The sequence below is a fragment of the Echinops telfairi genome, unplaced genomic scaffold (assembly GCF_000313985.2).
Source record: "Echinops telfairi isolate 266 unplaced genomic scaffold, ASM31398v2 ScPeMD7_31;HRSCAF=116, whole genome shotgun sequence".
Taxonomy (NCBI): domain Eukaryota; kingdom Metazoa; phylum Chordata; class Mammalia; order Afrosoricida; family Tenrecidae; genus Echinops; species Echinops telfairi.
This window is the reverse complement of record NW_022103928.1, coordinates 59,718,517-59,790,314: the sequence shown is the minus strand read 5'-3', so window position 1 is coordinate 59,790,314 and position 71,798 is coordinate 59,718,517. Positions and strand designations below refer to the sequence as shown.

Below are 71,798 nucleotides of genomic sequence, written 5' to 3'. Positions count from 1 at the left end.
TTGTTGTCATCATAAATATATTTATCACACCGCTTTTACCAACTCAACTGTTTACAGGTGTCCAACTTATTGACAGCCATTACAATGTTAGACTGTGCAAACCTATCCTTAATCCATGCAATTTTACCATCACCATAAACCGAAGCTCAGGCATCCATAAATAATAACTTCCTCTTTCCCATCCAGGATAGCCATGTGTAAACATTGGTTTTTGTATTTCTGTCTTTTTACGTAAGTGAGGTCATGCAATATTTCAGTCTTTTTGTGGGTGACTTATTTTACTCAGCATCCTGTCTGCTAGCTCCATCCATTCTTTTTTTTTTAGCTCCATCCATTCTATAAACATCTATCCAGACTTCATTTCTCCGACGGGCAGAAGCTCTCCATTGTATTACGTAGCACATTTTGTTTACCCACTTATCGGGTGATGGACATTTACGTGGTTTCCACTCTTTGGCCATCGTGAATAGTGCTGGGATGGGCAGTGGTGTAGGCGTATAAACATCCGTGGGCACGACAGGTCATTGGGGGATTCTGCTGAAGGCAGATTCTTGTCCCACAATTCTAGAGCAGGGTCAGACAGTCTGCCTTGCTGATGAGCTCTGAGGGGATGCTGAGGCTGGTAGCTGGGGCATGGACATCGCCTGGTAGGACCTCATGGCATTTCCCCTGTGTGTACTGTGTTACAACCCTACGGACGTGTGTGTTTTAGTGGGAAGTTAAAATGCCTTTACTCACAAAACCTTGACTCTTTGTTCGAGTACCTCTCACCTATTTGAAACTAAGCTTATCAACTCCTTCTGGGCCTCTTGGTTTTCAAATGGATGTATCTCTGCTTCAAAAGATAAGACTGTGGCTCAGAATGCAATGACCAACTGTGCCCTACACATTCATGACTGTGGCAGCTGTCCACTTAGTGACCGATGGCTCACACAGCACAGGGAAGGTCCATGGCTGTCCAGGCTTCTGACCGATGGCCATAGCATGATGTCAGCCAGGAGTGGGTGACCCCATTCATGGGCTGCGTGTAATCACTAGCGTGTCCCATTAGCTAATGTCTCTAAAGCTTTGAATCACCGGGTCTTGATGGTTCAGAGTCCATCCAAGTCCACCCAGTTTTCTCCAGGTGCTTTGGTGTCTGGCCTCCGTCTGGTAATGCCCTTGACCCTTGTGCCAGCAGTAGCAGCCTGTCCTTTTGCTACTGGTTCCAGGCAAGCTGTTTGGTGAGTCTGGGGCATTGGACCTTCCTTCGTCTCTCCTGCTTTGTTTTTCTTTCCTCCCCTGTGTCCAGCTCTAGAATCGACATGCTCTCACTGTGACTAGAGGAGGTCACTGGCCCTAAAATGAGGCCTCAATGATGGGGTCCTTGGAAGGAAGGGGCTGAGAAAGTAGCTTTGGTTAGAATGATGCTCATGCCCCAAGTGCCTCTTTGGAAAGCTGCTATCCACCAGGCCTATGCTGGCCATGTCTCCTCACGCTTCCCTTCCCAGGTCCCCCAGCACCCCTGAGAGAAAGGTGTCTGTTACACAGGCAGCAGTAGCCAAGGGAAGGGAGAAGCTTTCTCAGGGTCCTGCAACTGGCAGGTGCCAGAGCCAAGACTGCAGGACAATGGGGGCAGTCCACTCTGCATGGCAGCCTGTGGCAGTTACGTCATCTCCTGTCAACTTAAGCAAAGGGGTGGAATCTAGCCTGTCAATCAGGTCATAGCCAATGAGGCCTCTGTGTGTGGGATTCTGGGAACACCTGTCTTCCTCCCTGGAGGTAGGACACACACTCTTCCTGTGAGACATTCCTGTTGACAAGCCACATGGAGCTACACTGATGGAGCCTGAGCCCTGGAGATGGAGGAGCCACGTGGAGACCCATGCCAGCGCTGAGATGCTCCCATCACCACTGGATCCACCAGACTTTCTACCCACTGACCCATGATCTTCCTGCAGTCAGCATCATTGCATGTGTTGTGTGAGTCTGAAGAGGAATTTATAGACTGGTATCAGATATATGGGCCAATATCGGACTTATGGACTTGATCTGGGCTGGGATGTTTCTCAATATACAGTTGCTCTTTTATATAAAGCTCTTTCTTAGACACCTATGAGCATCTATGAATTTGTTTCTCTAGTCTACCCAGACTAACACACAGCCCAAAGCTGTGGCCCCTGCTTTATGGCAGGTGTGATCGCAGATGAATCAGAATTCTGCTCATCAGAATTCAGAGGAGAGGCAGAGAGAAAGGCCAGCCATGCTGGGGAAGGAGCCTCCTTTTAGCAGAGGCCCAAGATGCAGACAGCATGGTCATGGGAGTGGTTCTCCCTCCAGACCAATGCTATGGGCATCAGTCTCTTGGAACACGCCAGACTCAGGATAAGGTTTCTGGAGTTCCTGCTGTGACCAGCCTTACTGGGCTTCTCCCATATTCTGATGCCCCCAGGACTCTCTCTTCTAATCTTTCCCCACTGGTTCACAGTTAGTGTCCCCAAAGGTCCCCTAAAGAGTTCCTTTTTGAAAGGCAAGTCTGTCCTGAAGGTCCTACTCACTCACCTCGCACACAGGCACTATAGTTGTGGCATTTCCATATGGACAAGCTGCTGAGACAGTTTCTGTGACAGGAGGCCTTGGCCACTGGGAATATCAAGAGGCGGAGAAGTGGAGAGGCTTGGAGTTGTCTGTGGCCTGCAGCTGTGAGGCAGGGTGGGGAGGGCAAGGATGTTCGGAGAAAGAGCTAATGGTCGGAAGCTTTCTGGGCACAAACCCGCGACTCAAACTAAAGGAGGAAGCACGCTGACGAGCACTTGCCGAGTCCCTGCCATGTGCCTGACACCGTGCTGAGTCCTTGGAGTGGGCCACCTTCTCTATGCTTCATGATCATGGCGCACAGAGCGCCACAGAGGCTGGAGCCTTTGTCCCAGAGCTACGAAATGCCAATGCGGTGACTCCACTTGCTTGGGGCCCCACTGCCTCCCTGTACAGAGAGGGGACCGTGGTGAGATGAGGGTTTGCAGGGGCCAGTTCCTGAGCTTGGACACAGATCAGGACCTCCATGACTGTGTGACCCCTGGGCTTCACAAAAAGGAAGGTAGACATATGTGTTTATTCATTCACTCCTTTATTGATTCAACTGCCACAAGCCTACATGCTTACCAGTACAGGCAATGCAGGACTGCTTAAAGCAGAAAGGTGTGATCCCTCCACCCAATGTCAGCCAGTCCTCAGAGGTAACCTCTGTGAACAACTGGACTCCACATGTCCTTCTTCCACGGGCTCCCCACCTCCTTAAAAAAATCATCCTTTAAATTATGAAATGAATGAAGGTTTACAGAGCAGATCAGTTTTCCGTCCAACAATTCATACATATTTGCTTCCTTCCCATTCACCGCAATCCCAACAATGTAACACTTCCTTCCGGTGTCCCCTCTTTCCACTCCTTCTTCCTTTCTAGCCCCTTTGAACTTTGTCCTTGGGCACAGGCAGCCCTTTTAATCTCAGATGGCTGATTATTGTGAGAAGTGCTTGCCTCCCTACTGTTATTGTCCCCCGATATACCTCTGTTTCTGGCTGAAATTGGAGCAATGGAGCACATGCGTTTTTTCCTTATTGTTGAGCGCGGACAGTTTTCTGAGTCAGCCACACAGATTCCTAAGGGGTAGGCTCTTAAAGGAATGAGCAGAGCGGATTGGTTTCAGGGTCCTGGGAAAGATGTAGGGGAAGTGCTGAGGAAGCAAGGTGAGGTACCAGGGTGAGTTTCTGTCCCCCTGACGTAGTGCCAGGCCATCTCGGCCTCTACAGTCCTCACTGAGGAAGGAGTATAGCATCGGTGGAGGGCTGGCCTGCATGCGGTCTCAGCACAGTCCTCTTCTTTGTGGCTGCACCTAGCTCCTTTCTTCCCAGAAGCCAGCGTAGCCAGAAGTGCCTCTCAAGGTGAGCCATTGAGCTAGATAACAGGCACTTTGAGAGATGGTAGAGTGGAGGGAAGCGTTGCTTAGCAACGGCATGAGCAGAGACTCTCAGGGTTCCAGTAGATGCTAACAAGAAGAGTACATTTCTGTTGCAGTCATTCATGGGAGTATGAAGTTTAGAAAGGAGAGGCTATCTCACTGGCCTGTGACTTTGGGGGTGGGTAATGATGCCCTAGAGAGTGACCTGATAAAAGAAAGGCCTACAAATTCCGACACCAGGGTGTTATTATCATGGATTGAATTGTGTCCTCTCACATTTCATGCCAAATTGGCTGCCCCATGATTCTCAGTGGCTCGGCAGTTATATAACAATCTCCCAAGATGTGATCTGATGTGATAAGTCAATGCTCTATAAAGGGATTAAGGATTAGATGCAACTTCCTTAATACTCGCACAGCCCTGGTGCAATGTAAAGGGAGTTAGTTTCCCAGGAGTGTGGGCTGAAAATCTGTCTTTCATGAGATAAAGGAAGAGCAAAGTGAACAGAGAGGGAGGGCTGCGCTACCAACCAGCAAGAAGAGGCAGGAGCAGAGGGCATCCTGTAGACCCAGGTCCCGATATTGGGAAGCTCCTAGGTCCAGGGGAAGATTGATACCCCCAGACAAGGAGGTGCCAAAGGACACTGTGTGCACAGATGTTGAAAGGAGATAAGGACCCTCCTCTAGAATCAACACAGCGAGAATGCCTTCCCAGAGGGTTGGCAGCCTGAATTTAGACTCCAGTCTTCTGATGCCACCACTTGTCTGTCAGCTTGTCATGCGTGGTGGATTGTGTGTTGCTGTGATGTTGGAAGCTACGCCCCAGGTATTTCCAACAGCAGCAGGGTCACGCAAAGTGAACAGGTTTCAGCGCAGCCCCCAGACTAAGAACATACAGCGAAGAACGTGTGAAGTCTGAATCCAGGAAAGTTAGAAGTCGTCAGAAATGAAGTGAAATGCATGAAGATTTAGGTCCTAGGTGTCCGTGAGTGGAAATGGTCTGGGACTGGCTATTTTGAATGAGAAAATCATATGGCTCACCATGCCAGGAGTAACACTGTCAAGAGAAATGGCATTGCATTCATGGTCAAAAAAGGACATTGCAAAATCGATCTCAAAGTACAATGCTGTCTGTGATAAGATCAAATCTATCCACGCTTAAGGCAATCTAATCACCATAACCATTATTCAAATTTATGCACCAACTAGTCAATCTAGTGAAGAAGAAATTGAAGAATTTTACCACCGTCTTCAGTCTGAAATTGATCAAGCATGCAATTAAGATGCATTGATAATTATTGGCAATTGGGATGCAAAAGATGGAAACCAAGAGGAAGGGACAGTAGTTGGAAAATAGGGACTTGGAGATAGAACCAAAGCTCGAGGTCACATGATAGAATTTCACGAGACCAGCGACTTGCTCATAGCAAATATCATTTTCCAACAACACAAAAGGTGGCTATACACATGGACCTTTCCAAATGGAATACACAGAAATCAAATTGATTACATCTGCCGGAAGAGACAATGGAGAAGCTCAATATCAGCAGATCAAAGCAGGGCAGGGGCTGACTCTGGAAGAGGTTAAAGCTGCAGAAAATTAAAACAAGTCCATGAAAGCCGAACTAGGTCCTTGCGTCTATCCCACCTGGATTTTGAGAAATCTCAAGAAGAGATTTGACGCGTTGAACACTAGTGACAGAAGACCTGGAGCGCCGTGGGAGGAGATGAAGAACAGCAGGCACGAGGAGAAGCAAACAGCCGTTAAAAAGATAGCCCAGAAAGAAAAGATCAAAGTGGATGTCAGAAGAGACGCTGAATGGCACTGAATTACATAAGTAAAGGTTGTTGAAGTGGAAAATGTTTCATTGTGTATGTTTTAGCTACATAAAAAATTAATAATAACAATGAGTGCAAGGAAGAAGAGAATGTTCAAAAATGTTCCAGAATTGATTGTGGTAAAGATTGTGCAACTCTTCTTCATATGATTGAACTACTGACTTGTATGATATGTAGCTGATATGCCAATAAGACTGTTTTAAAAAAAGAGAGAGGAGACACTCTGAAACTAGCTGTCACTCATCGATTAGTTAAAGCAAATGGAAGAAATGAAGACGTCAAAGAGCTGAATAGAACATTTCAAAGGGCAACCCAAGAAGACACAGCCAAATACTTTTCACTTCAGAGGAATTAATTGCTAAAAACCATATAGATAACATTGAAACGTTGTCAGATGCCCAAACCTCAACAACAGAAGACACCATGGGCGGAAACATCAGAACAATTGTGAGCGTGGTGCAGGACCAGGCAGGGCTTCCTTCTGTTGTGCATAGTGCCACCATGAGTTGGAACTGATTGCATGGCACACAACAACAAAACAACAACGTAGGATTAAAGTGATTGATTTCAGGAACTAATTAGAGTTTTAAAATCATAGTTGCATGTCCTTCGGGCAGATTAATAAAATAGCATTGGTAGATGTTTAAACAGCTGTAACCAAGTATCTCAGGAATTTGTGCAAACCTTTCTTGATATCAGGACCTGGTTACCTGGAAACAGATTCTTAAACAAACAGCTTTCAAAGGTCTTGGTAACCTTTCAAAAGGCTGGCAACAAGACCCCTTCAAGTCCTTCTCTCTTTCTCTCCAACAGTTTTATTGACAGAGTCCACATTTCATTCAATGCAATAGTTCAATCATATTAAGAAAAGTTGTACAACCACCACCTCCATCAATTTTTGAACATTTATTTCCTTCTTTCTTGTACTTACTGTTATACACTCCCCATTTCCCCCAACCTCCCCTGCAATGCCCCCCCAAACCATTATTCCAGTTCCTGTCTCTATAGATTTACCAATCCTGGATTTCATATACAGAAAAACATACCCCCAAACCCCAAGCTAACAACATAACCAAGTTAAACGGAGAAAAACCTCGATCTAAAGAAAATTTTAAATGATAACAAATATAAAATGAATCAAAAGTGAGATCAGATGATCAAGTGTTCAATGTTAACCTAAAGGCATCTGCAACAATCCACGTTTGAATGCACTCTATGTGATCCGAAGGCTGTTCTCATCCTTGGTCTACGGGGAAAGAGAATTCACCTAAGGCTCAATCCGCATGGATGCCCCCTACACTGTTTTAAAAAACAGAGACAACTCTTAAATGGGCCAGAAGGGAGATCAAATAGGATTTTATACTTTAACAGAATTATATCTACCATAATTTACTTTACAATACTCCCTATCCAAAGCTATTCACATGCTTCAACTATGGCCGAGAGAATTGACCAGAGGCTTCATCTGTGTGTGGACCCGCAAGTGGGTTTTGGGCTCCCACTGTCATCCATAGCCTTCTGCAAACCAGCTGTTCACAATGTGAGCTCCGATAGCATTCCCTCCTTCGGATTTGGATTATGCTATTTAATGACCTCCTTTGCTTTATTATAGGAACTTTGATGGAGTAGTGGTTGTGAGTTGGGCTAACTGCAAGGGCATCAGCTCGAAACCACCGGTCCTTCCTTGGGAGAAACATGAGGCTTTCTACTCCTGTAAAGAATTACAGTATGGGAAACTCACGGGAGTCAGTTCACCCTTGTCCTAGAAGGTCACTGTGAGTTAGAATTGACTGGATGGTAGTGAGCTGAGTTTTTTGTTTTTGCTTGTTATGACATGTATCAATCTGGAGGGTGTGGTTCTACGGTTGTAAATGAATATTACTAAATGCTTTGCCCTATATAACCAACCCTCATTGTTTGTTAAATAGTATCTAGTCACAATTTAATTTGTACAGGTCAACAATTCATGTATTGCAATTCATAGCCAGCCTATACTTGTATAATTTCCTTTTCTCGGCACTATTAACAGTGTTCCTTATCCCCCAGAGAAAGGATTGATAATGTTCTCTAACATAAAACCACAACAATACCTCTAAGGTGAATCAGAGACATATATCACCCTTGATGTATCAATGAATGTAGGGATCTCACTTTATTCTAGTCTCAATTTAAGAACAATTCGTTCTTATGACACAGCTTTGCTTGATACTCACCCTTATGAAGAGATAACTAAAGTTATGGGTGCTATAGTAAAGTGTGGTGAAGAAATTGGATGGTGCCCAACCATCAGAAAGAATAGCACCCAGAATCTTAAAGGCTTGTCTTCAAACAAGCAGTCATCTATCTAAGTGAGGCATCAACTAAGTCCACATGGCAGAAGCACACCAATTGCTTGTGTGACTCACATAATTCTCTTTACTATATTTTTGTAATGAAGAACTTTGTCTTGGGCCCACTTAATAGAAAAGACAGCTGTGTCGAGGGCATTTAAAAAAATCATTTTATTAGGTACTCAAACAACTCTTATCACAATCCATACATACATCAATTGTGTAAAGCACATTTGTACATTCATTGCCCTCATCGTTCTCAATACATTTGTTCTCCACTTAAGCCTCTGGCATCAGGTCCTCATTTTTCCCCCTCCCTCCCCGCTCCCCCATCCCTCATGAACCCTTGATAATTTATAAATTACTATTTTGTTATATCTTGCCCTGTCCGACGTCTCCCTTTACCCACTTTTTGGTTGTCCATCCCCCGGGAAGGAGGTCACATGTAGATCCTTGTAATCGGTTCCCCCTTTGCAACCCACCTTCCCTCTACCCTCCCAGTATCGCCACTCACACCCCTGGTCCTGAAGGGATCATCCACCCTGGATTCCCTGTGTTTCCAGTTCCTGTCTGTACCAGTGTACATCCTCTGGTCTAGCCAGACTTGCAAGGTAGAGTTCGAATCATGATAGTGGGGGGTGGGGGGAAAGCATTTAGGAACTAGAGGAAAGTTGTATTTTTCATCGTTGCTACATCACACCCTGACTGGCTGTCTCCTCCCTGAGACCCCTCTGCAAGGGGATCTTCAGTGGCCTACAAATGGGCTTTGGGTCTCCACTCCGCACTTCCCCCCTCATTCACTATGGTAAGATTTTTTTGTTCCGATGATGCCTGACACCTGATCCCTTCGACACCCGCACAGGCTGGTGTGCTTCTTCCATGTGGGCTTTGTTGCTTCTGAGCTAGATGGCCACTTGTTTACCTTCAAGCCTTTAAGACCCCAGGCACTATATCTTTTGATAGCCGAGCACCATCAGCTTTCTTCGCCACATTTGTTTATACACCCATTTGTCTTCAGCAATTGTATCATGGCGGTAAGCACACAATGATATGATTTTTTGTTCTTTGATGCCTGATAACTGATGAGGGTATTTTTTTTACATGCTGGCTTGACCATAAAGAGAAATTACTTCTCAGTTTTTATGACTTCTAGTAATTAACATAGCCAGATAACAGAAATGGGTGAAGAGTTAGCACTATAGTGAAGCAAACAAGGTTTCTCAGGCAGGATAGCAAGTACAAGAACAGTCTAATACAGCAAGAACTGAGTTTAATTCAATCAGTGTGGTAAAAAAGCCTTTATGATTTTCTCCTTTATGCATCTGACAGCAGGAATGGATTTGGAGAACATTATTCTGAAATGAAATTAGTCTATCCCAAAAGGACAAATATTGCCGAGAGAACTATTACAAAACATCAGAAAAGGTTCACACAGAAAAAAAGTATTCTTTGAAGGTTACCAGGGATAGGAGGGAAAGGGAAGGTACTAGAGTATACACACACATTAATTGGGGTGAATCCAAATCAGACTCACTGCCATTGAGCCAATTCTGACTCGTGAGATTCCTAGGGTTTCCAAGATTGTACATCTTTATGGGAGTAGATAGCCTCATCCTGCTTCCTAGGAGTGGTTGCTAGGTTTGAGCCACCAGCCTTGTGGTTAGCAGCCTAACTTCTATCCTACATTGGGGAAGACAATATACAATAAGGGGCGGTCAGCACAAGGCCGATGACAAAGGAAATCAGTGAGGGTTGTGCAAGACGAAAAGACAACAAAGGTACATGCTGTCACACACAGAATCCTGCAATAATGGCAGTAGCAAACGGCATCTCTGAGTAGATACAGAACAGGTGTGGGAGGCTCAGGGGGAATACACCCAAGAGACTACATAACAGCTTCAAAACGTTTGTGAGAAAACGTGGAATGAAAAGATAATGAAATTGCCCCTGTTTGAAGGCCTCTTGTATAGGTCTGACAGAGACTACTTTTATAGATGTATTTGTATGTTCAGTAAACATTAAAAAAATGGTATAGATCGTACAGGGGGCAAAGTTCTGAAAATATCTTAACTCTAACTAAACACCTTGAGGGAATGCCTCGCTGCGATTGGGGACTCAAGGTCATAGTCCAGGACTGGGGCTGGGGGCACCTCGGCCCATCAGATAACAGAGTCCACGAGACAATGTAAGTAGACAGTGTTCTCCATCCTCTTCTGGGGCATAGTGACTAGGCTCTTCATAGCTAGTGTGTCCATCTAAGATACAACCATGGGTCTCTCCTCATGTAGAGCACAGACCAGGAAAGGAGATCCAAAGAAACAACTGATCCAAAAGACGAACGGCCCACGGGATTCGAATCTTCCAGTACCCTGAGACCAGAAGAGCTGGTCTGGCTTCCGATCAGGAGCATAATGGAAAGTCCTGGACATAGAGGGATGAAAACCCACGGAGAACAATATAGAAAATCATCAGAAGACCAGGCTTAGCGCTCTGCTAGAGACTAGTGAGACCCTAGAGACGTGGCCCTGAGGCACCCTTCAAACACCCACCTTCAGGGATCAAACGCAGACAGGCCTATCAAGTGATAACAGCACCAGAGAGGAACTCCTCAGAAAGATGAGCCCCAGGAGAGCCGTTGTCCAAAACGAGGCTCAGGAGGCAGGAAGGGCACAGAAGCAAGGCAATGGGAACAGTGGGATGAGCGTGGTGACTTTGGGAGGATGACCACAGTGTCACACAACAAAACGCCTCTCCATTTGAATAGAAATTTAATATGTTCTGTACATTTTCAGCAAAATATCATTAAAAGTACCAAAAATCTTGTAGATGAATCACAACAGCATTATTCATAAGAAACAACATGAATAGCAATAAAGCAGACATTCACTAATGGGTGGATGGCTATATATTAATGCCGTGTAACTCATCATACAGACAGCCCCCTTTGATTCTGAAACCATGTACTCAACCCATAGGGACTGACATGAGAGAGGGGAGAGAGAAAGGGAAAGAAGAGGAGGGAGGGGGGGGGAGTGAGACTTGAGTTTCCTGTGCACTACATTGCATGCACACTGATGAGGTGAGGCTGTGGCCCCCTTTGCTGTCATCTCCTACCAGTTCACAGCTCCTCCGTCTCCCTCTAGCACTCCTGGTGTGAGCGTTGTCCACCTCCCATCATGTTCGTGTGCTATTTGTGTTGTAGGTACCCTTTGTTTCTGTGAACAAGTAACTCTTAACAACGGACTAGTTGGTCAAAGCAATCCCCTCAAAGACTCAGAGGGCGCATACAGTACCATTTACAGTGTATTAAGGATTATCGTTCACACTGAGAGTAAACACCGGACTGCTGGTTACCAGGTGGGTGGTTCAAATCCGCCAAACATCCCCAGGAGAAAGATGGAGCCACCTGCTCCCATAATGCGTCTCAAGCTGCTGCACACAGGGTTGCTATCGTGGGACCCAACTGAAGACCCCTAACAGCAGCAGTGACATGGGAGGGACGGGGACTGGGTATGAAGAACTTCCGTCAGGCTGGCAGGTGACGATTGTCATGAGGAAAATCAGTCATGCGGTTGAGTTGAAAAAAGAGCTGAAACAGCGGACTTTTTCATGGGTTGCCATTTTCACGGGAAATCATGAGTGACTGATGGTGATTCACATTTGAGTCGTTTCCAGGTACTTTAAAAAAATATGATTGAAGGAGCTCATCACTTCAAGAAAACAATTGACTAGGAAAAAAACAACAACCAGGGGGCAAAGTTATGAAAACTCCTTAGTCATAATCGAATACTTTGAGGGAGGGAGTCGCTGGACTGAGGAGGCTTGGTTAGGGCCACAGTTTCGGGGGACAGCTAAGTCAGTTGGCATAACAGAGTTCACCAAGACAATGCCCTACTGTGGTGAGCAGCAAGCGACTGGACAGAGGCAGCCGGATTTTCCAGAGAAGGTAGAGGCATAAAGATTACATTTGGACCCAGCTTCTTTGGGAGCAATGGGCCCCCATTTGAGGGCCAGTGCTGGTGGGGTGGGAGAGAGGAGCTGGGACAAAGTTTGATCCTGGGTTCAGCCTAATCGAAGGGTGGGACCAAGAAATTAAAGGTTTCTGGCCACTTGCGGACTTGGAGTGAGAACTTCTAAGAAGAACCCTTTCTGGGAGATGTCCAGCATACCGGTCCATTGTACATCCTTTGCAGTCCGGCAAACCCAGTTGAGATCCATGCTCTGGTATCTCCTAGCTGTGCAACCTGGAACAAATTCTTTAGCTTTCCCAGACATCCGATTTCTTATCTGTAGAAGAATAGTAGCATCTCCTTCCCAGAACTGAATTGAGATCGTTTCTGCAAAGCTCTCAGCCCAGCAAACAATCATTCGCAAGTCCTAAGTTGCTGCCGATTCCTTGACCCTCGGGAATGAGGGTCTTCTGATGAATGAGGATCATGATTTCTGCCCGTGAGCCTCGTAGAGTTTAAACGCGACTGCGCTCTGGAGAGAAACACAGGCAGGGCAAGGAGGGCTGAAGGGCTGCTGTGATGCAGCCTTCTGGCAGGGCCTTGGGCTCTCTGCAGACTGCGTTCTGCAGGCTCTGAGGAGCGGGTGTTCTGTTGCGGAGGTCCAGTTCCCTCCTGACTGGGGTCTCATTTGGATGCAAACGGAGACCTCTCCATCCGGAGACACCCCCATGAAGCTGTCAATGGGGACTACAGAATGCCCAGCTGCCACCAGGCCAGACAGGACCCCAGGAGTGAGGACAAGCCAGAGGTGAGACAGGACAGAAATCAATGGTGGTTTCCGCTCCTCCTCAGCGGTGTGGCAGCGTGTGGGATCTTCTCTTCTGTTTGAGTTGACAGGTCCACTTAATAATCTCCTCACTGAGGGTGAATTTAAAAGACCTTTGCAGGAGCAAGAAAACTGGGCTCAGACTGGTGTAGGTCTGTGCAGGCTGGGTGCTCACCCATTCCTCTCAATGCCGTAAGTTAGTCTATTGGGTGAAAATCACCTTTCAGGAACAACGTCATTTGGAGTAGCCCCCTGTCTGTGGCAACTGGTGTCCAGAATTGTGATCTGGGTTTGGCACGAGCCCCAGCTTGGTTCAAGCCTCTCCTCTCTCGCCCACTTGGTACCCCTGCCCTAGCAGTATTTTGCAACCCGAGTTAGTACCCAGAAGTCCCTTAAATATTTTTTGAGTGCTTTTCTGTATCTAAAATCCAGGGTAGATAAACCTATAGAGACAGTAACTGGATTAATAATTAACGAAGGCCCTGGTGGTGTAGTGAGTATCTATTGGGCTTCGAGCTACATGGTCACAGTTCGAAACCCCCAGCAGCTCCTCAGGAGAAAGACTGGGCTTTCTACTCCTGTCAACAGTCTCAGGAACCCATAGGGAGGCGCTATGAGACAGGGTTGAGTTTGGTTTGGGAGGGACATGGCAGGGGGTCTGGGGACAAATGAGGAGCTAACTGCAATGGATATGAGCAAGACAGAATGCTATATTCTCTGTCATATCTCATGGCGAGCCTCTCAGACAGGGTAGAACTGCCCCTGTGGATTTCCACGATGGTCGTTCTTCACTGGAGTAAAAAGCCTCTTCTTTTTCCCCGCAGAGCGACTGGTGGTTTCAAACTGCTGACTTTGTGGTTAGCAGCTTACCACATAACCGCAACGCCACCAGGGCCTCTATGAGAAAGAAGAAAGTGTTCTCAGATTGTGGGGATGTTTGCACAACTCCCCTTAATGTGATTGAACTATTGAATTGTATGCTATGTGGATTATATACCAACCAAACTATTTTAAAATGCCTGTCCAGAAGACAGGGAAATGCCTTCTACCTGTACTGCTGTCAGGCGCTGTTCAGTCTATTTTGACTCCTAGTCACCCTGCGTCCAATAATACAAAGCACCGCCTGGCCTTGGGCCACCCTCACACGGTGGTTCTGTGTGAGCACGCTGCAGCACCGCTCTGTCAATCCATCCCATGGACGGTCCTCCTCCTCCTCTCTGACCCTCCAGTCCCCAAGCACGGTGCCCTTCTCCAGGGGCTCGTCTCTCCTCAAAACATGTCCTAAGTAGGTGCAACCAAGTCTCACCATGCTTACGCCTAAGGAGACATCCTTAATACATCAGTGGAAATGAGTCATCGACGAGCTTCTCCTGGAATCCAGATACCGGGGAAGGGAGGGAGAAGAGGGAGATGAGGGTTCCTCCGATGTGTCCAGACATCCGCAGACATGCCTTCTCATTACTGAGCTTCTCTCTTGAGCCAAGTGCTCTGTGTATACAACCTCATCCAATCCTCACAAAATCCACTCAAGGAAGACAGGCTTGTCATCTTGTAACAGTGGGGCAGAATTCCCTGGCCCTCCTTATAATCAGTCCCAGGATTTCCATGTATTGTCCATCCATGGTTCATTAGTTAACTTATTCAACACATCAATCGAGCACATACAATGTGGTAGGCAAAGTGATACAATGGTGAATACAATTAGACTTGGTTTCTGCCCACAGTGGCTGGTATTACTCACACACACACACACACACACACACACACACACACACACACACACACACACACACTATACATCAACTTATACCCGTGGAAAGTACTAAAAAGGAGTACCAGAAGGCCTTCCTACCAGGAATGCTGACTGAGTCGGAAAGAAGTGAAGAGCATGCTGAAGTATGAAGCGTGCGCAGGAGAGAATTTACCCAGGGCCGCAGGGGCAAGGGCTGGAGCTCAGAGAGCCTGGCAGATCATAAGGCAAAATCAGACTGGTCTGGTGGCAGGGGCTGGACCACGTGTGTGCCACGGGCCTTTTTTTTCCCTTTTGGTGCCACGGGCCATTTGGTCATTCCTCTGTCATTCCCCTGGGGCCAGTGGGAAGCCTTCCTACCACCGCAAAGAAAAAAACCTATTTTATTGGGAGTTAGTACAGATAACCTACCATTCCACAGTTCAGTCACATCAACCAGTGGTTTCAAAACACTTCCTTCCTTCTTGAACTACTTGTTATCAGAGGGTAGCCTTCGGACCGTTTTCAACAGAGCCACGTGGGAGGGGTCCCGAGAGGTTGCAGCCGTCCAGGGAGAGTGGGTGGCTTGGACTGGAGCCATGAAAAGGGGAGCTGACACACAGCTTCAAGAGAAATTTAGGAGGTCAGGAAGACTGCTCTTGGGGCGCTTGTTGGTATGAAGGGTGCTCCGGGGCGGGGTGTGCGCCGTGCTTGTTTAATGCTTTTTTGTCAACATCTTGAAAGTTCTTAATCATTTTTGTACAAGAGACACAGCGTTTTTCATTTACATGGGTCCAACAAATGCCTGAGGATCTCAGGCCCCCTTGTTGCAGACCTCAGTGGGTGCACTGAACAGAGTCAGGGTGCTGGGGATGCTCCCTGAGTCATACCCAGCAGCCCCAGGGCTCCAGGAGCTAAGAGTGGAGTCTGCCCCGCCAGACGCCAGGGGAAACCAGGGCCAGTCACTGTCTGTTTCTGGACCTCGGTTTTAGTTTCTGAAAACTCAGGGATGAAAACAAATGTGTTCTGGGGTTCTGTCTGGCCCCTAAGGAGCCATGGAGGCTTGTGGGTTAAGCACTGGGCTACCAAGCACCAAGTTGGAGGTTCACGCCCACAAGCCACTCCGAGGGAGAAAGAGGAGGCTGTCTGAGTCTGTAAAGATTTGGTCTCCAATCTCTTCTCCCTAACACCGGGCATCATTATTGTCCTTTTACATTTAACAGCCGCTTTGGTGGGGTACCACCTGTGACCAGTAAGAGTCATCGTTTTACGAGGGAGGTTTGGAGTTAACTAGACAAACTTCGATACACAGGAAAGGACCACCGCCAGTCTGGAGAACGTCTTTATCACCCAGAAGGTGCCCTTCAGCTGTCCTAGGTATCTCTTCCCTCTCCCATCGGCTCTGGGTACCATTGGCCTTTGCTTGTGCTGCCTGTAAATGGATCGCACCTCCTGTGCTCTTACTGTGTGGCTGCTTTTGCTCGGCGTCCTTCCGTTTTCAGCCTCTGTGTTATTTTTAACTGCGTAAAACAGCAGGATATCTTAAAATACTCACCTGGGCTATTGCATGTATCTAGGAATCCATGCCCTTTTATGAAAGGACCATCATTTGCTTTATTCAGTCATCTGTTGAGAGAATTTGGTTTGTCTTCAGCTGTGTGGTTTTCGGTCCCATGCTGAGTAAGACTGAGTTACCATGTCCCAGCCTTGGTGTGGGGCGTGTTTGCATTTCTCTCGGTCAGTTGGTGCCCAGCAGTGGAATTGCCGGCTTGTATGCTGAGTGTACATTTGCATTCAAAAGAAACCGCCCGACTGTTTTCCAAGATGCTTATGTACTAAAAACAAAACCAAAAACATGTGTTGGTCTTTGAGGCAGAAAATGATTGTCCAGGATTTGGATTTGTGTTTCTTTGACCCTAGTGAGTGTGCACCTGAGGGTAACCATTACTGTTATAGTTGTGAATTTCCTTTAAGGCCTTCTGTTTTCCTCTTTCTGTTCCTAGTTTGGATGTGGTTGGCAACCACAGCAATATTTCAACTGTTCGCTTTAGATTTTTATAAGAAAACATCCGAGAAAAAAACACCTATTTGCCAACTTTTGTCAGACTTGCTTTTTGTAGCTGTCTCTCTTCCAGATGATTCAGGAAAATATTGCTGATGTCATAGCAGTTTATTTCCCGAAAGAAAGGTTGCCATACACAATCATTGTCATTTCATATGAAAATTAATATTAACTTTGGGAGTGGGGAGGGGAATATGAAGAGCTGATACCAAGGCCTCAAGCAGAAAGCAAATGTTTTGAGAATGATGATGGCAACAAATGTACAAACCTGCTTGACACAATAGATGGATGTATGGATTGTGATAAGAGTTGTATGAGCCCCCAATAAAACAATTATAAAAAAAAGATTTGGTCTCATACACTGAAGAGCCAGTACCATTCTTTCCTACTGGGTCCCTATGAGTTGAGATCAACTCAACCAAAGTGGGGTTCCTGCCCCGGCATCAATGCTTTAGTGAGTCTCTTGCTGTCTTTGCTGCAGTTCCGACACCCTCTCCTTGCTGCGGTTGGTCCCTTGGGAGCAGGCCTGTGCAGCACCTCACTGCCTTCTTTGTCAGTGTGTCGGATTTTCCATCCCTAGAGAGAAAATACTCAGGGTCCCCCAGTCACATATATATACATTTGGGAGAAGGGGCGTGGTTTTCACTGGGGGAGGGGTGGTTAAAAGAGGACAGACCCTCAACAGCTCTGGGTGGCTGGTAGGGATGGATTCTGACGGCCAAGAAGACAGCGGGGCTCCTCCTTTCCGGAAGCCGCACTGTGTTGCTGCTGGCCTTGTAATTTGCAGAGGTTTCTGTCCTCATGTCCATGCCGTTGGCTCATGACTTCATGTCTTGGGTAGGAGTGGGTGTGTGGTTGCTGAAGGAAAAACACCCTTGGCTCCTAATCTGGGACAAGAGCCATGAGGTTGGGGTGTGCTGGGTGGAGGGATTGAGAGGTCCTTCAGGAAAACGCTTGCTGAAATGAGTTTCTTGTGCTCCCATGATGTGCTTCCAGTGCAGGAAACCTTGGGCTTCCTGCCCCCCACAGCCTTGGAACGCGAGAGAACAAACTCCACGTCTGGATATTGCCTCCTAAAAGGTGGTCCCTGGTGTGGAGCAGTAAGTGGTGTTGTTATTGTTAGTTGCCCTCAACTCATGGTAACCCCATGCACAATGGGGTTGTGATCCTTTGCTCAGGCTGTCTAGTTGGATGAAACCAACCCAGCATCATAGCCGCTACTTACTGAATGCCCACAAAGGACCAGCCACAACTCTAGTGCTTAATCCACCCAATCTCCCTACACAACTCAACAGCATGGTGTGACAAAGGGCCTCTTGCCAAAAACGGCGCAGCAACATTTAGAGGTAGCGTGTACTCCTCCTCTTGAAAGTGGGTGGGACTTGGCGACTGTCACGTCCAATGCAGTGTGGTGGGAGTGACGCAAGACGACCTCTGAGGCTGGCTCACCAAAGGTGCTGAGACTTCTGCTTGGCTTTCTCACCCTTTCTCTCCCTTTCATGCTCTGTCTCAGGGAGCTTGCCTTTGGACTTAGCCATCATGGCATGAGGCAGCTTGGGAACACACTCTGGCTGTCTGCTGAAGCTGCAGGCCAGAACTGATCAACTGTTGGATGTGTGAGAGAGGAAACTTCTAGGAGGCATAGCTGATTCTAGTCCCTGGTTTTCCAGTTGCTCTTGCTGCTGATTAATGAAGCAGAGATGAGCCGTCTCTGCCTGTCAGCCCTGCCAAAATCATAGATTCCCGAGCAAAATAAGTGTTGCTTCAAAATACCTCTTGCTCTGCTATTGCATTGGCGGTCACGTGAGTATTACTATCCCCAGCTTTAGGTGTCCAAAGCCCAAAGGACTTGGGGGTATCTCCTGCAGTAATGCCATTCATGTTTGCGGCAGCACTGTTTCAATACAGGACTGCATGGCTCCCCCGTGGGGTTGTGTGTTATCCCAGGGGACACACAGCAGCCAACCACTGACTCCTCCTTCACTTTCCTGCGTCATCAGCCTGCAGCTATGTGAGTCAGAAGAAGGCCCTCACTTACCATGGAGGGAGGGACTTAAGTTGGCCTGGAATGTCTTCTTGGTATAAGATTACTTCTTGGTAGAAAGTTCTTTCTTAAACTTATTGATGAGTGTCAGTGGATTTGTTTTCTCCAGACAACTCAGCCTAAAAGGCAGTGAGTTTTCTCAGTGGGCTGAGGTGCTCAGAAGGGCTGGGGAGGAGAATTAGGAAGTATCTACTTAATAGTAGGTGGTCCTGCCACCACCACCCATCTGTAAGTTTGTGGACCGGTGGTGGCTTGCCTGTTGCTGTGGTGGTAGAAGCTGTCACCAAGATTCCAAATGCCAGGAGGGTTACCCATGGTTGCCAGGTTTCAGCAGGGCTTCCAAACCAAGGCAGACCAGTGAAGGCCTGGTGATCCACTTCTGAAAACCACGTGAAGCACAACAGAACATTGTCCTAGGTGGTATTGAATCAAGGGAACACCCCCCTCCCCAAGTTGGACAGCGGTAGCACCAGTGGATTTGAACATAGTAATGGCTGTGAAGACGGTGCAAGAACCGGCAGCATTGCATTCTGTTGTTCACGACGTTACCATGACTCAGAGCCCATGCCAACTACCAGCAACTGCATCTGGTGGTTGGACTTTTGGTTTATGCGTCATATTGTAGACCCAACATTCTAAAATCTGGGAGATTTTCCAGGTCATGCTTCCAAAGTGTGCCGTGTTTTCTCAGTGTTGCTTGGATACGGTGCATTCAACGAAGAGCTCCGGCTTGTGTAACTGTCCCAAGAACACAAGTCACTGAGTCCTTCCTTGGCTGTTCTGTCCTCGGTGAACCTTTCTGATGAGGACACATTGCTCAGCTTGGCACCTGTGAAAAACTATGAAGTGCAACAAGTACTTTGTACGTGGAGAGAAAGCATTTTGTGCTTGGCATCTGTGGGAAGAACTGGTATAGCCTCCCAGCCTTGTCGGGTGAGGAGTCTGCTCATACTGGAAAGTGAGCCCATCTTTCAAAGATGGGGAACTGCCTGCAGACAGGCTCTCCATCCCTAACTATCAAGGTTCTATATGTTAACCTTGCAGCAGAATCCGCAGAGAACTCTCTGGAACACTTGCAGGGAATGCTGTGGACTTCCCCAGCAAGTCTCCCTACAGCTAAGGGAGATTGCAAAGTAAGGGCTGGATGTGCTCATGCAGGGCTAGGTCCCAGTTCTTTGTCTTCTATTGTGGCAGTTACATCATCTCCTGTCAACTTGAGCGAAGGGTGGGGTCATAGCCAATGAGGTCTCTGTGTGGGCACAGTCTTCTCCTGAGACCTCTGGGAACTCTTGTCTTCCTCCCTGCAGGTGGGGCACACACTCTCTGTGCTCCACATTCCTACTGACAAGCCGGATAGAGCTATGCTGATGGCAGAGTCTTAGAGCTGGAGGAGCCACGTGGAGACTCATGCCAGCACTGAGATGTTTCCACTGCCACTGGATCCACAAGACTTTCCACCCACTGGCCTATGATCTACCTGCATTCAGCATCATTGCATGTGTTGGGTGAGTCCGAAGAGGAATTTATAGACTGATATCAGACATATGGGTCAATATCAGACTTATGGATTTGATCTGGACTGGGCTGGGATGTTTTCTAATTATATACAATTACTCTAATGCATCTATGTTCAATAGTGTGTTTCATTGATGATCCTTAAAATTGTGTGATTTATATTTTGATTCTTGATCCATCTTGACTTTATTTTTGTACTTGGTGTGAGGTATGCATCCTGTTTCATACTTTTGAAAATGAAGACCAAGTTTTTCCAGCACCAGAAAAGGCTATCTCTTCCCCACTTCATGTGTTTTAGTTCTTTATTGAAGATTAAGTGTCTATAGGTACTTGGTTGTATTCTGGGTTCTCAATTCTGATCCATTGGTCTTCCTAGCTATCATTGTACCTGTACCAGGATATTTTTATTACTGTGAATATATAATAGCTTTAAAGTCTGTGAGTGAAAAGTCTCCTACTTTGTTCTTAGTTTTTAAGTGTTTCCTTTCTGTATAAAGTTGATGATAAGTTTTTTTTCCATTTCTTTGAAGGATTGTGGTGGGATTTGGATCGGAATTGCATTGATTTTGTAAAGTATTTTTGGTTATACTGACATTTTCACAATGTATAGTCTGCCTATCCAGGAACATGGTGGCTTGTTCCATTTCTGTACATTTCTTTTGGTTTCTTGTAGAAGTGTTTTGTAGTTTTCCTTATGTAAGTTTTTGTTTCTCTGGTAAGATTTATTTCTAAAGATTTTATCTTTTGTGTAGTTATTGTAAATGGTATTGTTCCTTTAATATATTTTTCAGAATCATCATCTTTAATATACAAGAATACAACTGATTTTTGTATGTTGATCTTATAGCCTGCTGTGCTGCCAAATTCTTTCAATTAGTTTTAAAAGCTTTTTAATTGAATCTTTGGGATTTTCTATCTGTAGGATTATGTCCTCTGATATCTGTTTTCATTACAGATATTAGTCTGTAATTTTTAATTCTGGTGATGTCTTGGCCTCACTATAAGCCATAAAGTGGGTTTGGTAGTCTATTATACATTTGTATATTGTGGGATAGTTTATGTAAACATTGGTATTAGTTCTTCTATAAGTGATAAAATTCCCCAGTGAAACCATCTAGATGCAGACTTTTTGATGTTAGGAGTTTGTTTTTTTAATTTTTTATGACTAGAGCTATTTCTTCTTGTGTCAGAGGCTTGGTGAGCTTTTCTACGTTAGTCTATAATTTCGGTAAATATTGTATTTTTAGAAATTTACCCATTTCTTCTAGATTTTCAAATTTGTTGGGTGGCAAATTTCGTAACACCGTGTGCTTGTTTTGTTTTCATTGTTTAATTTCATTTGGTTCTGTTGCAATACCATCCATTCCTTTTCTTATTCATATAATTTGCTTTTTCTCATTCTTTTCCTTTGTTAGTTTGCTAGTGGTCTATCCATTTTGTTAATCTTTTCAAAAACCAACCTCTTGTCTTACTGACTTTCCTATGGTTTTTAAATTTTCGGTATCATTTATTTCTGGTCCAATCTTCATGATTTATTTTCTTCTACTATCTGATGGTCTGTTTTGCTGCACTTTTCCCAGTTGTTGTGTTGAGGTGTTTGTTTTAGTTCTTTCTGCCTTGTTGACGTTTGCAGTTATTGTGTACACTGCTCTCAGAGTAGTGCCTTTGCCGTGTCCCAAAGATTTTGATATGTTGTCTTTACATTCTCATTTGTTTCAAGGAATCTTTTGATTGTATTCCTTATTTCTTCAATTACCAAGTAGTTCTTAGGTAAAGTGCTGGTAAATTTCCATGTACTTAATTTTTTGGAGTTGATCGTTCTATGGTTGATTTCTAATTTTACCTCATTGTGATCAGAAAAGATGCTTTATAATATCTCAGTGTTTTTTAAGTTATTGATGCTTGATTTATGACCTACAATATGATCTATTCTAAAACAGGTGCCATGACTGCTCGTAAAGAAAATGAGATGAATTTTTGTTAGTGAAGTGTTCGATGTATATCTGTGAGATCAAGTGAGTTGATTGTGGGCTATTTAATGTTCCTGCACCCGTGATTTTCTCTTTAGTTGATTGAACTCTAGTTGAAAGTGATGTACTGAAGTGACCTAGTATGGATGTATTGTGAGCTATTTGTCTCTTCACTTCTGTAAGAGTTTAACAATGTATTTTGGTGGCCTTTCATTTGGTTCATACATGTTCATTATGGTTATGGTTTCTTATTCTGTTAAAGCTTTCATAATTATATAGTGACTTTATTTACCCCTTATGTCATTAACTTTGATATTCATTTTATCTGAGATAAACATTGTTCCTCCAGCTTCCTTTTGCATGTCATTGGCTTGTTTTGTTCTCCCCTTTGGTTTTTAGACTATGTTCATCTTTATATCTAAGGCACCTTCTAACACAGCATTAAAGGTGCGTGTTTTCTTATCAATTCTGGTAGTCTTTTCTTAACTGGTGAGTTTAGTTAATTTACATTCAATGTTGTTATTGATAAGTATGGTTTTTGTTGGTGTAATGCTGTTTTATGTTTTTAAAATAATGTTACTCGTTTCAGTTTTCATGATTTTTTTGTGTTGTGTTCTTTTGGTTTGTTGGTTGTCTTGATTCTTTCTTTGCATTTTTGTTTTTCGCTTATTGTCTGTCTTTCTTGGTTCTCATTTTATTTATTTTGTTGAGGCTTCAAGTTTTCCTATGAAGGTTATTTGTGTTTTGTGGTTTTCTTCTCAAATTCTAAACAGTTTTTGTATTTTGTGAATAGTTTGATATATTCTCTGTTCAACTATGTATTGTCTACTCTGCTCATATTTATTTGTTTGTTTGTTTGTATCTTTGTAGTACAGTGTTATCTATGGTTCCTTGTTTTAATCTGTTTACTTCTGTTACACTTTGAGTATTACTTAAATAGAATGTTTTCTCCATAGTTATTTGTATTCTGATATTTTCAGGTTGCTGTCTTGCTATAGATGCTCTGGCCATAGGATTCCTTATAATAATTTTTGTAAAGGTCGTCGTGTTTTTATGAATTCCTTAATTTTTTTCTTATCTATAAATTTTTTTATTTGTCCCTCATATTTGAGGGATACTTTTGCTGGATATCAGATTCTTGGTTGGCAGTGTTTTCCTTCAGAATTTGAATATATCTTTCCATTGCTTTCTTGCCTGAATGGTTTCAGTAGAAAAATCGGAACTTACCCTAGTCAGTTGGCCATCGTATGTAATTGGCCTGTATATGTAATAGTTCTTTTTGGCCATGCTGCTTTCAGGATTGCTTCTTTTCTTTAATGTTGGAAAGTGTGATCATTGTATGTCTAGGTGATTTCCTTTTGAGATCAATTCTGTTTGGATTCTCTGAACTTCCTGCAAAGTTATTTTATGTTTTGTCATGATATTAGGGAAGTTATCCCTTAATATTTCATCGACTATCTTCTCAGTGGTTATTATTTCTTTCTTATGTTCTGGGATATTTATCAGGTGTATGTTGTTCCTTTTGATGGTGTCCCATAATATTCTTAGATTTGGGGGGGGCAGGTTAGGTAATTTTTATAACTTGATCTTCTCATATTTTGTTCCTGATCTTCTTGTATTTTGTCTCAAAGATCACTGATTCTTGTTTCCATTGTTTCTATCCGGCTGTTTTGTTCTTTCACAGTGTTATCCGACACCGATATTTTCGTGTTTGTCTTTTGGATTTCTGTTCGAAGTTGTATTATTTCTAACTTTTCATTCATTTTTTTGTCAGAATGGCCTTTTTTTTTTTTTTTAGAATGGCCTTTTAATGCATTACTGAGTCAGTGTTGTTTTTGGCCTGTTTCTGAAAGTGTGCAGAGATTGCTGCTTCCGAGACAGAGTGTGATTATTTTTTAATGTGATATATATTTATATCCTATCTATATGTATATTTGATTCTGAATATGGAGTTATCTCCACACACCTTTGCAAAACCTGGGTACTCAAGGTTGGCCAGGCAATTTGGCACCAAGCTACCCTCCACAGGCTCTGAAGTCAGACAACAATTAAATATGGTCTCCATCAATGTCTTGGATTTGAGGCTGGTTCCCAATTGCCAGCAGGGTACTGGCAATTATCGACCCAACCAGCACAATGTAGGAAAGTAGTGACTAATTAGAACAGTTCACCAAAACTATTGCTTGCTGGGCTTGTATGGCAGTTTGGGGCCCAATTACTATTTGGGCATAGACTTGTGGGCAGGCAGGTGGTTAGAACTTTGAGTCCTGGCCCACAGAGAAATGCTCACATACTACTGAGCCAGCCATCTACCCTATACATGCCCTCTTGATTCTGCACCCACTCAGAGTCCGTCATCCCTCCTGATGCTCTGGGGAAGCTCTGCCACAATCCAGTCCTCAAGAGGTCCAGCCAGACACTGGGAGGAGGTTAACAGTAGATTCTAATCTCTCCAGTCTGGCGGATGTTCAGTGTGTAAACGAGGACCCTCTGTCCCAGGGCTCAGAAGCCTGCGTATCCTCCTGGCCAAGAGCCCACTCAATTTCTCCCCCATCATTTGGGGGAGCCGTGTTAATCAGTCACTGGAGAGAGGGAGGGGGCTACTAGCTCCTCACTGTGGTCCACAGTAGAGTAGCAGGTACCCAGAGTGTCCGGCCGGGGCAGAACAGAATCCAGGGCTTTTCCCCCTGGGGCCCTTTTGTCAATTTCCCCACCAAGGCATGGTAGGCATGTTGGCTTTTCCCAGAAAAGACGCCTGGAACTCAGGCTGCTGCAGTCTGCCTGCAACTTCCTACATGTTTCTTGAGAGACGCTTCAAGAGCTGCTTCGACTACGCAGCCATGTCTGTGAAGAGAGCCTGTGTCCTTGTCTGTGTCCTTATCTCTATACATTTGTGCTCATGTGCTCCAGTTACGGCATGAGAAGGGTAACTACCGGGACTAAAAGGATAAAGACTTTCGAAGCCTGCTGTCAAATCCCCTTTAAAAGAGATGATTCCTAAATGCGCTCCCATCAGCCGTGTTAGAGAGCATCAGAAACCCACGAAGCCATCCTCATGCTCTCAGTCTGGCAGGTGGAAAATTACGTCTCCGTTGTGTAAAACTCAATCTCTTGACAGAGTGCTTTTGCTTTTCTGATATAGTCCAGGCACATCCATGCTACTAGTAATGGCTGAGAACCTGCAAGGGGCCTGGGTACCTGTGACACTGGATTGATCTGCTTTTTGTTGGTGGTTTTGATGTGCGTTTTGTCGCCCCAGCACAGTTATTGCTGCAAGGGCTTTAGAGATTGTCCAATACTTTCATTTTAAGGAGGGGAAGCTGAGACCCAGAGAGGAGGGCTCACGTGACCAAGATGACACAGGGAAGAGTGTTAGTGGTGAAACTTGCTCTGAAGATAAAAATTCTGCTCCTTTTGCTGGCTGGATTCTCTCCCCAGCTCAGAAACGCTGGCTGGCTGGCTGGAGTCAATGCTAAAGGAATAACTCAGCCTGTCTGTGCTGGAGGTAACCTCACCGGGCCCAAGTCCAGTGCTTAGAGAGGATTGATTGGGTTACTGTGCTTGCATAACCGATCAGAGAAAATCTTACATGTTGCCAAATTGTGTTCACTGTCCAAGGAGAGAGACAGGCAGACTTCTGTTGGATGACCATCTGGGAAGAAACACCCTTTCTTTTCTTTCTTCTTCTTTTTCCCCCCTCATTTGTTTATTGATGAAAAGAAAAGGTGACTGGGCTGTTGGAATCGGTGGAGGAGGAGAGGTGGGGCTGCCAGGGGCTTGAGACATTTGTGTTTGAAGTTGCAGGCCTCTGGGGTTTCTCTGCAGCTCCTGAGCCCTCCTGAGAGGGACTGATAGAAACAGACCAGGCAGCATAATGTGAGAAGGGAGCCATTTTCTTCCAGCAGCGGTTCTCAACCTGTGGGTCGCGACCCCTTTGGGAGGTCGAACGACCCTTTCACAGGGGTCGCCCGATTCATAACAGTAGCAAAATGACAGTTACGAAGTAGCAACGCAAATAATTTTATGGTTGGGGGTCACCACCACATGAGGAACTATATGAAAGGGTCGCGACATGAGGAAGGTTGAGAACCACTGACTTAGCATTCCTGTCTAAACCCAGAACAACTTCTTGACCTGTCTCCAGTCCTCCCTTGTATTCTCTTTTCTCGCTTCACCTCTCCCTTCCCCGCCACGTCATAGCTCTTCTCCCCAGAAACTTCTCAATGCTCAGAAGGCCTGGTGGGGCGAGGGGGCGGCGGGCGTAGCACAGGAGGCAGCTGAGGCAGGAGGAGGACTTGAACTCTCGTCCGGCTTCCCACCATCTACTTTCAGATTTGCTGCTGGTTCATGAATTTATTTTTATTTTGACATGAAAATGTTAAACTTAGGGAATTTGGAGAACTGGTGCTATTTTCTGAAACTGTGGCACCTGTATGTAGTGGAAGTTGGGAGACCTGGAGCTCAATCAGACGGCCTTGTCTTTCCGGGTCTTGCAAGTTCCCCCTCAGACAGGGTACAGTCTTACCACTTTCCCTGTGGCTCTTGCTCAGTGGAAACCATTTGACTTGTCCTGCACGGATAGGTCTCTGCCTTAAACAGCATGGTGGTCTCAGAGGTTCTACTGCAGGCATAAGCATCGTGAGCCATCCCAGCACTCCTCAGGTGTGCACCTCCATGCTGAGAGTTCTATTGATTTGAGACGAAGTCATAGTGTCCTAGTGTATACCCATCTCGGTTTATTTCAAAGGAAACATCTTTACACGTTCTCTCGGATCGGTGGATGGCTGCAGGCAAGTTATCTCAGGGAGCCACCCATCTTAGTCTCATTAGGGTTCCTTCAGAATAAAAATGGTCAAAAACGAAACGGGGGCTTAGGGGCTCTGCTGGGCCAGCTCAAGGCATGGAATCCAGCTCAGAAGGGCAGCGACTGTGTTTTGGGATGCCCCATGGGCAATCTTGATAGCTTTTTCTCAATGGACACGGGATGATCCCAGGGGTTTATTAAGACCAAGTTTTAATAAAATTAGAACTGCATTGGTGAGGAAAGGGTTAGGGAAATTGTGCTGAGAAACCTCTTTCCCTCATGACCATGTACCTGTTTATTCTTCAAGGGGGGCAAGGGCTTTCCTATGAGCCCTTTCTTGGGAGCCTTTATCTCACGCACCCAACAGCTCGGATTTACCCCTCCAGACGACTTTTTGTTTCCCAAACTCCAGCACCATTTAAAGGGAACAGGATTTTGAGGCCCCTCAAGAATCCCAGAGCTGTCATTTTGATGTGGTGTAAAGAGAAGGATTCTTTGGGGAAAGGCTAGCTAGATGGGAAACCACCTTCCGACGTGTACAGACCTAGATGGATGGCCTGCGGAGCCTCATTTCGGTATTTTTGTGTCATAGAAATTTTCCTATGATTTTGTAGCCATACTGCTTGACTTCTCCTATGTCATTCAATCACTGCCATCACCATTTCCGAGTTCTCTCACCACCTTGAACCGAAGGCCAGTGTAGCCTGGCTTCACTTCTGGCTGCAGTGAGACTTTGGAGAAGTCCCCTGTCCTAGCTGTGTGACCCAGCACTGCCCTGGTCCCAGTTAGCATTGCCCTTTGGCCGGGATGATGGTGACAGCCTCATACTGGTTTGCCTGCGACCACCTGTACCTTCTAATGCATGTCCCATGCTAACACAGAGTGATTTCTGGGCCCATCGCTCCTTAAACACCTCAAAGCCTAGAGAAGGTTGGTGTGGACTTTCAGTTCACGGGAGTGCAACAACTATAATAGGAAAATGAGACCGCTGACAGAGCGTGAAGAATGGGACAGTCTCTTGAATGGGGGTGGGTTTTGCTGTATACATCTCCAAACAGAACAAAACACCCTTCAAAGCGTCCTAGTGCTCTTGGACCAGGGAGTGAAGCCCAATACCATGGATACCCTCCCCAGGCTTCTCCAGCCACAGTGGTCCTCTTTAACCAGAGATGTGACCTTGCTGCAAGCCCCTCTCCCTCTCTGACCTCAGTTTTCTCCTCTGTAAATTGTGGTTGTCCTTCGGTCGCCATCGAGTTGGCTTGGCCTCACATAGACCTGTGTGTAACAGGGCAAAACTTTGTCCTGTCTTGCGGCCCCTCCACGGTCATTTACCAACGTTTGAGTTCACTGTAAAACCGATGTTATCTTAACCTCAGCCATTCTGCTCATTATAAAAATCACTTTTAAATTACCTTCAGTTCCTTTAGGCCCTACTTCTCCTGATGAAATTAAAAAAAAAAATTCCAACGACCCTGGTGATCAATAAACCTTTTCTTCTGCAAAAGAACAGTCTGCTTTTATTCCAAGTTCTGTTTCTCCCCAAGAATGCTTTTCCTCTCCAGTTCTGTTCTGTTGTGTTTAAGCTGGGCCAGCAGGGCCCACAGAGAATGCATTTACTGAAGCCAATTCATTAGTCGGGTTCTGTTGTCACATCCATTGTCCACTGACAGCAACCTTGTGGAATTAAGAAGGTTTGCTCTTTATCTCTATCATCGCTGCCTTTTGGGAGGAATGACACACATATATGAATAACATACTTTCTCACACAGAGCCCTCTTTTAGCATGACTTCCACAGAAACAGTGTTCCAGGAAGAGAGGGTTTGACCCTCGTAACTAACTTGCCAAGGCCTGTTCTTGGGTGACCCACTGGGAAGTCAATGCATAAGGGGCTGTGATCAACCACATGTGACCATCTGCCTCTATGACAATTCTTGGCGTGGACACCCTCTGGTACAGTTCTCTCCATCCAGTGGGGTCGCAATGAATTGGAAGCCACTAGCCAGCAGCGTGTCAGCTTGTTTGGGCTGGGTTTTTAGATGGTAAATCAAACCTGCTGCCATCAAGTTGATTCCAACTCACAGATTCACAGAGACCCAGGAGCCAGAGCAGAACTACACCGGTGGGGTCTCCGAGGCTGGAATCTCTGCAGAAGTAGACTGCCACGTCTCGTTCCTGCTGAGTGGCCGGTGGGCGAAGGGTAAGTGCTTTAAACATTGTGCCACCAAGGATCATATAGGACTAATTTTCAATGGATGATGAGGTTGGTAAGGAGCCCTGGACGCACTGCCCACTGGACTGCTAACTGCAAGATCAGCAGTTCACACCCACGAGCCGCTGTGAGGGAAAAGATGGAGCTTTCTGCTTCCATGAAGATCCAGTCTCAGAAACCCTCGGTAGGGCCTCAGTGAGTTGGAAGGGACTCCGTGGCAGGGACTTTGGTTTGGGGATGAGGATGGTCAGGACCGGGCAGCATTTTGCATTTTGCAGGTAAACTAATGCCATATTATACTTAGAGGAAGAAAAAATAGTGGCTTGCTATTGTTTGGGTGCTCTTGAGTCAGGTCTTGCAATACGAAATGCTGCTCCGTCCTACGCCAACCTTAAAATTGTTGGGATATTTGAGCCCATTATTGCAACCACTCTGTCAACTCATCTTGTGAAGGTCTTCCTCTTTTTAGCTGCCAGTTTTAGCTGTCCAGTTTTCACATGCATATGTGGATACTGAAATAGGATGGCTTGGGTCAGGCATACCTTAGTCCTCAAAGTGACATTTTCACCTTAAAGAAGATGTTTCAGCAGATTTTCCCAATGCAATATGCCATGTGATTTCTTGATGGCTGCATCCAGGGGCATTGATTATAGGTCCAAGAAAAATAAAATTCTTGACAATTTCGATATTTTCTCGCATTGAAAAACTTTTGATGGTGAATTTCACAGGGGTTTGCATTTCAGATAACCAATTTTGTATTTAACAACTTAAAACTTATTTTCTCTTTTACCATGATTTTTATTAGTCGTGTTGTAAGGGTCTCTGGTCTTCAACAGTAGGTGCTTCAAGAATTCTTTGCTTTCAGCCAGGAAGGTTGTGTCATCTGTATATGCAGGTTGTTAATGGGCCTTCTTCCCATCATGATATTGTTGGAAAACATGTTTTTCATAGAGGTTCACTTCTCAGGTTATTTGCCCAGCATGCAGACTGAATAAGTATGGTGCAAGGATCCAGCATGGAGGGACACCTTTCCTGATTTGAAACCATGCAGTATTCCCTGGTCCTGTTTGAACAACAGCCTCTTGGTCTCGGTACAGTTTCTGAATGAACACAGTGCAGTGGTCTGCAGTTCCAGTCTTCCTAAAGTTACTCATACTCTGTTAAGATCCGCACCATCGGATACCTTTGCATAGTCAATAAAACACCAGGAAACCTCTCTCTGTTGTTCTCTGCTTTCAGCCAAGACCCATCTGACATTAGGAATGACATTATTATTTTGTGAATTTGGCAGTTTTTTATTTATGTATTGTTGCAGCTCTTTTTGAATTTATCCTCAGCAAAACTTTTCAAATGTATTGTTCAGTAATGTCTGTACTCTGTTGGGTCACCTTTCTTTGGAATGGGTAGATATATGAATCCAGTTGGTTGGCCAAGTCGCCATCCTTCACGTTTCTTTGCCCAATGGGGCGAGTGCTTTCAGCATCGCTTCCATTTGTGAAACATCTCAGTTGGTGTTCTGTCAATTCCTGGAGGCTTGTTTTCCACTAATGCCTTCAGTCCAACTTGAGCATCTTCTTTCAGTGCCATTGGTTCTTGAGCATATGCTACCTCTGAAAAATGGTTGAATGCCAACCAGTTCTTTTTGATACAGTGACTCTGTATGTTCGTTTCATCTCGTTCTGTTGATTCCTGCATCTTTCAATATACTGTCCATCGAATCCTCAATATTTCAACCCATGGCTAAGTTTTTCCTCGTTTTTTTTTTTCTTTTCCAGCATGAGACCTGCCAAGGTGTTCCTCCCTTCAGGTCTGTGCACTTCACCTTGTCTTCTGGAGCTGCCTTTTCTGCTCAAGTTTCCTTTCATCCTGTCTGCCGGTTGCTTTAGCTTCTCTGTTTCTACAGCGAGTTTCAGAGTCTCTTTTGACAGTCATTTTGGTCTCTTCTTTATTTCTAATAATTGCTTGCTTTATCCAAACGTGATGTTTTTAATGTCATCCCCAAATTCCCCTTGCCTTTGGTCATTAGTGATCAATGCAGCAAATATAGTCTTGTAGTTTTCTCTAAATTCAGGGAGAATGTACTCAAGGTCCTATTTTGAATCTCATGGACTTGTTTTACTTTTCTTTAGCTTCACTTTGAACGACTAAGCAAATGAATGATGTGGATGATATGAAAACTTGATCTTTTCCACATGCCGCCTCTGGCCTGCCTCTAACTGATGTGCTGACCCTCTCCACCTTCTCGGTCCACAGACATCACAATCAGTTTGATTCCATCTGCTGTGGTCCGAGTCACTGAGCATGTTGTTGCAAAAAGTATTTGCAACGACTAAGTCTTTGGTTTTACTAACTTCGATTACTTGGTCTCCAGCACTGTTCTTATCACCATGGCAACATTTTTCAATGACTGAGCTTTCTTCTTTATTTCCAACTTTCAAATGCCAATCACTGGTAATTATCAATGCATCGTGATTGCACTTTGGTTGATTTCAGATGGCAGCCCGTGGTAGGAATCTTCCATTTCTTCACCTTGGGCGTTAGTGGTTGCCATGGGCATTGGAATAATTGTTGCGTTCACTGGCCTTCCTTGGAGGTATTTGGATATTACCCCACCACTGGCAGCATTGTAGCTCAGGATAGATCTTGAAATACTCTTTTCTTTTTACTTTTAAATCATTTGATTGGGGGCTCATACAACTCTTATCACAATCCATACATACATCCATTGTGTCAAGCACATTTGTACATTTGTTGCCACCATCATTCTCAAAACATTTGCCTTCTACTTGAGCCCTTGACACCAGATCCTCATTTCCCACCCTGCCCGCCAGCCCGTGAGCTGGCCCGGGGTAGGAAATTATTATTATTTTTAATGATGGCGGTGACACCATTTCTCATTGTCCTTTCTCACATAAGACCACATGATTGTATGAATCAAATGACCAATACCAGTCCATTTCAGCTCATTAATGAATGTCTAGCACATCAATCTTTTTGTGTTCCATTTTAAAAATTAATTCCAAATTCCCTAGATCCATACTTCTTACGAATATTCTGCCTTCTATTATTAATGGATGCTTACAGCTATTTCTTTTCATTTTGAGTCATGCAAACAAAGGGCCGGAAGCTTGGCTCCACCCACATCATTAACGTTTCCTCTCCGTGGAGGAGGCATTTTAACGCTGACCCAAGGGGCTCATCTACTGGTCCTCATTCTAACAGATGAGGTTCTGCTTATGTTCATCAGGTTTCCAGTGGCTAATTTCCAGAAGTAATCTGCCTGTTCCTTTTTCTAGCTTGAGTCTGGAAGCTCTGATGAAACCTGCCCACCATGGGTGACCTTGCTGGTATTTGAAATACTGATGACATAGCTTCCAGCCTCGCAGCTACACACAAGCCATTACAGCATGACAAGCTGATAGATGAGTGGTGGGCTGTCAGGCTTAGCTTCCCAAAACAGATTATCTAAAGTAATAACAAAAGTTCAAAGAAAAAAAGTTCACAAAGAACAAAATTAATGGGGCCTTACAAAATGAAAAACTTTGTTCATCAAAAACAATGTGAGAAGGGAAGCGACTGACTGGGAGAATATCTTCAGAAACCATAAATCCAACAAGAATCTGATAGCCAAAAATAAATAAACTGCAACAACGTAACAACAAAAAGACAACCCAATCTTAAAATGTGCAAAGGACTTGATTAAGTGTTTTACCAAAGAGAGCATTTAAATGGTCCCCAGAGATAGGAAAAGATGCTCAGCATCATCAGCCACCAGAGAGATGCAGATAAAAGCCACTATCAGATGCCATTTAACTCCCCTTGGGATGGCCAAGATGAAAGCGAGCCAGCCAGTAAAATCCCGAAAAGAATAGAAGCTGGCAAGGATATGGGGATGTCGGCATCCGTATCCATTGCTGCTGGGAATGCAACGCGACACAATTATTGTGGAACACAGGTGACAGAGTCTCAAGAAAACAAAAGACGGAGCTGCCAGATGATACAATGATTACAATTCTAGGCACATATTCATAAGACTTGAATATCCAAAAGACTCAAAAAAGAGATTGCTACACCAATGTTCATTGCAACACTGTTCGCAAAAGCCAAAAAGTGGAGGCAACTTAAATGCCCACCGACAGATGAATGGATCAACAGAGCGTGGTACATACATAGACTATTACTCACCCAGTGGGAGAAATAAAGTCTTGATGCATGCATGTGGAGATGGAGCTAGAAGACATTACCCTAAGTGAAATAAATCGATCACAAGAAGATACATATTGTCTGACCCTACTTATATAAATGGACAAATGTATAGATCACAAAATTCATTAGTGGTTCCTAGATATGGGAAGTGGTGGTATGAGTTAGGCTAGCGGGAGGTTGAACCCACCAGCTGCTCTGCGGGGGAAAGAGGATGCAGTCGGCTTCCATAAAGATCTACAAGCTCAGAAACCCTATGGAGTAGCTTTACTCTGTTCTCTAATGTTGCTATGAGTTGAAATTAACTTAATGGTGATAGGCTTGGGGTTAGGGAAGGAGGGAGGGGAAAGATGGAGCTGATGGTGATGGAGATGTTACTACTGCGTAAAGTTCACAGTAGATTATGGTAATCGCTGTCAATGAAGTGTATACCTATAAAAAGTTAAATTGGTAAAATTTGCGAGATGTATTTACAACAATGGTGAGAGAGAATGTGTGTGTGTGTGTGTGTGTGTGTGACAGAGAGAGAGAGAGAAAGAGCGCTGAGGCTACTTATGTACAGCCAAAAACCTCAAGGGATTTGGTTTCTTGGATTGGAAGTTAGTTGAATTGTTTCATGGGACATCCCGGTTGATTAATGTAAGAATATGTTTAATGCCCATCTTCTACGTTCTAGTTTAATGCACAGTGCCTGGTGTCTTAGCTAACAAGTGGACATCCAAGGTGCAGCAGTTGGTCTCTATTCACCTGGAATCACAGAGGAAGGAGGACAATCAGGATTAGGAGGAGGATGTGGAATGTGTGGTAATTGCTTCCATGAACAACTGTCTCATTTGCTATGAAACTAGAAAAATAGGCTGGTGCCCGGCTATCATTATTGAACATTTTTGTCCAAGTTTCCATAGGAAAAGAACCTGATAAAAACGAGAGTGTGATAGTTAAAGTTTTGTGTCAGTTTGGTCTAGGAACCTCAGTGGTTTGACATTTAAGAAGCGGTAACCCCTCACGATGAGATCTAACATACTGTAATGATCTCCAGGATGAGATCCACTGTGGGCAGCCAATCCATTGAAAGGAAGTTTCCCCAGGCGTTTAGACTGTTTCCAATATAAGTGAACGATGTGGAAAAGCTTGCTTGTTTTTTGCTGGGTCTGGATCCCACATCTGGCTTGTCGTCTACTCCAGTCCTTTGGATGTGAACCAGGGTCTTACCATATTGTTGTCAGTAGCCTGCCATCTTACCTGTTGACGTTTGTCATTTGACTCTGCCGCCACAAGTCTGCTGTCTGACCTGATGATCTTGGGTTCATCAGCCCCTGCCGCTAAGTGAGTCAAGAAAGCCTCTAGCTTGGCACTGACCCATGGACGTGGAACCTGCCTGCCACTTCCTTGATCTAAAGCTCTCTCTCCATAGGCATATATAAGCTTCTCTGTTTTTTCTTCTTTAGACAAGCTAACCTAAAACTAAATTTCAAAATTTCATGGACTCCAGACTTCTTGGATCTATGAAGTTTGGATGAACCCTTGAAAGGATTGCCCTTCATACCAAAAACATCCCTGAACTCTTCCTAAAACCAAACAATAGTCTAAATTAACTTTTTTTTTTTAAGTTGAGCATTATCCTCTTTTAAGAACAATCTATATGGGATCAAATTGCCAACAGCACCTGGAGAGACTAGGTAGACGCTTTAAGGGGCAGTGAATGTGTTTATTGGTGGAGGAACCACTCAGAAAAGTAAGCTGAGAATGGTTGAACGACTTGAAGGAGGTAATCATTGTCACTTGATGGTACATGTAGAAGCCGTCGGACGTGTGCAGGTTTCTCTGTGCATATTCTCAACACCACCAGAATAGATTATGTATGTATGTATATAAAACACACACATACACACACACACACACGCACACATATCAGGAGTCCTGGTGGTGTAGTGGTTAGGCATTGGGTGGCTAACCTCAAAGTCAGCAGTTCAAAACCACCAGCTGCTCTGTGGGAGAAAAACAGGACTTTCTACTCCCATAAAGAGTTGCAGTCTCAGAGGCTCACAGGGAAACTCACAGGGGCAAGTTCTCCCTTGTGCTGTAAGGTCTCTGAGTTGGAACCAACTCAATGGCAGCAAGTTTGGTTTTGACATGGTTGCCCCTCTGAGTTTCTGAGAGTCCAACTACTTAAGGGAATAGAAAGCCGTGTCTCTCTTCAGTGGAGTGGCTGGTGGTTTTGAACTGCTGACCATGCATCTAGCAGTCCAATGCATAACAACTATGCCACCAGGGCTCCTTACTGCCATGTAGGTAGTAGGTGATAAAACCCAGACTGCAGCACGTACTGCTCTACGTTCAGGATTGCCCAGTATATCAACATGTTTTTCTCTCCTTATCCACCCTCCACAGAGCACAGGAATGAAAACAGAGGCCAAGAAGTGGTCTAAGACGATGCAGCCAGAAGAAGGACAGGTGTTACCCTTCTGTGCCAGCAGCATCTTGACTCAAGGCCTGAACTGCCCTGTGAGCTTCCCTGTCAGCACACATGGCCTGATGTCCCTGCATCTGGGCGTTAAGAGGACGAAGTCACGTCCAGAGCGAGATGCCGAGCCCAGGCTGAGGGGTCGTAGGGGGAGGCACGTGATGTCTGGGCAGGAGGGGACTGGATATGCTGATAGCTTTTTCCACCCGGTTACAGAGTGAGGCATCCTGGGCTTGGATCGATGCCCCAGTGACTTCCACGAGAGCTGGACGATCTCAAGATGCTCAAACTCAAGCCCAGTTCCCAGACTTAGGAGCCCGTGGAAACATTTTATTTCCTCCCTCCCCTATATTTAATACATAAATACCCACTCGGCTATGTCCCTGTTTCGATTTTTCCGGTTGTCAGGTCAGCTCCAACCTGTGCTGACCCATGACAGTCAGAGTGGGAAGGTGGATTTTAATCCTTGCTTATTTTGGAAGCAGGTCACTAGGCCTTTCTCAAGAGGGATCTCTGGGTGGAGTTGCTCCCATAATATGTCCACTAGTAAATTCATTTGTCATTTGTCCCACCCAGGGGTCTCCCTGCTGCCTTCTGGGCCTTTTGAAGTGCACACATGTCAGATGCTCGCCCTAGCCTTTCAACAGCTCGGGTGCTCAGGAAGACTGGAAAATCCATAACACGGGGATGAGGAAGCATGCCCTTCCATGTTGCCTGTGCCATCTCTTGCCTAAACCCCCAAGGATGGTCTCCTAATGGCAGCAGCTCCCTCTCCATCTCCCCTGGGGCTACCCGTTCTCCTAACACGAAGGACTGATTGCATTGCTGTTTTGATTACGGTGCCTCAGAGGGGCCCCGTCCCTAGCACTGCCTCGCCACCCTCCATCATTTTCCACCACCTCTGCGCTTCTTAAAGTAGTAGACGTTCTCCTTGCCGGAATCAAAAGCAACGAAGTAGAATTGAAAAAGAACAAGCATCCTCATTGTGCTGTTCAGTAGTAGCTATTGCTATCTGGTTGCTTCTCCATCATAGCCACCCTGGAGTCGGTGGCAGACCTGCCAGGTAGGGTGCCCAAGGCAGACTGCCTCATCTTTCTCCTGTGGACCTGCTGGTAGAGATGAACTATGGGTTAATGCCAAGCACTTTTAAGCACAGTGCCACCCCTGTGCCTTTAGTCAGTATGACTACATGCTAATTTTATGTTTTCAGTACAGTACTTGGGGGGAGGGGCACTGATTTATGGAAGAACATTCAGTCTTCTTTGCATGAGCACTGACGTTCTTCATTCGACAATAAATATTTTCAGTACTTTGATAAACAGTTCTTTTGGTTTTTAAATGCTTATTTTAAATTTCTTATGTGGAATGTGCCAGGCACTGAGCTATCTACCCCAGCTACATGGCACTGTCACTCCCCAGCCATGCCATCTACACCCTGTAATGGCCTCGGGGAAGAGCACCCTGCTTCCTTACTTCCCAAAGAACTTGCTCTCAAGCCTCAATGACCAGAGCTGCTAATTACAAGGTCAGTGGTTCGAATCCACTAGTCGCTCATTGGGAGAAAGAGGAGGGTGCCTGCTCTTATAAAGCTTTAAAGTCTCAGAAATCCAAAGAGACGGTTTACTCTATCCTAGAGGATGGCTGTGAGTCAAAATCGAGCTATGTGAACATTTACCGTGGACACATGCAAATGCTTATGTGCACAGCTCACCAACTCAAGCTGTAGAAGGAGCCCTTGGGGTGCAGTGGGAAGTTCTAACCCACCAGGTGTTCGAGGGATGGGACAGTCTGCTTTGGGAAACAGTTATAGACTTGGAAACCCTGTGGGGCAGATTTACTCTGGACCAATGGTGTCTGTGAGGCAGGAATGACCTGGCGGCTGAGGGCGTGGGGGAGCGCTAGGGGCAGGAGCATGTCTTGTCCTGGTTTGGAGTCTTCGAGTGATGCCTTCAGCCCTTGTCTCCCCTGCCTGAGCTGGGGACACAGACGTAAAACAGGGGAGAGGGATTGGGAATTAAACTCTCTCTCTCTCTCTCTAGGTGAAGGCTAAGTTAGAAGACTTAGCTTTTTCACGAGACCAAATGGAGCTGCGAAGTGAATTCAGAATCAGGCAGCCTCAACCATCATGCAAAGGCCTCCCAGGCTTCCCTACATGGGTGTGTTAGTCCGGGTAAACAAATCCACAGAAACTCATATATGTAAAAGAGAGAGTTTTATATAAAGGGTAAGTGTACATTCAGAAAGCATCCCAACCCAGTGCTGTCCAAGCACATAAGTCCAACATCAGCCCATATGTCCGACACAAATCTACAAAGCCCTCCTCCATCTCACAAATCACACGCAATGATGCCGACTGCAGGAGGAAAGCCGAATCAGTGAGCGTGTAAGTATCTCAGTGCTGGCAGGGGTCTCCACTTGGCTGCTCCAGCAGCCAGGGCTGCATCAGGTCCATGTGACTTCTCCTCAGGGACGTCTCGCAGGAAGTTGAAGCAGGGAACTGGCTAAGGCAGCTGCACCCTGGTCCGACCATCAGAGAGCAAGAAACCCGAGAACCAGAAAGGTGAGCTCACTGAGTCATTTATCTCTCCTCCCTTCAATTAAATGGCCAGGTTGGCAGAAGAAACCTTCATTATCTCAATGGGAAACAATAGCCAATGTCCGTCCGCAGGTGTCTTCAGGAGTAAAAGGGCAAATGGGACTCTACCAAACTCATTACCATCGAATTGATTCCAACTCATGGTGACCCTACAGCACAGGGCAGAACTGCCCCTGTGGGTGTCTGAGACCCTAACCTTTAACGGAAGTGGAAAGTCTCATCTTTCTCCCACAAAGCGGCTGGTGGTTTTGACCTGCTGCCGTTGGTTAACTACCCAAGCAATGCCTAACCCACTATTGCCACCAGGGTTTCCTTTACAGGCCCAGCTTTTTCCTCCCCACAACTATGAAACAAGGATGGTTAAGAAAACCCCTTCCTCACTCAGCCCCTCACCCAGATGTGGAAGGAGAAAGGCATGTTTTACCTCTTAGTACATGGCCCAGATCACAACACTTTAGAAAACAGCAGGGTAGAACCGACACCACTAGCTCACTTCATCACTCCCTGCATCTGACCCTTGAGCAAACTGGGGCCCAGGCAGAAAGAACTTGCCCACCGTCACTCGATCCTCAATGGAAGGTTCTGATCATTTAAATCTACAACTCAGATAACACATAATAGTAATTAATATTGTGACTCAACTCTTAAGGGCAAGAAAAAGACAGATGTTGCCCCTGGCTCCTTCTTCAAGCTGCTGAACTTGCCTGGCCCACTTTGGAAGGATGTTTGCTCAAATGGAGCCCCAGAGTCAGATGCCTTGGCACAGAGCTGTGACTGGATTCGGGAAGCCTGGTCCTTGGCTAATCCAATGCTCTCTGAGTAATTAACGAGGGAGAAGCGAGATGTCAGGTGGAAATATGCATTTACTACATATGACAGAGCCCTGCGGATGTATTTAATCCTGGATTTTGGGGGTTGTCTTCCCCTGACTTAATTCCTGACCACTGTAGAGGAATCCATAAAGGCTTCTGGAATCGAGAGGGAACAAGGGAGCAGAGAAGCTGTCTTTAACAGTTTCTCTTTCTTAGACATCATTTCAGATTTTTCCCTTTTTAATTGTGGGAAGGATGTGCAAAAGGTTTTTTTAAAAATCGTTTTAAAATTAAGAGAGACACTTTTACTTATTTCTTTCGCTGATCATTCTCAAAAATTGCTGAAAAATGAAGACTTCCCCACGCTGATTAGAATGGAAAGCATTTCTAATTACTTATTAGCAGAAATGTACACGAACGAACAAACAGAACCTCCAGGCAAGTTCTTACTTGAATTCACTGCTAAATCCATTACATCAAGCTGCTGGGGGGACCAGGACGGATGCGGAGCAGGGAGCACTGACATTAACCTCATGTTCGGGAAATTTCAGAAAAATGCTTTTGTAACCTCATCACCATCCACTCCAGGGAAAACATCACTCTCTAAGCCTCAGGAGCAGCTACACCAATAAAGGAAGAAACCAGACGTGTTATTTATGAGCTCCTTCCCTTTGAAGTTTGGAACCCCCATGAGCTAAGCATCCGTGAGCACGTCTGTTCCTGCGCCGGAGCCGCGCTGAGCGCTCGAACCACGACCCTGCCAAGGGCGGCCTCGCGCGCCGCGCAGCGGACCGTTGTGGTGGCGCAGTTCCAGCGTCGGACTGCAGAAAAGCGGACCGCCGGCAGACCGCGCCACATCCCAGCACGGTCCGCGTGCCTGCCGTGTCCGCAGAGCTGCTTGCTAGTCTCGCGCACCACCCAGCGCACCGCCAGGTTGCGGGCGAGCGGGTTCCAGCAGAGGCGCCACGGCTCGAAACTGGAGCGCAAAGTCAGGCCGGGCGCGACCCGCAGCCACCTGCCCCGGAGCGGGGCACAAGCGTCTTGGAGCCCGTCATCGGAGCTGCAACTTCCCGGGGGAGCTCCATTTTAGGGACCAGCCTGCGGATTCGGTGCAGGTAGCTGGGGGGCTGTGCGTGGGTGGGCAATGTGGCCATGGCTAGTGGGGCCGTCAGGGTCTGCCATCGGGTGGCGGTGAGGTGCCCCGCATTCCTGGTGCCGGAAGCGCATGGGATGCTCTAACCGATTGTAAGTGACTGCTCAGGACCGGGCGCAGAGCCCTGGATGGAAAGTGCCGGTCCTGAACTTCAGAGTGCCAGGTGCGGGGGACTCGCCGCGCTTAGAGTCTAAGCGAGCTTGGGAGTCCCGGGTGGGCACTGAGATAGGAGGGACAGCTGAACCGAGGCCTGGGGTGTGGGGTGTGTGTGTGGAGAGCAGTCGTTCAAGATGTTCAGGGGGACACCTGCTGAGCATCTGAGAGACAAGGAGGCAGGAAGGTTGTAGGGCAGGATTCCCAGGCAAGGGGCTGTCGGCGGGGAATCTGCAGAGTGCTTATTGGAGAAGGTGGCTTGGGATGAGGCTGGGTTGAGGGCTTTCGGAGGAAGTAGCTAGTGTGTGGGAGACGGCTGGGGGGACAGTCCCAGACCCGGACCCCGAGGGAGGCAGGTGGCTGATTATGGCCCTCTTTTCCACCCCAGCAGAAAGCGCTGATCCTCCCGAGGAAGGCGCTGCGGCAGGGCAGAGGATCCTCGCTCATTTGCAGAGGCTCAGAAAGAGGTACCCTAAAGGGGCATTCCCAGGGTGGGGGGGGGGCAGCACTTTAGCCCTGAGGTCCACTCGGTTTGGGTTTCCCGGGCAGGAAGAAGACTGACTGCCCTGCATGCATGTCCACAGAGAAACAGAACCGCCTTTTCACGCCCCCGCCCCCATCCCCCGGTTTGTTTCAGGGTCACACCCAGCAGATCCGTCCCTCAGGCCAAGGACCCAGGTGTGCACATTGGGGCCGCGCCCCGCCGTACAGGGCACGCAGGCCAGGAGCGCACCGGGGCCACGACCATGGAGGGCGCACTGGCCGCCAACTGGAGCAGGGCTGAGGCGAACGTGAGCTTGGCGCCGCCGGGGGCCGAGGGCAACCTCACCGCAGCTGGGCCGCCACAGCGCAACGAGGCCCTGGCGCGCGTGGAGGTGGCCGTGCTCTGCCTGATCCTCTTCCTGGCGCTGAGCGGCAACGCGTGCGTGCTGCTGGCACTGCGCACCACGCGCCACAAACACTCGCGCCTCTTCTACTTCATGAAGCACCTGAGCGTCGCCGACCTGGTGGTGGCAGTGTTCCAGGTGCTGCCGCAGCTGCTGTGGGACATCACCTTCCGCTTCTACGGGCCCGACCTGCTGTGCCGCCTGGTCAAGTACTTGCAGGTGGTGGGCATGTTCGCCTCCACTTACCTGCTGCTGCTCATGTCGCTCGACCGCTGCCTGGCCATCTGCCAGCCGCTGCGCGCCCTGCGCCGCCGCACCGACCGCCTGGCCGTGCTGGCCACGTGGCTCGGCTGCCTGGTGGCCAGCGCGCCGCAGGTGCACATCTTCTCCCTGCGCGAAGTGTCCGACGGCGTCTTCGACTGCTGGGCAGTCTTCATCCAGCCCTGGGGCCCCAAGGCGTACATCACGTGGATCACGCTGGCCGTGTACATCGTGCCCGTCATCGTGCTGGCCGCCTGCTACGGCCTCATCAGTTTCAAGATCTGGCAGAACCTCCGGCTCAAGACGGCGGCGGCGGCGGCCGCGACAGCCCAAGGGCCCAGCAGCGCGACCACGGGCGGCGAGGGACTGATGCCCCTGGCACGGGTCAGCAGCGTCAAGCTCATCTCCAAGGCCAAGATCCGCACGGTCAAGATGACCTTCATCATCGTGCTGGCCTTCATCGTCTGCTGGACGCCGTTCTTCTTCGTGCAGATGTGGAGTGTCTGGGATGCGAACGCGCCCAAAGAAGGTAGTGCGGGCCGGCGGGTGGGCGGGTGGGTGGGCACCGGAGGTGTGGAGCTGCGCCCGACGGGCTGCGGGGCCGGGAGTCCAGGGTTCTGAGGCCCTTGGGAAGTCTAAGCGGGTTTTGGAATCCGGAAGAGCTGGATTTGAGTCGCGGCTCTATGATTATCCACTGGCTAAGTAACTTTGGGCAAAAAAAAGCCCCCAAAACAACCCCACAACCCTTCCGTTTTTCCTCTGTAAAATAACAATGTTTTGGGGGAGTTTTTTGAAAGTGCCAACTCTGATGAGGCACTAGGGAACTGACATGAGAAAAATGCCAGTAAAGCCCTTAGCAGCAAGTCTCTGGGCTGCTTGTGGGGTTCATAGTTCGTAAGTCTGGACGAGGAAACTCGTGCTCAGGGGAAGCATCTTTCTCACTGAGGCAGTGGTGGAGGTAAGCTACGAATTCTGGCCTAAATTCAAGCTCAGTCAGATTTAAGAGGCTTCCAAGTCAAGGCTGCCTCTGTCTACACTCAAGGGGTTTGGTTTGAGTGGGGCAGACCTGGAAGCTGGGTTATTCCACTAAGTACCTAGAAGACGAAGAAGTGAAGGGAGAGGCAGAGGAGGGGCTGAGAGGTGAGTCCCAGGGTGGGTGAGTTGGCTGGGACATCAGCACCCACCCTTGACTATACTACTCCTAAGAAAAGGGAGGGGAAGGGAGTGTTCTGGTTGGAGTCCAGCCCCCCAGCTGGGTTGTTTCTGTACAGAAGTTGTGGGGCAGAGTGTGGATGGGAGTACCCTCCCGGTTGGGTCCCTTGGTAGAACTGTGCACCCCTGGGCTGCCAGCTCCTTCTACCGCATGGCTGAGGATGGGGCTGTTGTCCCAGGTGGTTGGAATTGGGAGATGAGGGTAGTATTGGGAATCTGGAGGGGGAGGGTGCTTAGCGGGCAGAGTGCACCTCAGGGCTTGAAGCTGGCCCTGGGAGGCCAACCGCAGAGCTCCAGGCAGCTCGGCCCCACCCCCAACTCCAGAAGCACCTTTGGAGGGAGGGGGAGGGGTGGCTGGGGTTGGCAGTGGTGGGGTGGCAGGATAATGAGGACCTTGAAGGTGGAGGAGAGACCAAGTGGGGTGCTTTTTTGCCTTTTGCCCTTGAGACTGGGCACATTCCCCATCTTCTCTGCCCGCCGCCTCACCCAACTGTTTCAAACAGACAGACACCCCATTGAAACGGAAATAAAAACCCCAGCCCAAAGCTACCTTCATTCAGCTTGATCATTTTGCTCAGACCCCTTCCTGACACCATCGACCTCTGGCTTTGTGAAGCATCCCAAACATGTCATTCAGTATTCACAGAGTGCGCAGCAGTTACCCCGTGGACTGCTGACCACAAGATCAACAGTTTGAGCCCACCAGCTGCATCCAGGGAGGGAGATGTGAAGATGTACCACCTGGGAAACCCAAACGCTGCCCCACTGGGTCACTATGACTTGGTGGCTTTCCCCACCTCTCTGTACACCAAGCCCACGGCAGTGGTGAGTGAGGATTGGGGGAGGACTCAGGCCGCAAAGCCAGACTGCCTTTTGGTCATGCAGCCTCTGGGGGTGGGGAGAGGATTCCAGGTCCCAGACACAGGTGGGCCAGTCCCTCAGGTACAGTGACAAGGACCAGGCATGAAGAGCACCCTACAAGGAGGGTGTAGTGTTGGGTAAACGTCATCTGTGAATGTTTGAAAGGAGGTACCAGGCGCACGCCCGTTTCCTGGGCAGAAAATCCTGAGAGCTCAGACCCAGGACTGGAGGAGCTCAAATCCCACCACTGAGGAAATGAGACAGATGCTTAGAGTACAGGGTGGAGCTGGGGTCTAGACCTCCCTCTAGCCTCGACCGCTGTTCCACCCTAGATCCTCCTTTTAGTGATAACACACTTCAACATCCCGTTCATCCAGTTCACGGATATTCCCACCCCTCTCTGCATGCCCACCCCCTGGTCACCTCTGCTGTCCACGAGGCTCCCTCTGTCCTCCCCCTTGCCCCTCCTCCTGGGACTCCCCATGTTCACCCCCTCTCTGGTGACACTCATTGAATAACCTTCTATTCTTTTCAACGTGTTAAAGTACTCCAGATAATTCGTTTTTCTATCTGAAAAGACAAAACACAGAAATAAATTTTAAAAGGGAGACCAGCTGAAGGGAAAGCTGGTGGCCTTTCCTCAAGGACCTTCCCAGAGGCTGAGACCTGCAATGGAGATGGGGCCCTGCCCCGGCACAAGGGGCATTGAATAGATGGACGCTGTTGCTGTGGTTGCTAGGTGCCATTGAATCGATTCTGCCCTGTAGCGACCTTATGCCCAGCAGAACAAAACACTGCCCGGTCCTTCACCACCCTCACACTCTTTCCCACTCTGGAGCCCATGGCCGCAGCCACGATGTCAATCCTTCTCCTTAAGGGCCTCCCTCTCCCTCACTGCCCCTCTGCTTTACCAAACATGATGCCCTTCTCCAAAGACTGGAGATGCATGCTGGCCGTACTTCCTCCATGACAGATTGGTCTGTCCTTTTAGCAACCCATAGTTCTTTCAATATTCTTTGCCAGCTCCACAATTCAAACGCATCAAGTCATCTCCAGCCTTCCTCATTCAATATCCAACTTGCATGCAAATGAGGCCATGGAAAATACCATGGCTTGGGTCAGGCGCACCTTAGTCCTCAAAGGAACATCCTTGCTTTTCAGTATTCCAAAGAGGTCGTGTGCAGCAGATTCACCTAACGCAGCTCATCTTTTGATCTCTTGAATGCTCATTGATCATGGACCCTTGACAACTTAAAACTTTTCTCCATTTATCAAAATGTTCCCTCTTGGTCCAATTGTGAGGATTTTTGTTTTCTTTACATTGAGTTGCAAACCATACTGAGGGCTGCAGTCCTTGAACTTCGTCAGCACGTGCTTCAAGTCCTCCTCACTCTCAGCAAGAAGGTTGTGTCATCTGAAGACCTCAGGCTGTCCATAGCCTTCCTCCCATCCCAATGCCACGTTGTTCTTTATATAACCTGGCTTCTCTGGCAATTTGCTCAGCATCCAGATTGAATAAGGATGGCGAGGGCACACAACCCCGTCGCACACCTCTCCTGATTTTAACCCCTGCAGTATGCCCTTGGTCCGTCCACACAACTGAGATCTTTAGGAAGAGCACGTTCTAGGTCCTGTTGCTCCTTTTCTTCTTTGCTACCAATTCTGGGGCAGTGGGTGGGGATCACATGCAACACCAGGGCTCCCCTGGGCCCCGCTCAGCCATGGCTACTACAGGCCGACCTACAGGGGGTCTTGTAATGCTGTGGCTGCTGGTTCAGGACCCTCTAACTCCCTGACTGTGCTTTCAGTAGGTGGAGCTACATCCAGGCCTGAGGGTCAGACCTGTGAACCCAGAGTTCAGGACTACCAATCTGGTCATCAGCCTGACCAAGGGTCGGGGTCAGCTGAGCTTGGCCAGAAAACATGTCCTGTGGGAGCATCATTTGTATAAGTCCCAATAGCAGGCTGGGCCTTCAGGACAGTATTTGCAGTCACTCTGGAGACACAACCCCCTCAACAGGCGCTCGCTTGGTCGGTATGCCCCAAGGAGGGAATGAAAGGGAAGCCTCTCAGGCTGCTCAGGAGATTCTGATCAGAAGCATGCAATGAAGGCCCAGCCCAGCTCCCTTTTCTACGCTGGAGGAATGGGATGTCCATAAGATGCTGTAGCTCTAGACCAGGCCCTTTGCTCTGCTGGAGAATGGACATTGGCAGTTCAGAGAGTCAGCTGCTGACAAGGTGACATGGTCAGGGAAGCCTACAGGTGGAGCATGCTCTAGCGGACCAGAGGAGTGGGGCAAGAGCAGGTTTCTTTCTTGCCAATGGCTTTGTCTTGAAAACCCGGGGAGGGTTGGCAGCTCACTAAACTCTGACTTTAGATGAAGAGGTGGCAGAGGGGGTGACAAACCACCCCCACTTGAGCAGAGAATTGCTGGTCCGTGGTAGGATCCGAGTCCTGGACACCAACCTTCATTCTCTTTGGCTTGCTCTTAACTCAGATGGTCCTTGGATTCACCTCTCTTGAGGCACAGTCCCCCCACCCCCCACTCCTTCCCACGTGCACCTTCACTCAGATGAAGTTAAGCCAAGTCTGTGTGGGTATTTCAGCTAGGGTAACAAAGAAAATAGATAGAAGGAAACGAGTGGGCAGGGATAAAGAATAGGAGAATTATAGCCACTACCACCCCCAAGTGAACATGTTACCATGGAATCAGTTTTGATTCATGGAGACCCCCAGCATTCCAGAGGATAACTGTTCCATGAGGATTTCTTGACTAATTTTTACACAAACAGATTGACCAGTGTCTCCTCCACAGAGTTGCTGGCTGACTTCAAACCAGCAGCTGTTGGGTTAGCAGCTGGGTGCGATGCAGGGACCTTCAGCAAATAATCCTGGTACTATAACGACGGCCACGCCAGGAGGACTGATGGAGGGAGTAAAGACAGCGTGCACCGGTGGGCGGCACAGGTAGCTCTGAGGCTCTCAAAAGCCAAAGTAAAAGGGGAAACTCCCTGTTTCAATATGCCTCTTGTTCAGATGACTAAACAGGCACAAGATGGGGGAAAAAAACAAACCCAAACTAAGAGACACAATGTAGTGATTTCAGGGGTCCCCCACCCTTGTCCCTCTTTACAGCAGCCAGACTGCTCCTGGGGCCCTGTTAAGGAACTGCTGAAAAGGGATGTGGAGCTGTCCCTTCTCCAGCAGGTTGGCCAAGTCTGTGTCTCCTTCTGAATCGGCTGCCACAGTCAAAGACGGCCACCAACCCTCTGCCTTCAGCCCAGTGGAATTTGCTTTGCTGCTAGTCCCAAGGGTGTTCTGGCCCTGGGGTGTTCTGACCCTGGGGTGTTCTGACCTTGGGGTAATTAGGAGGGAGGAGATGAAAGCAGAAAGGAGAGGTGGCTGGGGAGTAAGGGTGTGTTTGTTTTCCAGGGAGGAGGGTGATGCTGGCAGGGCTCCCTCTGTTGGGATGATTTGCATCTCTGTCACCGGTTTCCTTGTCTCTGCTGTGAAAATGCCCAGTACAGTGGGCGTGAGTGTGAGAGAAGGTGGAGGGGGTAGGGACAGGTAGATGTGTCAGTTGGGGTGCACTACCAACTGAACCTGAGGTCCGAGTGGGATTCTTGCCTGTTCACCCTGGTCAGATGCCTGGGAGCCTAGAGAAGATGCTTCTGGGTGAACAACAAAAAGATCTCACTCATACAATGTAGATTAGCCATCTCTGTTTTACAAAATACTGCTCTTTTCTCTCAAATTTGGTGATTTCTACTGGAGCCAGAAGATGCCCAGAGACCCACTCGGGTCTCCACTGGACAGGAAGGAGAGACTCCAGGAGGGAGTCTCCTTGCATGCCTGATCAAGCCAGGGGGCTCCCTGTAGGATCCATGCATTTGGATGGCTTCCTCCTGTGTGTCTGTGAGCAGGCTGCTTCACCTCTCTGATCCTCAGTGTTCTCCTCCATATGATGAGAACTGTAAGGCCCACCTTTGTCATCCCTCGTGCCACCTAGGGATGCTAGATCCAGGACACCCTCCCTCCTGACGTTCTCCTTTTTGCAAGTGCTGTGTCCCTTTGGGGATTGACTTTAATGAGTCAGCAGCCATTCCTGTAGAGGGGAGGGCTGTCTTTTTCTCTCTCCAGAGCTTGGTTGGAGGGGAATGGGGAAGTGGCAGCTGTAACCCAGCAGAAAATAGGTGGGGCATCCATAGGTGTTTGTGTGACAGAGGCCTACGATGGTCAGAGAGGTGGACCATCGGTTCTGTGGTGACAGGAACCAGGCCTGGTCTGGTGGCCGGTGTGTCATCAGTGCCTAGCACTGGGTGGGCACTCACAGGGACCCAACAAGCGCTAGTTGAACAAGTCCCTGGAATGTGGGAGAGGGCACAAATGGGCACAGATGTGTATGTAGAGTTGCATTCCGTAGAAACAAAGACATTGTAAGTAACCATTGTCCAACAACAGTCCTGGCTGCCTGGTGAAGTAGTGAGTACCCCAGCATTGGGGGCAACCAAGTACTTCTCAAGGGTGGGGTCTTAGGAGGAAGGTTGGGACACCCAGAAGACATGGCTTTAAGTGATTCATTTCTGTGAAATGAGCTACTCAGCTCCTCCTTGTTTCTGCAGAATGATGGACCTTCCAGAGTGCTCTGTTTGCTTTATCTGTCCATGGAAGCTGGGCCTGAGGGGGTGGGGCACATTGAAGAGAGATGGCAGGAGGGAATGGTTCATTCATGGCTGGAGAGAACGCTGAAGTTTGTCCTCTTGACTCTAAATTGCAATTGGATGGACAGTTAACGACCATCTCTTGTCTGATTAAGCAATTGTGAGTACTTTTATGGTGTTGGCCAACGATCTGTTTTTCCTTTGGTTGTCTGGCTTTACTTGGTTTTTTAAAAATGCTTTGATTAATAGCAACAAAGATCTTTTGGATGGGGCTTGGCTGCATAAGTCACATCCTCCATTTGGATGGATGCTGAGTGGGTTGGGGAAATGTGTGTTATGTGTATTTTTGGGGGGATGCCATGAAGTGGAAGTTTTGGGGGGGTCGTGAAATGAGCAGAGCAGTTCTCCTCTAAGCTGCTTTTCGGGCCGAGGCACCAAGCAGGGCCTGGAGCATGGGAGGGATTGTCTGCACTTTCTGAAGGGGTGGCTTATGCCATGAACCCCATTCCTGCCACTAACAACTGTGGGAAGTAGAAGGAATGCACATCCTTACTCCCAAGAGGCTGGGCTGGGGTCAAGGCTGAGCTGACGTTTTCCAGAGCCCCCCGAGGGAGGGGGTACAAGAAGTGGCATGTGTCCTCTTCAGAGTCTGGTCTTTTTTTTTTTTTAATAAAAAAAACCACTATATTGGGGGTTCTTACAACTCTTATAACAATCCATAATCAATTGTATCAAACACATTTGTACATATGTTGCCATCATCATTTTCAAAACATTTTCTTTCTGCTTGAGCACTTGGTATCAGCTCCTCTTTTTTCCCTCCTTCCCCACCCTCCCACCCTCGTGAATCCTTGATCAATTATAAATTACTATTATTTTCATATCTTACACCACCCACTGTCTCTCCCTTCACCCACTTTTCTGTTGTTTGTCCCCCTGCGGGAAGCGGTTGTAAGTCAGTCATTGCGACCGATTCCCCCTTCTCCCCCAAACTTCCCTGGTATCTCATGGTATCGTTACTCCGATTGAGGGGTTTATCTGCCCTGGATTCCATGTGTCGAGAGCTCTTAACCGTACCAGTATACATGCTCCAGTCTAGCCTGATTTGTAAGGTAGAACTGGGGTCATGATAGTGGGGTGGGGGGGAGCATCAAAGAACGAGAGGCATGTTGTATGTTCTGTCGGTGCTGTGATGTACCCTGACTATCTCATTCTTTCCTTGTGACCCTTCTGTGAGGGAATGTACAATGTCTACAAATGTGCTTTGGGTCTCCACTCTGACCCCCATCATTTGCATCGGTAACTTTGTTGTTTTGGGTCTTCTGATGCCTGATACCTGAGCCCATGGACACCTCAAGATCACACAGACTGGTGTGCTTCTTCCATGTGGGCTTTGTTCCTTCCCAGCTAGATGGCCACTTGTTTAACTTCAAGCCCTTAAGACCCCCACTTGCTATATCTTTTAGTAGCCGGGAAACTTCAGCTCTCTTCACCACATTTGCTTATTCACCCATTTTTCTTTTTAAAACATTTTATTGAGGGCTCTTACAGCTCTCCTAACAATCCATTAATCAATTGTATCAAGCACATTTGTACATATGTTGCCATCATTATTTTCTAGAGATTTATTTTCTATTGAGCCCTTGGTGTCAACTCCTCTTCCCCACCCCCTCACCCCCACTTTCGTGGACCCTTGATAAATTATAAATTAATGTTATTTTCATATCTTATACCCACCACTGTCTCTCTTCCCCCATGGTTTCTGTTGTTCGTCCCCTGGGGTGTGTGTATGGGTATGTGTCGATCATTATGATTGGTTCTCCCTTCCTCTCCTCCTCTCCCCACCTTCCCCCTGCCCTCCTGGTATTGCTATTCCCATTCCTGTTCCTGGATTCCATGTATCGTGAGTTCTTTTGTCTTATCTGGACCTGTACCCAGTTTCTGTCTAGCCCGCAGTTATGCACCCATTTTGCAGAGTCCTGGTCTTGTTGCCACCTGTAGGATTGTGAATGTGTCTCTCGATATGTTGCCATCATCATTCTCAAAGCTTGTTCTTTCCACTTGAGCCCTTGGTATCAGCTCATCCTCCCTTCCCCTCCTCCCTCATAAACCCTTGATAATTTATAAATGATATTTTTTCATGTCTTACACCATCCACTGTCTCCCTTCACCCACTTTTCTGCTGTCTGTCCACCTGGAACGGGGCTATATGTCAATTATTGTGATCAGTTTCCCCTTTCTCCCCCCACCTTCCCCTTCCCCTCCTGGTATCACTGCTCTCATTATTGGCTGAGGGGTTTATCTGTCCTGGATTGCCTGTATTTTGAGCTCTTTTCTGTAACAGTGTACATGCTCTGGTCTAGGCAGATTCCTAAGGTAACTTTCATCTAGCTTTTCAATGCTTCCTCCCCCCACTATCATGACCCGGGTACAGTGTTTTGTGCGTGGCACCCTTTCTCTGCCATGCATGAAGGAATGGCACCATCTCAGCCACACACTCCCTTGGATTTTGCCTCCGTGGGCGAGGAAGCCAGCTCACTGCTCAGTCTCTTGGTCTTGGTGCTGCGGCCTCCTCCATCACCCCCTGTTGACTCTTCTTTCTCAGTGGGATTCCTCTTCCCGCTCCTGAGATGCCCCTGCGACACCCAGCTGAATGGCAAAACCGACCAATCCTCAAGTTACAGTCCTCTGTGCCTTACTGACTTGCTCCCACCTAGTCATTTAGTGGGGGTCACAAAGGCACGGATAGAAGAGCCGTCATTAAGCAATTTCACTTCACCACATGAGCCTAATTCAGAATCTGTCTGCACCCCCACTGTGATCCCAACATCCTGACTTTCTGAGCCCTCTTCTCCCCCACACCTGTGCACAGTCCACCCCACAGCCCCTCCCTCTCACATCCTTCTCGATGTGTCCCACCACGCCGTCCCCTCATCTCCCTCCCATGGCCCTCTTCCTCCCATGACCGTCTTCTCATTTAGGACAGGGCTTCTCAACCTTGGCACTGTGGTCCTTGGAGACGAGTTCATTCTTGGCGGTTGAGCAGTCCTGGGCACTGTGGGATGGTTAGCAGTGTCCCTGGCCTCTTATCCACGAGCGACAAGTAGCCCTAGCCCCTCACACACTAACCTGGCTGTGACCATGAGAAATGCCTCCAACATTGCCTCCCACCAGTATCTCCAGAGAGGCAAACATCCTGTTCAAAAGCTCCTGGCTTCGGTCTGCTGTGCAGACCTGTCTGAGCGCAGATGAAGAACAGCCCTGCCCCCTCCCATTCCCTCTGCCCTGGGCACAGGGTCTCCTCCCTGCCAGGCTAGATGAGCCACCCCCACTAGCTGCTACCCTCAGAATCCAGCTCCTCGGGACTCAGGAAAGACGGAGTAGAAAGGCAGAGTAGAACTGCCCTGTTCCGAAGCTGACACCGCATTTACCTCCTGTGGGTTCGAACTGCTGATGTTTAACCCCGGCCTCTCCAGAGCTCCTTGTGGACTCCCCGCTTTCCATAGGTGCTTTGCCACCTGTCTTAGTTCTCACACGGATCCCACTGCCACCGAGCCCTGTCCTGCTCAGAGCGACCTTGGAGGGCAAGTAGGTGGCTTTCACAAGTAGCTATCATTTTCTCATCGTTTAAGAAGTGAGACGGTCAGATTCAAGATGTGCCAGCCCCTATGGGAAGGCCCTCTGTTGGCTCCGGACGGAAGAACTGTTCGTCTTCCAGCGCCTGTTCCCTGGTGACCTGTGGGCGGCCTGGCATCTGTCTTTCCTCATCTGTGCTCCTCAGTTGCAGATAGCCCTCCCCGTGATACAGCTGCCTCAGCACAATGCAGAAAACCCAAAGGGAGTTCCAGTCACAGGTACAGGGCTTAGGGCTGCCAATGTATTTTGAGGGAACCCTATTCAATCGATAACAATGCAGGCAATTCAAAGGAAGATGAGGCTTTTCATTCCCCCTAAAGACTTACAGTCTTGGAAACCCACAAGGGTCAGTTCGACCCCATCCTATAGGGTCACTATGAGTCAGCATGGACTCGATGGTAGTGAGGAACCGCCTCTCCAGGCTATGAATGCCCACTTCTAATCCTTCCTCTGGAGATGCATCCCTTGAAGGCCAAGGCTGATGCCCGGGCTGCTCTACAGCTCCACTGCTGAGGGTGACCTTCACTTGGACGTCTGTGAAGCTGGAACCCCGCTGTGAAGATGGCGTGCTGTGGCGGCCCAAACAACTGGACAGGGCAGTGCTGTTTCACAGGCTCAGCCGTGTGCCTTTTCTTGACGCCGGCCTTGCTTCCCAAGTGAGGGGACTCCCTTTTCCACATCCCTTCTGGACATCAAGGCAGTCTTTCCACAAGGGTGGTGGAGTCTCCAACTCCTCCTCACCCAAGGTGCCTGTCCCTCCTGTCCCTGCTTTGACCCGTCAGTCCTCTTGTGAGGAGCGTTTCCAAGGAGCAGCCCCCACCCCAGCTGCTATGTGTAAATGGAGAAGCTATGGCCTTACCTGGAGGAGAGGTGGGACGGCTCGAGCTCTGGGGTTTTCGACGTGCCTGGGAGGGGACCCTTGTGTGAGGGATTGGTGGGAGAAGACCATCATGGTCCTGTGATCCTGAGCCGGGCAGCATCCCCTTTGGTGCTCAACCGGGGCATGGGAGCTCCTCCCTTCCCATAGCTGTCTCCAGTCTCATGGGCCTCTTTGCCTTTATTAGGACTTTCTGTCTGCCGTGTTCGTGCTTCAGCTCAATTCAGCTGCTTACTGGACCCCCGTTTTCCAGGCTCTCTGCTGATGGGCCACATACACCGCACGGTCCCCAGCAGAGGGGTACACACATAAAGAATGATAATGGAGCAGGATGATGCTGTCAAAGTGGTAGGGTGTGTGATTTACATCCTGTGAGCGCCCCAGAGGGACGTTGTTGGTTCCGGGTCCCTGGGAAAATCAAGGGAAGAAGCACTATTTGGAAAGCGTTTTGAAGCTGACCGTTCAAAGGAGCAGGTGGGCACGAATATGCCCCGGTGAGATCTTTGACGGTCAGTCTGCTGTCCCCCTGCCTTCCAGCTGTACAATCGGAGCCAGTCGGAGGGATGCTTCCCAACTCTGTGTGTGTACACATCACCGAGGGCTCAAGGGCCTGCATTTGTGACTAGCATCGTGCAGCTGGCCCCCGATGATGAGGCTTTGATGCATGGTCGTCTCTTTCCCTTGGGCCCTTCCTTTGCCTTCCTTTTGACACGGGACCCACGTTGACCGCCAGGCCCTGGGTCTCCCTGAGTATGGAAGAGCCGGTTGTTTGCGGTGAGGGCCCAGCTTTTCTGCATCTGGAATGTGGCTCTTCCTCAGACTGCTCTGTGTGTCCGACACGGCGCCCCTCTTTGAGCCGGGATGTCATTGTTCATTGCCGTGGAGTCTGCTCCAACCCCTGGTGACGCCAAGCACAAGGGAGCAGAAGCGTGCTGGCTCCTGTGGCATCTCTGTGATTGATGTGTGCCGGGGTCCACTGCCACAAGCACCGTGTGTGGCAAATCCCCGCCGGCCGGGGAGGTGCAGTGGGGACGGGTTAGACTGCAGTGAGAAACCACCACTCATCCCCACGCAGTCCTAGAAACCCCCAGGGGCACTTCTAGCCCGTCTCCTCAGGTCGCTGTGAGTCAGAATGGACTCCGTGGCTGGGAGGTTGGTGTTTTTCTTGGCGTTCCAGCCTCCAGGGGGCCCGTCTCTCAGCACAGCATTGCAGCTCCGGGTCACAAGTGGGGTGGCTGAGAACCAAAGGCAGAGATGGATGGGAAGAAAGCTTGGCGAGGAGCAGCCAGGACTGGAGTTGCCAAGGGAAGCCCCCCACCCCCCATCAACAATGGGATTTGCGCCAATTTCAAAATTGCACACCAGAAGGGAAATGGAAGGCATTGGGAGCAAGTAGTCAGCTTTCTCGGAATGTCATAAATGTCCCCAGGGTGGGGCTTTGATTCCGGACGGGGACATGGCATGCTGGACGAGGACATGGCATTTCAGATGATGGCCCCGTCGTCTGAAGCCATCTTTCTGGGGGTATTTTTTCCCTTGCCCAAAGCTCTTCCGTTCCCCGTCACCTGTAGGTTATGACGATCCTTTCTGTGCATGTTCCATGGGCCAGATGCTCGCTGGCTGTGGTGGGGTCCTTTCCCAAAAGGACAGGAAGTGCGGCTGAAACCTGCCTCCCATGGGTGACCCGCCTGGCATTTCAAACCGGTGGCATAGCTTCCAACATCACAGCAACACGTGCGACCACCACAGTCCAACAAATGGACAGATGGGCCATGGAAGGACACACTGAAAGGTCATCTTCTCTCTATAGAGGCGAAGACGGAGAGTTTCCTCTCACACAAACTTTGGATGTGTCGGGAGAGATCAATCGTGTGACAGGGGCATCACGCTGGGTCAAGTGGAAGGTCATCGAAAGAGAGGAGGACACTCAAGGAGGTGGACTGCCGCCCTGGCGGCCAACAACAGGCTCAAGCAGAACAATTGTGACCAGGGCACAGGACCGGGCAGTGTTTCCTGTTGCTGTAGATTGATGGCACCCAGCAACCACAGTCCACAGAAACAACACCCCCTGAGTCACTGCTGCTGAGTAAATGCTGACTCATAGCGACCCTACAGGACAGGCTAGGACTGCCCTGTGGGTTCTGAGCCTGTGACTTATTACAAGAATAGAGAGCCTCCTCTTTCTCCTACAGACACTGGTATCTGCTCACCTCGCTGTATAACCCCTTAGGTTCCCAGGGCTCCCACGGTCCACACACTTGGCTCTTAATCCCTACCTTTTGATACAGGCATGAATGTGGGAACAAATCTGATTGTGTGAAATTGGGATGTAATCTTTATATAGGCATAATTTACCCCCAGTCTTAAACGGCCCTTTTAAAACCTTGTAGGAATAAGTGGGTTAGAAATGAATCAGTCATGGGGACTACACCTCATATCAAGCGAGGGCCTCTTATAAAAGTGGTTGGGCACGATTTGATGCCGATGAAACCAGCCATATGTCTTTGGATTGCATGTGAAACGCTACCCTGGAGAGGCTGTGGCCAGCTGCCTATCAGCTGTTCTGGGCTAATTTGGGCCTTCGGTGAGCTGGGAGGGAGTTCTTGCCGCTTACGGAAAGCCAGGCTAAGATTTGGAATGCACGCCGTCCTCCCGTGGCCCTCTGCCTCGCACCCTCCCTGAATCATGGCTCTAAGTGGAAATTCAGCGTTGTTTCTTCTCTCCGGGGGGCATACTGGCGTCCATTTGCATTTGGTGAGTGGCTTTTTGTGCTCAGCACCCCTCCAGCCCCCCACTGGGCTTCTAGGAACCTTAATGGGAGCACCAATGGCTCCACCAGCCCGCCTGCACATGCTGCTCTTCCCCACTTGCCTGGTGGTTGTCTTGTGTGACACCTCACGCTCGTGAGTAAGCCCCTTGAAGGTAGACATCCAAGTGCCCCGCCACGTACCTGGCTCTGGGTGTGGAAACGGAGTGAAAGGACCCAAGGAAGTCTCCGCAGCAGGGCTGGCAGGATGAGGGTGGACCAGCATCCTACTCTGCCCTAGTGTCCACCAGCCTGCAGGCAGGGAGGTGTGTTTTTTCAGGTGTGGCCAGTGGGAGAGGCCTGATTGGAATTGGTTCTCGCAGTAAAGACCCCCAAACCGTCCCTTTGACCAGAATCGGTGCTGCTTTCCTTTCAATGTGTCCCTAGCTGGGAGCCCTGGTGGTTCAGGGGTGGCGATTCAGTCCCCAGGAGTGTGCTTCAGCCTCCTGGCTCCCTGCCCTGTGATTGGCTTCCTTGATCACGTGGGGGCATGGCCCAGACACCACACCTCTCTACACAGGCCCTTTCTGACCTCCTCTCAAAACAAACAAACAAACAAACAAACAAACAAACAAACAAACGCAAACTCACTGCCATCAAGTCAATGGACACTCATAGTGACCCTATAGGACAGGGTAGAACTGCCCCTATGGGGTTCCGAGACGCCGACTCTTTATGGGAGTAGAAAGCCCCCTCATGTGCCTGTAGGACTGCCGCTGTTTTGAACTGCCGAGTTTGCAGGGAGCAGCCCAATGAGTAAACCACTACACCGCCAGTCCCTCCGTGGGGACACATCCTTGCTCAGCTTTTGTAGCGGGGACCCAAGGGAGGGCAGGTGGCCTCTCAGCCTTGAGGACTGACCATGGAGGGAGTGATCACAGGGAACCAGGAGCAGTCCCATCTGCCTCCCTCTGGTTTCTCCCGTAAACACGGAAGAGACCCCGGTGATGCCAGCATCGGCATTCTGCTAGAGGTTGGCATCCACCTTGGGAGAGAGGCCTGGCAATCTACTTTGGCAAACCAGCCCTTTCTGGGAATGGGGTGCAGACCTCACACACACATGGGGTTGCCCTCAGTTAGAGTTCAATCCAAGGCAACTGGGCCAAACACGGCAGCCATTGACCAACTTGTTTCTCAAGACTCTGAGAAAAAGTGTGTGCAGGAAGTGCGCTGGGACTTCCCTGGGGATTAAACCATGTGTGACCCACTGGGCAGTCGGAGAATTTGGCTGTGATGCCGTCGTAACAGATGTCTCAGCCATCTCACAGGGGGCTTGGGGACTGGGATGGTCCTTCAGAGAAGCCTTATTTGAGGCAAGGGTGCTGAGCCCTTGTGCATTTGGACTGAGAAGCTGCTGGATGTGTGCTACTGTTTCGTGGGACTGCAAGAGGTCCAGCAGGGCTTGTCACTGCAGCCAAAAACAGAGGCCAGGTTGATTCAGAGAATTCCAAGTTTATCCCAGCAAGTTCTTATGGAAGGAAACAGCTGGGATTCTCCTTTCAGACTGCTTCCAAAATCTAGTGAAAATCAAGCTAATTATATACTTCCAACTATGTGATAGAAGCAGGGTTTTCAAACAATGATTACAGAAGGAGATCAGTAGGGTTTCACAAGGATCACAGGATACCTAAGTAGGCAGGTTTTGCAATGATCATTCAGAAATTAGTTGTACCTACTTTCCACAGGAGCCATTAGACCACCGTCCCCTGAAGCTTCGTGGGTGGACCCTTGTTTATCTAGATTTGAGTGGTGCTTCTGTGCCTGGCTTTACCAGACCACCCCCCCAGGCCTCTGAATAGCGATACTTCTCATCTGGCTCCTTATCTTCAAGGCCTTGCTCGCCTCCTTCCTGAGCCAGGACATCCCTACCGATCAAACTTAAAAGGATTTTTTTTACTGCAAGGGAGAGGGCTGTCGCATTTTGGATTTTTCACTAACTAAATCCTACATCTTATTTCTAGTATTTTGATCAACAGCAGGCGAACTCTTTCACCTTCTCTCTCAGTATCTCAGCTTCCTCTGGAGAAGGCCATTTCCTGAGATGAGCGTGTTCAACTGTGAGCAGTTCTCACAGCGGGGGTACACGTGCCTCAGCCCTGAAAGGGACAGGGCACAGCATCCGCTACAAACCTGACAGGCGCGGCCACTGGGCAGGGACCATGCCTAATGGTCTTTTCAGGCAGCACCAGAAGAAATGGGGAAACGGCTCCTCCGCAGGCACTTGTATTTTGAAAGATGACAATCACCCCAAAGGGCTTCAGGGTGGGTAAGCAGACAGGACAGAGGTAAAGAATCTGCAACAGCTGAATCACGCAGGCACGCTTCCGCCACACACAGAAAACCTGGAATCTGCAAGAGAAGACGAGGGGCTGGCCAAGGGCACCCTATAGGGGACAGAGGAGCCCCGGTGGTGGACTCGTTACTCACCGGGGTCCTGAGCACGGGCCAGCAGCTGGAAACCAGCAGCAACTCCGAAAACAGACGAGGCTTTCTACTCCCGTCCGGAGCACCCGTCTCAGAAACACACAGGGGCAGCTCTACTCCGGGGTCATGACGAGTCCGACCAGACTGCCGCCCCGCTGGCAAGGAAGACACCACCTTCTTACAGGATGCCACACACTGCTTCTTTTAGCACACCTCTGGCTTTGTGGGAGGCCTCTGGGTGGTGCCAGGGGTTGAAATGTTTGGCTATGAACTGGATGTCTGGGTCTTTGAGGGGGCCCGGAGACACCTCCAAAGATAAGCCAGGCGATCTACTTCTGGAAAATCAGCCATTGCAAACCGTATGCAGTGAGGCTCTACTCCAGTAGACCTGGGGTCACCATGGGATGTGGTTAACGTGATAGCAGTTGGCTATTTTGACAACCACGCATCCTCATTGTCTTCCCAATGACAGCCCATTTCTTTCCATCTGTTTAAAACATTCCTAGGTGCGAAGGGCTGACCAATTCTGGATGTTTCCTTAGCGATGCAGCCTTTTGAGCAAGGGTAAGAATCTGTGTAGATACAAGCTTCTTGGCCATCAGTCTGACCTAAGAGTGGCCCTGGACAGCCACTGCCCCATGATGTGGCAATTTCCAGAATCGCAGCCATGGGTCCGTGGTATGTGCCCCACCCTGGGCTAGTGCCCATCCCGAGATACACCCCAGGGAGCGCCTTTCTGGCCTGTTGCCCGTGTGTTGCCGCTCATGCTTACTGAGAAGAAACAGAAGAAGCTTTGCCTGGTTCTGCATCATCGTCACCATCACCAGGGGCTTCAGTCTGCCTGGTGGCCTCTGTGTACTTTGAGCTCCTTCTCAAGAAGGGGGCTCACCTCCTGGCATTCCATCCGACGGTGTTCTCTTGTGATCCATAGGGTTCCTATTAGCTAATTTTCAGAATCGGCTAATCAGGTCTTTTCTTCAACCAGTCCACCGTGGGTGGCCTTGCTGGCATTTGAAATACTGGTGGCATGACTGCTGGCACCATCGCGATAGGCGTGCCTGTGCAGTATGAGAAGCCGACAGGTGGTAGAAGACTGACAGTCAACCACACCACACCTGCCGCTGTCAGGTCCATTTGGACTCCTGCTTCGGCGCCTCTAGGACCAAATAGAACTGCCCCGTAGGGTTCCCTTAACTGTCCATGTGCACAGAAGGAGACTGCCTTATCTTTGGCCCATGGAGTGCTTAATGGGTTTGAACAGCCAAACGCCTAGTTGGTGGCCCAGTGCTTAGCCCAGTGTGCCACCAGTGCTCCTCTTCATAATGAAAAAGCTGTTTTCCGTTATTAACCATGATGTAGTACCAGGAATCATGAAAAGCCCCTGGCTTCTTCGTTATCTAGCACCGCTACCACAGAGACGGCACAGAGGAACGGCTTCGCCAAAGAGAAATGGATTCCCTCCCAGGTTGCTGCTTGCTTGCTGAATGTCTGGCATCATCAGGTTGGTCCCGACCAACGGTGACCCGAAGCACAACAGAACGAGATGGCACGGGGCCCTGCGCCATCCTCACAATGCCTCTGTTTGTGCCCCTGGATCGAGGATCTCCCTCTGTTTTACAGACCCTCCACTTTACCAAGCCTGGTGTCCTTCTTCAGGGACTTGTCCCAAGCACGTTTTAGGGAGTGAGACTAGAGTCCAAATCTCGGCCACCTGCTCTAGAGCAAGGCTCTCTTTCCCTGTCAGTTCCAAAGAAAGATTCCACATCTGCAGAAGAGCCATCCCTGGGAGATCTCCATGAGTCTGGACATGTATCTTCCTTGGAGTCTAGGAGGCTTTCATCGTAGGGGACCGAAGTCCAAAGGATGCCCACTCCACATCCAGGTCTTCTTTCCTGGTGGGAGTCAAGTTCCCCCTGGTCCAGCTAGCTTTCCTTTGATCTTGTCTAAGATAAAAGACACCGCCGAGGGTCACACACCCGGGAAACTCCCCTTACATCAGTCAGGGCTCTGGTCTGAGTAAGGGTGTTGGATCCCATCCTAATCCTTTACAAGTGATTGGCTGATTACGTGGGGCGGATCACATCAAGGAGATGGTTACGTCATGATACAACTGCCAAACGCGAGAATCCTGGCACAGCCAAGCTGACACAGAGTTTAGAGATAAACTACTCTGTCCACAACAGCGTCTTACTGGGTTGAGCCTTGTGATTATGCTGTGAGAAAGGTCTTTTTTATCATTCCCATTTCACCAAAGGAGAAACAAGTTAAGAGTGGTGAGGTGACGCACCCAAGAACAGACCGTTGAAAAAGAGCAGGTCCAGGATTTATGCCCAGGTTTGGGAGATTCGACAGCAAAAGCATCACACAGGTATGCTGATCCCAGGATGAGAGAGCGGTTAGAGGTTGACGTGCAGCCTGCATTGCTCCCTTCAACTCTGTCCTTCTAGTGCAACCATAGCAATAGACTATCTGTAAGTCACCTGCCAGTTTGTCACACGGTGGTGGCTTGCATGCTGCTCTAGCTATGCCACCAGTCTTTTAAAGATTAGCAGAGTCCCCCATGGTGGACAGGCTTCAATGGTGCTTCCAGACTGAAGTTGGGAGAAGGAACGGGCGGAGCGCTCTGAAAACCATGTGAAGAGCAGTAGAACATTGCCGGAAGACGAGGCCCTCAGGTCGGAAGACACTCAATGCAGCCGAGGAAGAGCTGCCGCCTCAAAGCGGTGCTGACACCAATGACATGGATGGAGCCAAACACCCAGGATCTCCGTTCGCTGATGTGACACAACAAGAAAGGAGACACTGCAGCTGCGACCATCCATTAATAATCGCTACACGGAACAAACTGTGAATCTAGGAAAATGGAAAGTTGTTAAAAATGGAACGCACGAGATTGGCATCCTAGGCATTGTTGTGAGGTGCCATTGAGCCAGTTATGATTCCGAGTGGCCCTCTTACAATCACCGAGGCCATTTTTTTCAACTACTGATCTGTCTGCATTTCCAGTTCTTTGTATTCTAATGACCAGTAATCATGAATGCATCTTGATTGAATATTTCTTCAACTTTAGACTGAAGAAATTGGTAGCATTCTTCCATTTTTTTCAGCACTAGCTTTAGTGGTTTATGTACAAATTTGAATAACAGTTGCGATTGATTAATTTTGCACTCAACAACTCATCCAACCTCCCAATGTCTGGTCCTGGTCCCATCCGTTTTTGCACATCTCCCTCTTGTTGGATATTATCTTCCTCTTCCCCCAAGTTTACACTTGTCTACTGTTTATCCCGTGACTCCCCCTACCTCTCTCTTCCTCCCACCCCTGATACCCACTAAAGAGAGTTCCTTTGATTGTGAAAATCCTTTCTAGACTCTATATGATAGTGATTTGATGTAATATTTATTCTTTTGTGCTTGGCTAATTTCCATCAGCACGATATCCTCCAGGTTCAGCCATGTCGTGAGGTGCTGTGCAGATTCACTGCTGTTCTTTAATGTTGTGTAGTATTCCATTGTATGTATGCACTGAAGAGTCTATAGCCGTTCTTCCACCGATGGGCATTTGGGCTTTTTCCATCTTCCTGCTACTGCGAATAGTGCTGTGATGAACACAGGTGTGCGCCTATCTATCCCTGCTCTGGCTTCTTAGTGAAATGCTTGTTATGATGACGAATGTGACACCATTCCTGCTGAGATTGTTTTGGAAACAAAGATGTGGCCCCTCAAATCACACCTTTTGGTGATTGTGCAGCCAGCCCGTGAGAAAGCTGGGCTTTCGCTCTGGGACTGCCAAATGGAGCCGGTCTGACATGCTGGAGTGCTGGCCTCTCTTATTTGGTCACTACTGTGCTGCTTCCTGCAGTGAGGGTGAAAATCCACATAGCAAACTGGTTTTTTTGGTTTTGTTTGTTTTTTCCATTCCACAATACATATACTTTTTGTTTGGGACATCGGTCCCCTGAATGTAACAGAGCACTTCATGCTTCTTCCCCATGTCTGTCATGTCACAGCTCTCTTCCCGTGACCTCCCTGCGCTTCCCCTTCCTGCCGTCTACGCTTCCTGTTTTTATTCTCGGTACCACCAGGTCGGTTCCGGCTCACCGCCACCCTCTGTACCACAGGAGGAAGCACCGCCTGGTCCTGCACCATCCTCACGATCGTGGTGCCTGAGCCCATTGTTGCAGCTGCTGTAGCCATCCATCTCATGAGGGACCGTTCTCTTTTTTGCTGACCTACTTGACTAAGCATGATGGGCTTTTAGGGATTGGTCCCTTCTTAGGATGTGTCCAAAGTACATGTGACAGAGTCTTGCCATCCTCACAGCCAAGGAGCCTTCGGGTTGCATCTCTTCCAAGACCTATGTGTTCATTCTTCTGGAAGTCCGTGGTATCCTCAGTGTTGTCTGCACCATCACTCAGGTGCTTCGGCCTTCTTCAGCCATTCTCATTCATGGCCCAACGTTCACGTTCACATGCATGCGAGGTGATGGATCACATCAGGGCCTGAGTCAGGTCCTCCGCGTGACATCCTTGCTCTTGAACCCTTTCAAGAGGCCGTTGGCAGCAGATTAACTCAGTGAAGTACATTTGTCTTCTTGATTGCCTTTTCCGTGGGTATTTATTTTGTATCTAAGTATGATGAAGGTGTTGACAACGTCCTTTCTCTGTTTATCATGGTGCTGTTTATTGGTCTAGTTGTGAGGATGTTTGTTTTCTTTTTATCATTTTTTGGGAGGCTCGTACAGCTCTAATCACATTCCATCCATCTATCCATCCATTGTGTCAAGCACATTTGTACATATGCTGCTATCATCATTTTCAAAACATTTTCTTTATACTTGAGCCCTTGGTATCAGCTCCTCATTTTGCCCCCCCTCCCCCCTCCCTCCCTCATGAACACTTGATGATTTATAATTTATTATTTTTTCATGTCTTGCACTGACCAATGTCTCCCTTCACCCATTTTTCTGTTGTCTGTCCCCCTGGGAGGGGGTTATATGTAGATCCTTGATCGGTTGAGCTTCCTCCCCCCACTTCCCCTTCCCCTCCTGGTATCGCTATTCCCATTATCAGTCCTGAGGGGTTTATCTATCCTGGATTCCCTGTGTTTCCAGCTCTGGTCTAGCTGGATTTATAAGGTAGAACTAGGGTCATGATGGGTTGTGTTCTTGGTGTTGCGATGTAATCCATACTGAAGGCCCTTGCTGATACCTTTGTGGAGCTGGATTGATGCTATGCAGTGACAACTATGCTGGCCTTGTTCAGTCTCTCCCTTACAGTAGTCAGTGTCCCCACCCCGACCCCCCTGGACTATTGCTGAATGAAGAAAAAGCGCCATCCTGTCTCGCAACATGTCTCGTAAGATTAAAAGGAGCTGAGTAAATTTTCTTTAATAGCTAACTGACTGTCCGCAGAGCAGAAATCAGGGTCTGTGTTCAAACATCCATCTGAGAAAGTCACGCTGACCAGAGCTGACCCAGGCGTGGCAAGTCCCGTTGGCTGGGTGGCCACTCTGGCACCACTCCATCTTTGCTCAGTCAGAGCTATTACACCCCTCTCCCCGCTCCCCAGGGCAGGCAGCCTTTTGGAGGATGCACTGTCTTTCTGTCTCCGCACACGGTGATGCCTTGGCTGTGGAAAGGCTCCAAGTTTGACCTTTCTACTACGCAAGCAGCAAAATGTGCAAACACTCTGCTCGATGTTCATAGCTTTGCTCGACAGCCATGCAGAAAATCTGACTTGAAAAAACCTGTCATGGCCATGAGGGAGTCACACATCAAGTCTCACGGGGACACAAAGGAGGGATGCTTCCGTCTAAGCGTCTCTCTTGTTCTGACCGCATGGAGTGCTCCCGTTAGTGCAGTCATCGTGCACGGATGCAGCGTGTCATTGCACTTTCCCTTGGTTCTTTATCGGTGTCAAATATCAGAACCGTGGCTCAAAGACAGTGAGCGAGACCAGCAGTAACGCGAAGAGGAAACTGTGAGAGCCACGATAAAGAAATCATTGCGAAGTTACAAGGGGGCTGACACTCGTCTGGTTTGGCGGCTGAATACAGCACGGCTCAGTCGACGTGATGGATGTTTCTGAAAATAAAAATGTGACTAAAGCTGCTCATGTAGCGAAAGGTGAGAAATCGTTGACCACAAAACAAAGAGCCCGACCATCGAAGAGGTTGAAAAGTGGCTGTGAGTTTGGATAAGTCAGAAACATCTCGATGGCAACAGCGTCCCCGAGTCAGTGTTAGGCGGTGAGATGGCTAGAGGCATCCATAGTGAATTTTGTGTCATTTGGGGGCTTCAGGACCAATTATTTGGTTTTTAATTATTTCTTTTGGGAAAAACATGTTCGGGTCTCAAACCGTGTGGTGCTCTAACACGGATTTGGAACGAACTGAGTTGGGCAGAGTCTCACTGTGCATAGATACCTTGTGTCGCTCAGCAAACTCCTTTCTGGTGATATTTGCCACTGCCTGTGCTGTGGGCAGCCCTGCCCACTGAGTTCATGGTAACATCATCTTTGATCTTTATCAAGAAATATCAAACGATATCCTCGTACTTCGTTGTTCTTCTTTCACGGTCTTTTGCTTCTCTGGAACCTCTCTCGTTCCCATACAGAGTTGGTCCTTATCTCTGAAGGAGGATGACAGACCCTGGACTGGCATGGCATCCTATCTGTAGGTCACTCTGGTGATATGCACATTGTAAAATCTGCTGCTAGGTCAGCAGTTCAAGACTACCAGTTGCTCTGTGGGAGAAAGACGAGGCTTCCTACTCCAGTAAAGAATCACAGTCTCGGAAACCCACAGGGGCAATCCTGCCTGCTCCTGTGGGTTGTTAAGGTTCGGCACGGACTCCTGGGGCTGAGTTTGGTTTGGTGTCCGTGAGCGCAGGTATGGCTCTGTGTGTGGAGATCTCCCTCAGTTTCTTAGGTCGTGTTTTGTCGTGCTGGCCTGTCTAGAACAGGGACGAGGCGTTCTTGCGTTTAGGTGAGAGCACATGGTTACTTGCTGTGTGCTCTGGGGAAGTCACTGTCTGCCTCTGAGTTTCACATTCCTTGTCTATAACACGGGGATGAGACGTTTTGTGCCAACGTCAGTGTTGATTTTCATGACTAATGTTGCTGGCTTGGTCACAGGATCCTCCAAGAAAATATTGTGTGGGTTCTGACGGGTGCCTGTATCCGCTGATTAGACCAAAGACAACATGGCCTGTGCTGCGCCTCTTCTGGCCCCACCGCAATCCTGAGATGTCTTTCCAGCCATCAGAAGGGGCAGTGGTCCAGCTGAAGCAATAGAAACCACACAATGTGGGTTGAGGTGGAATCAGTCACTCTCCTGCTCAAAAACCATCCGTGGCTGCCTGTTCCCTACAAAGTTCTGACTCAGTGTGCATTCAAGACTCTCCTCCACCCAACTCTAAGTCATCTTTCTTGACTGCCCATGAGGCTCCCCTTACTCACATCTTGCCCTTGGCAGATCCTTAAAGGTTCTGGGCATTCTCACCCACTTGTCTGTATTTCTACTGCTTCCTCCTTTTCAAACAGATTCCATAACCCTTTTTAATTCCCAAATAGCTTTCTTCCTGGCTGGTTATGGATGCTTGAACTTTCACTGATGGAGACTCCTGTGTTTGCATGATTTAGATATTGAAAAGTTAAAACGTAACCACCCCAGAGTTGAATGCCTCGGCATCGTCAATCAAATACACATAAACATCTTTCTGGGATTCTCTGCTATCAGCATTCAAGATCCAAAGCATTCGGCTATATGGATTATAACGAACCCTGGCTAATCTTAAGAAGAATAGGAATTCCAGAACACTTCATTGTGCTCCTGTGGAAAGAGTCCATGGATCAAGAGGGAGTGTGCACATAGAATAAAGGGATGCTGCATGGTCTAAAATCAGGAAAGGCGTACACCAGGGCTGTGTTCTTTCACCATATTTATTCAATCTGTGTGCTGAGCAAATCATCAGAGAAGCTGGGTTGCATGAGGAAGAGTGCGGATCAGGATTGGAGGAAGGCTCATTAACAACCTGTGATATGTAGATGACACAACCTTGCTTGCTGAAAGTGAGGAGGACTTGAAGCACTGCGGATTAAGATCAAGGATTGCAGCCTTCAGTATGGATGACAACTCAATGTAAGGAAGACCAGAATCCTCACAGCTGGACCAATTGGGAGCATCATGATAACTGGAGAAAAGATTGAAGTTGTCGAGTATATTGTCTTGTTTGGATCCACAGTCAATGCTTATAGAAGCAGCAGTCAGGAGATTAAAAGACCTATTGCATTAGGTCAATGTGCTGCACAAGACCTCTTTAGAGTATTGAAGAGCAAGGATGTTAGTTTGAGACCTAAGGTGGGCCTGACCCAACCCAGGGTATTCTCCATGGCCTCACAGGCATGCAAGTTGGACATTTATTTAAGCAGGTTGGAGATGAATTGCATTTGAATCGTGGTGCTGGCAAAGAATATTAAAAGCATCATGGACTGCTAACAGGACAAACCACTCCATCTTGAAATAAGTATGGCCAGAGTGCATCTTAGAGGCAAGGATGGTGAGACTTTATCTTACGTACTTTGCACATGTTAGGAGACACCACTCACTGGAAAAAGTGCATGATGTTTGGTAAAGTAGAAGGGCAGTGACCAAGAGGAAAGCCCTCGGAGATGGACTGACACCGTGGCTGCCACAATGGGCTGAAGCACAGGAGTAATTGTAAGGATGGTACAGGCCTGGGCAGTGTTTCATTCCATTGTTTGTAAGGTCATTATGGGTTGGAACCAACTTGATGGTACCTAACAACAACAACAACAAATGCGTCCTCCACATTTGGTAACTCGAGATGAGCAAGTTTGACTCACAGTGAGTCATTCTCCGCCCCCAGGAGGCGGGCCAGGCCAATCATTGGCATCTGTGGCTGTTAGTGGGTGGGGTGGGGGAGGTGGGGGCAGGCAGAGATGCTGGTTGTGGTCCAAGCCCCTCCAGCCAACGCTAGCTGTTTTAGAAGTATTAAAACTGGCATTGCTACTTGGGAATTTATTCGCTGGTCACTTTTTTATTGCTGATGTTTATCTAGATTAATTTCATTTTATTTTTATAGGGGGGAAATAGGTAAAGAGCCAAATGTAAAGAGTCAGGCAAGTAGTTTAAATGGAAAAGTAAGATGATACCACTTAACTATAAAGAACAATAACAACAACATCAACAACATCAGGAGCTGATTCTGACTCAGTGCAACTCGGGGGGCAGTAGATCTGCAGCACAGGGTTCCCCAGACTTGCCCTTTCCACATAAACAGGTGGCCATATCTTCCACCTGTGAAGTGACTGGTGGGTTCAAACAGGTAAACTTTTGACTAGCAACTGAGCACTGAACCTCTGCGCCACCAGGACCTCTTTGTACCGAAGGAGAGAGGGCTTCAACAAAGTTGGGGGGGGGGTGCGGATAAGGGATGGAATTAAAAAAGAACAGAACTTTCTCACAAACTTTTTGGGGTGCTTCCTGTGGTCATTACTTAATTTCATACCAACTTTTTAAATATAGTGAACCCTCGTTTATCGCGGTTAATCGGTTCTAGACCCTACCGTGATAAATGAAATTCCGCGAAGTAGGATTCCTTATTTGTAAATCAAATATTTTCGTAGTTAGAGCATAGAGGACATGAAAAAACACCCTTTAGTCACCATTACACTCGTATTACCCAATTTATTAAACGAAAAAGGGAAAATACAGTAAAACATTTTGGACGTTACAATTATCATTTATTATTTATTATATTATTTATGGCATCAAGCGTGTACAGTATGAGCCAATCAGTGGCAGTAATGACAGAGCATGCGCTGTTACGCAAAAACTGCAATAGAGTGAAGCCGTGGAAATCGAAGCGCGAAGTGGCGAGGGTTCACTGTAGATTATAGGGGTGGAGTCTAGCCTGTCAATCAGGTCATAGCCAATCATGCCTCTGTGTGGGCATGGCCTTCACCTGAGGATTCTGGGACCTCTTGTCTTTCTCCTTGGAGGTGGAACACACACTCTCCCTGTTAGACATTCCTGCTGACTAGCCACATGGAACCTCGCTGATGGAGCCAGAGCCCTGGAGCTAGAGGAGCCATGTGGAAACCACACCAGTGCTAAGATGCTTCTACCACCACTGGATCCACAAGACTTTCCACCACTGGCCTGTGATCTTCCTGCAATCTGTGTCGTCGCATGCATTGCATGAGTCTGAAGAGGAACTTGCGACTAGTATTGGACATATGGGCTAATATCAGACCTATGAACTTGATCTGGACAGGCCTGGGATGTTTTCTCAATATACAATTGCTCTTTTATAGAAAGCTCTCTGTTATACACATATGAGTGTCTATGAGAATTTGTTTCTCTAGTCAATCCAGATTAACACACCAAGTAACATTTGGTGCCTTTATTTTCTCCCCTCCTATTTTATTTGGTTTTTTTTTAATGTATCTGGTAAAATATACATAACCTAAAATTTGCCATTTTATCCATTTTTAAGTGTAGAGTTCAGGAATGTTAATGACATTGACCATGTTGTGCAACCAGCATCACTATTTCCAAAACTTTTTCATCATCCCAAACAGAAACTCTGTACCTCTTAAGCGATAGCATTTTAATAAACTCTCTTAAGCAATCTGTCTTGCCACTGTAGTGTTCCCACTGAAGGGCCATTTCCTGGATTTAGGCCTTGAATGCTGGACTTGATTTCCTGAAAAGTTTTTGCATGAAAGACATACGGCTGGTCAAGTTTCTAGCTTTCTTGTAGGCTCCTTCACTTGTAAAGGGCCTTCTCAGTCATGTCCTTCTCCTTGAGCGTCTTGGAGATGCTGTCCTGTCATCGCTTGGGCGGCTTGTCTGCAGTTTATTAGATTTGACATCATGAACCAACCTCCCAAACCCAACCCATTGCCATTGCATTGATTCCAACTCATAATAACCCTGTACAGGATTGCAAAGACTGTGAACCTTTACTGGTACAGATAGCCTAAGCTTTCTCCTGTGGAGTGGTGAGTGGGCTTGAGCTGCTTATCTTGCTTTTAACAACCCAAAGCTTAGCCCACAACGTGACAGCAACCTGATCTACCACCTCTGCTGGGAAGTTCTAAGCATCTGGATTAGGATGCCCCCGCCCCCCCTTCCCTCTAAAAGCTTAAATTTGTGATGAGCTCTGTTTTCAAGTTGATTTTGAATTAATGTTGAAATTAATTTTAAAGTAACTAATCAATCTCTGATTAATGGTTTGGATCGTGAGTGCAGCGAGGGGAGATGGAGGGCATCTTCTGAGCAAGGGTACGGACGGAAGACAAGCTTTGCCACGTTGTGCTTCATCCTGTGCCCCAGGACTGCGGACCGGGGGCAGCTAGATGGTTGCTTAGGAAACCCTGGTTAAGTCAAATAGGCCTGTGGCACCCTGATGCTGACGCCCTGTTCCCTCTGCTTCCTTCGCCCCTCCCCCAGCCTCTGCCTTCATCATCGCCATGCTCCTGGCCAGCCTCAACAGCTGCTGCAATCCTTGGATCTACATGCTCTTCACGGGCCATCTCTTCCACGAACTCGTGCAGCGCTTCCTGTGCTGCTCCTCCGGCTTCTTGAAGGGCAGCCGGGGCAGGGAGACAAGTGTCAGCAAAAAGAGCAACTCGTCCACCTTTGTCCTGAGCCACCGCAGCTCCAGCCAGCGGAGCTGCTCCCAGCCGTCCACCGAGTGATTCCGCCGGGTCCGGACTAGCCCGGAGGCCCGGATCGATTGTGCTGAAATGAACAGCCTGTCCTTGCTGGCCGTACACGTGTGTGTGTGTGTGTGTGTGTGTGTGTGTGTGTGTGTGTGTGGTACCCAGAGCTTGTATCCCTCCACAGCTTGGGGTGTCTTGAGTGGGAAGTTGGGGGTTCTGCCACGGGATCCGGAAGTGTCCGATAATCTCCTGGGTTTCCACCAGTCTGTCTGCTGCCCTGACCTCCCCTGCTGCCCTGACCTCCCCTGCTGCCCTTGGGAGATGAGCGGGTTGTTTGCATTTTGGGGCCTCGATCTATCATTTCGCACCAGTGTCTTTCCAATCCTGTGTCCTGGAACCTTGCAGAGGGCGGTGAGTAGAGGGTTGGTGAGCACTTGCATTGGAAGCGGGTGGTCTGAGCTTGGAGTAAGGAATGAGAATGGGTCCCAGATGGGGAGGGTCATTCTCTTGACCTCCTGGTGCTTTCATCCCTGAGTGGACAATCCTAGCATCCTTGGGTGCCAACTTGTCAAAGGAAAGCCTTAGAGCAGGCGATCAATTTATGAGACCACCTGGCACAGGTAGCCGATTAACACATAGGTTAAAATGTTTAAGATGTAATGCTTAAGAAATAGCTAGTCAAGAAAAGAAAGAAAATGAATCCAGTTTGAGAAGGAAGGATTATAGCTGTTTGCTCATGACATATTCTTATCTATAGAAAATCCCGGGGATCACATGAAAACCTAGCAAGGCTAATAAATGAGCTCAGCAAGGTTGCAGGATATAAAAGTAAGTAAAAACTATTTATAACAGCATCAGAAGAATAAAATACCTACAAGTAAATTTAACAGCAGAACTATAAGACTTGAACATTTAAGACGGCAAAATACCATCGAAAGAAACTGAAGAAGACAAATAGAAACGCATCTATTTTCTTGGAGAAGAAAGCTTCATATTGTTAAGGTGGCAATACTGCTCGAGTCCATCAAGGTCCAACACAATTAAAAATCTCAGCTGGGTTTTGTTTTGCAGAAATAGACAAGTTGGTGCCAAAATTCATATGCAGATAAATGTCAACGTGTCTCCCTTTGTCTAAGGGACCTGGACTGGCTAAAACAAGCTTAAAGAGGAATGAAGTCGGAGGACTCACAGTTCCCAGTTTCTAAACTACAAAGCAGCAGTCATCAACACACGTGGAGTTGGTACAGACATGGACTTGCAGGCCTGTGAAGTCCAAGTAGGAATGAGAGTCTATAAATACATCCTTGCATTTCAAATCAATTGACTTTGACAACAGTTCCAACACAAATCAATGAGGGAAAGAGTAGCCTTTTCAGCAAAGGGTGCTGGGACAGTTGGAAATCCATGTGCCAAAGAATGAAGTTGAATCCCTTTACACATATCATATAATAAAATTAACTAAAATCTCATCAAAGACCTAAATGTCAGAGCTAAAACTCTCCGGGGGAAAAAAAACATACAGATAAATCTTTGTGACCTTGGATTAGGCCATGGTTTTTTAAATATGACACCCAAAACATGAGAAAAACAAAGGAAAATTAGATAAATGGATTTCATAAATTTTTTTAAAATTATGATTCAAAGGACACTAGCAAAGAAGTGATTAGACAGCCCAGGAAATGAGAGAGAGTATTTGAAAATCATATATCTGGTAAGGGACTTATATAAAAAATATAAAGAAATGTAATAACTCAATAATAAGATAAAGAATCCAATTTTAAAACAGGCAAATTAAATAGACGTTTTCCCCAGATAACATATACAAATAGGCAGTAAGATGCTTATGGACATGTAAATCAAAGTCATGAGACTCCGCTTCACACCCA

General features: G+C 47.8%; 1 protein-coding gene across 1 annotated transcript; it reads left to right on the top strand.

Moving 5' to 3' along the window:
- Nucleotides 1–41,340: 41,340 nt before the first annotated feature.
- OXTR (oxytocin receptor) lies at nt 41,341–70,035 on the top strand. The gene is made up of 2 exons (XM_004702265.2): nt 41,341–42,271; nt 69,701–70,035. Exons 1-2 carry the CDS (start codon nt 41,341–41,343, stop codon nt 69,946–69,948), a joined length of 1,179 nt encoding a protein of 392 aa, XP_004702322.1. The 3' UTR covers nt 69,949–70,035.
- Nucleotides 70,036–71,798: the final 1,763 nt, after the last annotated feature.

Excerpts from the sequence above, each read along its gene's own strand:
- OXTR (XM_004702265.2), top strand. The coding sequence starts at position 41,341 with ATGGAGGGCGCACTGGCCGCCAACTGGAGCAGGGCTGAGGCGAACGTG. Across the intron at positions 42,272-69,700 it reads TGCGAACGCGCCCAAAGAAG|CCTCTGCCTTCATCATCGCC; the intron begins GTAGTGCGGGCC and ends CCCCTCCCCCAG.